General features: G+C 37.3%; 3 protein-coding genes and 2 long non-coding RNA genes across 7 annotated transcripts in view; 3 read left to right on the forward strand and 2 right to left on the reverse strand.

Moving 5' to 3' along the window:
• slc38a7 (solute carrier family 38 member 7) overlaps nucleotides 1-2003 on the forward strand; it is a 12291-nt gene extending 10288 nt beyond the window's left edge. For all 3 annotated transcript variants that reach the window (XM_087259151.1, XM_087259152.1, NM_001003648.1), the window contains 1 exon segment: nucleotides 782-2003. In XM_087259151.1, coding sequence (XP_087115277.1) covers nucleotides 782-899 — 118 coding nt within the window. In that variant the 3' untranslated portion in view covers nucleotides 900-2003.
• A 1552-nt stretch (nucleotides 2004-3555) lies between these two features.
• si:ch211-122f10.4 lies at nucleotides 3556-13808 on the forward strand. The gene is given in 11 exon segments (NM_001386652.1): nucleotides 3556-3824; nucleotides 4501-4612; nucleotides 4781-4918; nucleotides 5053-5214; nucleotides 5386-5477; nucleotides 6337-6421; nucleotides 6501-6641; nucleotides 9393-9529; nucleotides 9610-9772; nucleotides 9862-9951; nucleotides 12914-13808. Coding segments are annotated over 11 exon segments (1374 nt in total). The 5' UTR covers nucleotides 3556-3654; the 3' UTR covers nucleotides 12998-13808.
• A 3901-nt stretch (nucleotides 13809-17709) lies between these two features.
• On the forward strand, nucleotides 17710-54550 carry LOC141375134 (uncharacterized). The gene is made up of 4 exons (XR_015496247.1): nucleotides 17710-17807; nucleotides 43009-43137; nucleotides 47239-50142; nucleotides 52384-54550. It is a non-coding gene; the product is annotated as an uncharacterized LOC141375134 (long non-coding RNA).
• LOC141375133 (uncharacterized) lies at nucleotides 21021-29539 on the reverse strand. The gene is made up of 2 exons (XR_015496246.1): nucleotides 29450-29539; nucleotides 21021-23533 (listed from the first exon to the last, which is right to left on the reverse strand). It is a non-coding gene; the product is annotated as an uncharacterized LOC141375133 (long non-coding RNA).
• Nucleotides 54551-63050: 8500 nt separating the features above from the next.
• LOC148679682 (uncharacterized) overlaps nucleotides 63051-72089 on the reverse strand; it is an 11801-nt gene continuing 2762 nt past the window's right edge. Inside the window, exon 2 of the mRNA XM_088651060.1 lies at nucleotides 63051-64794. Within this exon, the coding sequence (XP_088507186.1) occupies nucleotides 64200-64682 (483 nt within the window). The 5' untranslated portion in view covers nucleotides 64683-64794 and the 3' untranslated portion in view covers nucleotides 63051-64199. The remainder of the gene's footprint in view (nucleotides 64795-72089) is intronic.

Raw genomic sequence — 72089 nt, forward strand, 5'->3', positions numbered from 1 at the left:
TATAGTGTCCCCTTCACTTTACTGGGGCTTTAAGACTCACAAACCTCAGATTGAGCACCCCTTGCTGGCCTCACTAACACCACTTCCAACAGCAACCTAGTTTTCGCATGTGGTCTCCAATCCAGGTATTGACCAGGTTTAGCCCGGCTTAGCTTCAGTGAGTAACTGGAGTGACTGTGCTAATGCAGTGAAACAGCTGAGAAAATAGTAGTCATGAAATGGCCTCCACAGAGTTCAGACCTCAAAATAATAGACGCAGTGTGGGATCACTTAGAAACAGAAAGTAAGAATAAACAGCCTAAAGCTAAACTTTATTAACTTTATTTCAGAAAAGCTCAGAACAGTCTGACCTTAACGGATTAGAACCAATATATGTATATACAACCACTTAGGCCAAATCTATACAGTGTTATGTAACATTCTTAACATTAGATCACCAAATTTGGTGGATGACTATGACTTGTACACAGTACTGTGCTTTAATCAATGTCTATATGTGAATGGGAGCCTATGTTAAATTTGTTTATCATGCAATATAAACCGAATGTGTCTTTTATGAAATCTTGGATTTAAACCACTCACACAGATTTCTAGTCTTTGTAAATTTAGTTTATGTAAGATTTGGTGAAATAGTGGAAAAAGAGAAATCTTTATTTTTATTGTGTATCGATAAGGTGTAATGCATTTTTTGGGGGGAGAACTAATATTGTAAATAGCATTAGCATCTCCAAATAGTTGAGTATTGCAGGAAAAAACCAATAATCTAATTATTTCCTTATAGCTGGAATGCAATGGTGGCCTACGGGGTCATCATGGTTACGATTGGCGCTTTCATCTTTGGCCAAACTACCACAAATGCCATCTACAAAGACATCATCAACAATCCCAACAGCCCGTAGGAGGGTTTGCTGTGACTGCATGAATAGTAGAGCTTGAACAAACAGAGGCAAAGTGAATATAGGGGAAAGAAGACAGTCAAAATCAGACCGCTGACCTCTATTACGTGTTCAGGAGGCTGTTTTAAATTCTTCACATTGTAATGCGCAGCTGTTCCTCTGAAGTCTGTTCCTCCTGATGTAGTGGATCATCCACCAGCATGCAGCATCATCTCTCTGCTCTGGAACTATTGATCCTGTGAAGGAAATATTAATGACCTGACTGAATTGTGGACATTGTGTTAAATCCTACAATATTAGATCTTCCAAATATACTTTTTTTTTTTTTTGCAATTTGCCTGTTTTCTTTTTATATATTTTTAATAAACTGATTTGTGATTTTTATGAGAACCTTATATACTTGATGTTGTAAACGTGGTCAGTATTCATAATGTTTACCAATGAAATATTAATTTCTTTATGGACTTGCACTGCCAAACATGTAATTCTACAGTGTTTGTGTGTACATATAAGCCACCGTAGACCAGAAGTGAAATCTGTACTTCAGGATGTTTTTGAAGAATGGTTTTATTTTAATTTGATGCATGAATGTTGTTTCTGTTTAGCACATTTTCTAAACGAGGATTTTGTGAAATTTGTTTACACCCTGGGTGCACAGTCTCTAGTTTTAAAAGTTCACTGACACGCAATGAACACTAGACGATTGACTTGAAAACTTCAGGTTTAATTCAATTTCATTTATAAGGGAATGTAGGTACATGTACATTACTTGGGTGAAAATGAGCATCTCTAGAATATTTCTTTGAACCATACTCCAAACAGCTTAGGTGTATGTCACGTTGGTGTGTGGTAGTGACCTCATGTTTTTCTGTTCTTGAATGTTCGTTTAATAAGGGACTGTTCTCATATCCCATCTCATGGATTTAAAAATCAACACTAGATGCATGTTTCCACAATCATGTATTATTGTATGTTTCAGTGCAATCGAATGTTCCATATTATGTCAATTAAAATGTTTTTGTGCTCATTGTGATGCTTTTTTGATCAACTGCAAGATCAAGTTAAACTGTTAAGCATTCAATAAAAAATATTTAAGTGCATAAAAAATGTTAATAATTGGCCCCATATTAATTCATGATTTCTCTGCTATTTTTTAGAGACTATGAATGATTACACATTTATTGTCAAACAACTGTTAACTCTTCTTAATAAACTCCTCCAGGTAAAGATCTGTGCCTAAACAACGTCATTAATCAATGATCTAACATGTATTTTGGATTTTTGTAAATATTGTATAGTATTTACAACATAGCTTGCTACATGATGAATAATTAATCTGAAAATGTTTTATAATTTTGAAAGGGACTTAAATTTTAACTAAATTGGAACTAATTAATGCAAATATTTAGTAACATGTTAATTGGACATTCCATTATTGTCCAAAATTTTGTCCAAAAAAATTATTGTGCAAGTTTTTCCAATATGACATATGTTTAAAATTATTATTTTATATCTGCTTTTTTAAATAATGGGTATAGATAATAATATAATTTTTATATTCATAACAGGGTTAAGGCAGATATACTCAGATATATATAGATATATATTTTATGAGTTTTTTTTGCTCAGAAGTAGCACTGCAGGACTTGGTTGTCCATTAGCAACAAACAGTTTCCCGGCGTGCTCACCAGATGACACAAAAGACAAAAACTGTTTCTTGGAGTACCACAAAGTGAATTGGAAACATGACCTACTCAATGAGGATTTGAGATATTGGATTTGGATCCCATATTGTTTTTGTTGTTGTTCTGCCACAAAAAAAGAAATTTGTTACATTGTTTGAAAAGTTGTATATAAAAAGTTATTGTTCATATCATATTCAGACGTCAGTGTCTAATTACCACACTGAGCCAATGTTGCAAATCTGCAACATCACAGAACGCCTTGCATGTGAAGGTCTCTCTAAAAAAAGTCAGGATTCTATTGTATACCCCATTTGATAATTTTCCCCAAATATCAGATTTTTCCTGTTTCTAAAACTTAATTTGAGCCTGAGAGGGTTAAATTATGTTAACTATATGAAGTAATTGAGTTGGCACTGTACCTCACAGCAGATCGCTGGTTTGAGTCACAGCAAGGCAGTTGGCATTTCTGTCTAATGTTAGCATGTTCTCCCCGTGTTCGTTCGTGTGGGTTTCCTCTGGGTGGATTGAGTAAACAGCTGTAGTGTATGTGTGTGAATGTATGTTTTCCAGTGCTGCAGATGGAAGGGCAAACACTGCGTAAAACATGCTGGATAAGTTGGTGGTTCATTCCGCTGTGGCGACCCCTGATGAATAAAAGGACTAAGCTAAAGGAAAATGAATAACTGAATATAAAGTAATTTTGAAATTAGGCTTTTAACGTTAGATCCCATAAAAATATAAATTACTTTTAAAAGATATTTTAGCATAAAATGGCTAACTAGTATAGCAAAACACACAACAGTTCCAATTACTGAATAAGTTTACTATGCGATTGTTAAGGCTATAATCCGATAATTAATAATATCGAACATAAACAATTATTTACAAGGAGAAATCGCGCGCGAGAGATGGCGGAAGTGCTGACTCGGAGATCGGACTCCGGTTAATGTTTGGCTTGGCAGCATCATCTGACTACAGTAAAAGTCATATGACCATCAAGGAAGAGAAACTCAAACTCCACATCAGGGTCTCCAGACTCCTGTATCTATGTTCATGTCCAGCAGACTGTGAAAATGTTTTCTCTCCGTGTCTTCTGCAGTTTTGTGTTCTTGTCTCTGCATGCTGTGAGTGGCATGTATGATCCAGATGAGGTGCTGGATCTGCCGGGCATGTCTTTTAAACCCAGTTACCGCCAGTGGTCTGGATATCTGAAGGCCAGTTCTGGAAAGTTTTTGCATTACTGGTGAGTTTCTTGTGTCTTTTATGTGTGTGTTGTCAGCCCTAGGTTTTGCTTATGAGAATGTGTTTAATTCAGTCTAGATGATGGCGTTTCCGCATTCACTCCGAGTCAAAAACAACCATTAAAAACAATTTAAGCCACTTTAATATTTCAATTCGTAAGAAGTATTTTTTTTTCATTCATCAATAAAAACTGTTTATAAGATTTCATGTTGTTATAAAAGAGCAGTTCATCCATAAATTTGCCGTGTTTTTTTTTTTTTTTGTCAGTAAAACATGAAGATTGTCCTCTGTGGTTCTGTGTATTCTGTAAAATACAAGTCAACAACAACTATAGCAGCTCTTTGAGAATAAAGTATAATTATTATATTAATATGTAGGCAAAACTAAATTAATGAGCCTTAAGTTTATTTTTGTTTTGCTTCCATATATTTTTGGCTGTTAAATAAATAGTAACCATTTATTTGCCCTATATAAATGACCTAAGTACTTTTTATTTTTTTATATTAATTATGTTAGTGGTAGTGCATACTATTAATATTTCATAAGCCATGGTGTCAGATGGTAAGGTGAGATTAGAGTGCATGTACAATTGTAAAAATCTTTAGAGAATTGTTGTCTTGTTTGAGTGTCTTTGGTAATCAAATGAGTTGAAATGAAAGAGTATGTGTTTATTACAGGTTTGTGACGTCTCAGAGAGACCCAGTTAAGGATCCAGTGGTGTTGTGGCTGAACGGAGGGCCAGGCTGCAGCTCTTTGGATGGGTTTCTGTCAGAAAATGGCCCTTTTCATGTAGGTTTATACCTATGAACAAGAGTTTGTCATAAAAAAAATATACAATGCATTTCTCTGCAACTTCTTAATCTCAAAAGTAAGAAATCCTGAAGTCATTATCTTCAATAGCACAAAGCCATAAATGTTGTGATGATTTTTTTTTGTACATCACTTTGTGGTCCTTAGGTCAGAGATAATGGAGCCACTCTTTACGAGAATGAGTTCAGCTGGAATAAAATTGCCAATGTTTTGTATATTGAGTCACCTGCTGGAGTGGGTTATTCCTACTCCGATGACCAAAAATATCAAACCAATGATAATGAGGTAAGTGTATAAACATCTACAGACATTCACACACCATGAACACAGTCTTCTTCACTTAATCCCACGATAAAATGTCCCATAGTCTATAAACAAAGTCCTGTTTTAGACATGCCGTAATAATTTTTTTCCTGTAGGTAGCAGATAATAATTACTTGGCTTTACAAAGCTTTTTTGCCAAGTTCCCAAATTTCACCCAGAATGAGTTCTTCATTTTTGGTGAGAGTTATGGAGGCATCTATGCACCCACGCTCAGTCTAAGAGTGGCCACTGGAGGTCAGCTCAAAGTCAACTTTAAGGTACGCTCACATGTGCATGTTTAATTTTTACATTTCATTGGTTAATAAAATGATGCATACAATGTTGACTTTTACTTTCATTAGATACTTATTTTGAAGGAAAGGTTCAAAAAAAGATTGAATGTAATTATGTCTGTTTATTCTTTTATTGCTGTCCTTATTTCTTTTCAGGGCTTTGCTGTGGGAAATGGCATTAGTAGCTTTGCACTAAATGACCAGTCACTGATCTACTTTGGTAACTACCATGGCCTGTTTGGAGAACAGTAAGCTATATCTGTTATTGATATTTGTGCCCACTCATGTACAGTTGAAGTCAGAATTATTAGCACTCCTAAATATTTTTCCCCAATTTCTTTTTAAAGAAAATAAGTTTTTTCAACACATTTTTTAAACATAACAGTTTTAATAACTCATTTAAAATAATTGGTTTATTTTATCTTTGCCATGATGACAGTACATAATATTTGACTAGATATTTTTTCAAGACACTTCTATACAGCTTAAAGTGACATTTAAAGGCTTAATTGGATGAATAGGCTATTTAGGCAAATCATTGCATGATGGTTTGTTCTCTAGACGATCAAAAATATAGCTTAAAGGGGCTAATAATTCTGACCTTAAATGTTTAATAAAAATCATCAGACATACTGTGAAAAATTCCTTCCACTGTTATACATCATTTGAGAAATATTTTAAAAAGAAAAAAAAAATTACAAGAGAGCTAATAATTTTATTTTCAACTGTAAATGAGTCTAAAATGAAAAGGGGTTTTAGGCTACGAAAAAATAGATTTTAAAATCACTTAATTTTAGTAAAAATGATTTAAGTAAAAAAGAAAATTTAGTAAAAATTATTTAATTTTTCATAAACATTGAATGAATATTGAACAACACCAATATTTTGGAACACTACAGCATGGAACTATTTTTGCAATTTGTTTTTACAGAAATAATTAGAAACATTAATGCAGATACTTTACTTGAATATGATATGCTATTGGATTAAATAAAACTTTAGAGAATTTTATTTAATGCAAACACTAAAATGTGTATGACCCTATATAGTAACACCAACATTGAATATACTTATAAATATTTCATAAATATGTTATTTTTTCTTCAGGCTCTGGAAGGATCTAAATGACAACTGCTGTGAAAATGGAGTCTGCAACTTCTACAACAATTCCAAAAAGTCCTGCGCTGATGTGGTAAGCTGAGCACATCCGTATGCTCCTTATTGCTGTGCAACTGTACAAACAGTTATTTAAAGTCACTTGTGTTTTTCAGGTATTGCATGCCTTTAATATAATCTATAACTCTGGGCTGAATGTGTATGCGCTGTACCTTGACTGTGCTGGTGGAGTCCAATCTCAGAGAGCAATGACGCACCTTTTCAGAAACTTCAGGAAGCATTGGGAAACCAATCAGGTGAGGCCTGTTTATACTCATTTAGCCCTCCAACATCTCCCCCCCCCAATATATTTATTGAATTTATTTCCTTTTTTCAGTCAACTAACAATGCAGCTTACAGAACTGCAAAATCCATCCCATTCTTATACATATTCATATTGAATAAAAATAAAATACTTTCTTAGTGTGCTTCACGCAGGTGAGTAGGCTTGACAAACCGCCTGTAGGATGCTCTCATCTCCATATACACTATGCACTATACACTTTATTAACACTTCATGTTTCTGAAAGCATCCTTCAATTCTTAGTGTGTGCTCCGCAGTGAGCCTGACAAACCACCTGTAGAACACACTTTTTCTTCTCCATGTTCTTGTAGAACTTATCACTTATCAGAGCCTTATCATAGCATTTATATACTGCTACTCTCAGATGATATGAAGGACGTCTTTTTTTCTCACTTGTAAGTTGATTTGGAAAAACTGCCTGCTAAATGAGTAAATGCAAGTGTAAATGAATCGACTAATAAAAAAAATAATTATTATAATTATTATTGTTATTATTACTGTGTGTGTGTGTGTGTGTGTGTGTGTGTGTGTGTGTGTGTGTGTGTGTGTGTGTGTGTGTGTGTGTGTGTGTGTGTGTAGTCTAAGTCAGAATTATCAGCTCCCTTTTAAATTTTGTTCCCTTTTTTTAATATTTCCCAAATGATGTTTAACAGAGCAAGGAAATTTTCACAGTATGTCTGATTAATATTTTTTCTTCTGGAGAGAGTCTTATTTGTTTTATTTCAACTAGAATAAAAGCAGTTTTTAATTAAAAAAAAAAAATTCAAGGTCAAAATTATTAGCCCCTTTAAGCTCAATTTTTTTTTTCAACAAACCATCATTATACAATAACTTGCCTAATTACCCTAACCTGCCTAGTTAAGCCTTTAAATGTCTGTAAAGCTGTAAAGAAGTATCCTGAAAAATATAGTGTCAAATATCCCTTACTGTTATCATGGCTAAGATAAAATAAATCAGTTATTAGAAATTAGTTATTAAAACTATTATGTTTAGAAATGTGTTGGAAAAAAATATCTATTAGGTACAGTCAATATTTTTGTTTTACATGTTTATATATGGTTTCAAAAGGTGGTCAAAGTCCTTCTGCTTGCCATTAAGGATATAAAACACTCTCTCCAGTTTGCTACAATTCAATATCTCGTTTTTTCGTAATTCTAAAGGCCTGTTTACACCAAGCACAATAACTATAAAGATAAGGATAAAGATGTGTTCTAAAAATCTTTCACAGTGTTAAAGAATAGCATAGTTCACACCACAACTACAGTGATACAGATAAAGAGGAACGATGCTGTTGTGATTACTTTTTTGTCACAATTTTTCCTACCTGATGAATGATAAAACAGTGACAAACATTCAGAATCCATTGAAAATTCAAGGGCTTGTGCAGTTTTAAGATACAGAAAATGCTGTCAAGAAGCACATTGCTTGATGTTAACTCCTCTTTTAAAAGATTTTTTATACCATGGGAAATAATGATAAAAAAATACATGAAAGTTATGAAAGTCATGCTGGCAAATTAAAGTATAAAGTACTGCACGAAGTGCTAGTGTCAGTGTCTTTGTGTTGCCTTCTTTAAAAATGCTGCGGAACCGACTGATTAAATTGATTACATGTAACAAGCTCATTAGTTTGTTCAGAAGCAGTAGCAGCACACTGAGGACATCTGCTGATCACAAGGGATAATGCACAATTAAAAGCAGAATCTAAAAAAAACGGATCATTATCACTGTGGACACAAATATATTTCTTTATATGTCTATTTATTGTTATCCTGCTTGGTGAAACACGACAAGTATTGAACACTTCACCATTTTTCTCAGAAAACATATTTCTAAAGGTCCTATTAACTTGAAATTTTTGCCGGATGTTGGTAAAAACCAAAGAAAACCGTATATGCTAAGAAAACAAATCTAATTAGTTTAAAAATGAAGTCATGTGCAATAAAATGAAATGATGCAGGGAAAAAGTATTGAGCACATGAAGAAAGAGAGGTGTAGAAAGACCAGGCAGCAGCTGAAATCTCTCAGTAGTTCTTCAGCAACCCTTTGTGCTTCCTCAATGTAAATGAATATCAGCTGCTTCAGTCCAACATCTACATTAGCAGGAGGTCGAAGATGAAACCAGGGTGGACATTTCAGCAAGACAATGATCCAAAACACAGCCAAGGAAACTCTCAGATGCTTTCAGAGAAAGAAAATCAAGCTGTAGAATGGCTCAGGCAATCACCTGACTTGAATCCAATAGAAAATACAGAATAAAGATCAGATTTGAGAGACGAGACCCACAGAACCCTCAAGATTTTTCAGTCCATTGAAGTCTGTGGAATAAAACACACCTGAGCAATGCCTGTAACTACATTCCCCACACGAGAGGTGTCTTCAAGCTGCCATCATCAAAAAAGCCTTTTATCTAAAGTATTAAATACATTTCAATAGTTCAGTGCTTCCTCCTTGTGTCCTTTCATTGTTATTACACAGAACTCAATATTCTGTTTCTCTGTTTGTCTTATTTTTATGTTTGTATTGTTTGTTTATTTTACCAATATATTGTTCAATTCCATATTAACAGCTCCTTTAGAAATATTATTCCCTGGAAAAAACATGACATGTTCAATACTTATTTTCCACACTGTATATGCCTCTGCGGCTTTCCCACATAAACCAAATGAAAGCAACCGGTGACATGTGCTTTTTTGTTTGCTCAGATAGTAGACAGTACCCCAAGTGTTCAAGGAGTGCCTCCGTGCATCAACAGTACCGCTCAGCTGAACTGGCTTAACCGAGGAGATGTGAGGAAAGCGCTGCACATTCCTGATGTACTTCCGGCATGGGACATCTGCAGGTAAACCAAAACCTCACTTAATTTCAGTGTGTGCGTCTGAGTGTCTACATGGAGTGTTCTCTCTCTTTTTTTTTATTCAGTGATGTTGTGGGAAACCAGTATCACACCATTTACGAAACCATGAAGGACATTTATGTGAAGCTGCTGGCTGTCGGTCTGAGAGCTTTGGTCTATAATGGAGACACAGATATGGCTTGTAACTTTCTTGGAGATCAGTGGTTCGTGGAGCAGCTTGGACAGAAGGTGATCTCAGTTGTTATCTGAGATGCGATGCTCTGGAGAGTTTATTACACTTTCTAAGTTTAATGTTGGGTTTTTCTTTCCTCTTTAAGGCAAGCACACAATACCAGCCCTGGATTTATGATAAGCAGATTGCTGGGTTCTACCAGCAGTTTGGGAACATCACTTTTCTCACAGTCAAGGTAGGTTTCAGAAATGCTGATGGAGAACACGTGGTCAGATTTATTTATTTATATATTTAATTTTTCAAGATGTTTCTTCAGTTTTGTCTTTTTGTTTTCCGGTTGCAATTGTAATGGTGATCTATTCTTTCAAGTTCTCCGCCATTTCTATAGAGACTCAGCACAAAGGATTTGACGTGTAAATCCACAAACTTGCAATGTAACAGATTACTATTCCTTTGTCGGGAAACAACAAAAATCAAAAAACAAACTTGAGAACTATTTACCCTTTTTTCAAGCTTTAATTTAAATATGGTGTCGAATAGTGGTCAAAAGACTGTCTACCATCAAGCCCCTTCCTACTTTATCTTTTTTCCCGGTTGCTTACACATATATATGATGTATGACATTAGTTAACATATGTAATGTCATGTACGTAATATAATAACACAAAATATGCTAAATACGTGCTGTATCAAATAACTAAATTTCTAAATACAAATAATAGAATAATATAGAACAATATTACACGTTTCTGAGTGCTCTTTATGGCTCTAACAGTAATTTTATATTATTTGTAATTTTAAGTACTTAATTTGTAATTATAATACTTAATAAGTCAATTTAAGCACTTATTTTGTTTCATTTAAAGAGCCCATATTATACATGAAATAAGGTCATATCTTGGTTGTAAGGGTCTCCAACAACAGTCTAATATGCATGCAAGGTCAAAAAACACTTTCATGGTCTTATAATCTGCATTTATTTTTATCTAATTATCCCAGCGACTCCTGTATGAATCGTCCAGTGATTCATTTGTTCCCAAACCCCTCCTTAGCGCGAAGCTAATCTGCGCTGATTGGGCCGATGACAGTCTGTCGCGATTGGTCGACTGCCTTCAGTCAGAGAGGGAAATGGCCAATAGCTAATCAGCAATTTAAAAAGTAATCACAGTTCATACACGCTCGATAGTGTAGGCGTGGACTTTAGCTGCCACACTATGGCGAGTGGATAGTGCCACGGATAACCGAACGAAGGAGACAGTCGTGTACTCGCCATACCACACACACACAAAAACACACACACACCTCCGGATGACAACGCTCCCGCTTCAGCCCGCACCCGCCAGGTTTTAGCCTGAGAACCCGCTCCGTTTTCTGCCCGCCGCGCCCGGTCCCGCTAGAGCGGAGAACACAACCAAATATCACCCAGTATACAGTCCAGACAGCCAAGCTGTCAGTATAAAAACACACACACAGCACAAAGTACACAAAGCTCGTTCGTTCGTTCGCTCTCTCTCTCTCTCTCTCTCTCTCTCTCTCCCCGCGCCAGATTTCTGCGGCGCGGGAATACATTTCCGAATAAATCGCGGGAGCAGAACTCTAGCACGGAGCTCCATAAACAAACAGCACGCGTCGCGTTTTTAACGTGACTTTGCACGCGATAAGATAATATATCCAGTTAACCTGATACAGTACACGCGGTTACAAGTAACAAATCACAACTAAATACATTTGCAAGCTAGAGTCAACGAGGCAACAACTTTAACCGCACGTACTTACACTTGAGAAATGTAGGAAGAAACCCATCCTGACGTCCATCAGTTACTCTTTACTGATCCTTCCTTTAACAAACTCAGATGAAGTATTCTTTGTAGCATGTAGCTTCCAGAAGTTTCCAACTGCTTGGTTATAATGCTGATGTTTCATCTTTGGGTAGAGACTCAATATATCCATCTGCAGTGTGACTTCAATCGACCGGCATGTTTGTGTGCGTGTGTTTGTGGGTGTGCGTGTGTTTGTGGGTGTGTGTGTGTGTGTGTGTGTGTCTGGGTTACTGCGTCAGAGGGCGGGGCCTCAGGTTTGAAATCTCCCGGGTTTGCGCATGCACGTGAAAAACTTTGTTTCGTTCGTACGTCATGGCGAAACACCTAATGAGTCGGTATCAAGGCGACTCGTTTGAAGCACTATGATTCGACTCTTTTATAGATGAATCAACAGTTTTAAACACTGTATTCTTACAGATTTAAGCCTTAGCTGGATACTTCACTTCACTTAGAGCTGTGTTACACACTACATGGAGGGGAATTTTCAAAAACCCATAATATGGGCTCTTTAAAATTTAGAGGGGGGTGTCACAGTTGCGCAGTGGGTAGCACGATTGCCTTATAGCAAGAATGTCACTGGTGTGCTCCGGTTTCCCCCACATTCCAAAGACATGCGCTATAGGTGAATTGAATATGCTAAATTGTCTGAAGTTTATGAGTGTGTATGGATGTTTCCCAGTGATGGGTTGCAGCTGGAAGGGCATCCACTGCGTAAAACATGTGTTGGATAAGTTGGTGGTTCATTCTGCTGTGGTGACCCCAGATTAATAAAGGGACTACGCTGAAAAGAAAATGAATCAATGAATAAAATGTATAGGCACTAAAGAAGTAAGGTTGTTCTTAATATTATTATTATTAGATATTGTTATTATTTATTTGGATCAGTTGGACATTTAGGCTAAACAGCGAAAGCACCCCACTGTTATTGTCATTATATACCTAAAAGGTTGCTGAATTCTCATGACCATTAAGTTCAGATGGTTGAGGTCAAAATATTTGTTTTATTTTTTTTCCTAACACAATTTCAGCAAGTAAATCAAGCACAAAACTTCAAAAACTTTACAAACACTGTTCATTTAAACTTCATTAGAAAAATCATTAAAAATGTATCACAGTTTCCACAAAAATAGTGATATCAGTATTTTTGCATTAATGAACTAGGATCCTGTGATTTCTGAGTAAACTTGCTAAAATTTTAGATTGTCCATCACAGCGATAATACATATTTTAAAATGTTAAAGTACAATCACGTTTTAAAATTGGATTCTAATGTCACAATATTACTGTTTATTGCTAGCTTTGCAGGTGTTCTTTAAAAAACATATGTAAAACATAATATATCTACAGGGATATTTACTAAATCTTTTGTTGTAACAGGGCGCAGGTCACATGGTTCCTCAGTGGGCTCCGGGTCCATCTCTCCAGATGCTCCAGAGATTCCTGTCTAACAAGCCTTACTGAACTTCCTGCAGATCATTTCCTGTTGCACCTGATTTTAAGAAGTAATGCAACATAGATTTGAAGTTTGTTAAGAAAAACTTTGACATGAATGAATCTTTACGACACATTACTCAGGGACTGTTGGGTGTAAATTTGTTTACATTATTTTTTGGTTAATTGTTTTTTTTGTTGTTTTTTTTTACTGCATTTTATTTGGACAATAGGGATGGCTTTCATATTCATGTTGATCTAAGCACATTTTGTTCTTAAAATGTTTCATTCATTTTCCTTCGGCTTAGTCCCTTTATTCATCAGGGGTCGCGACAGAGGAATGAACCGCCAACTTTTCCAGCATATATTTTACACAGCTTATGCCCTTCCAGCTGCAACCCAGTACTGGTAAACATCCATTCACTCACATTCATGCACATACACTACGGACAATTTAGTTAATCAGTTCACCTATAGTTCATGTCTTTGGACTGTGGGGGAAACTGGAGCACCCGGAGGAATCCCATGCCAACACGTAGAGAACAGGCAAACTCCACACAGAAATGCCAACTGACCCTGCCGAGGCTGGAACCAGCAACTTTCTTGCTGTGAGGTGTCAGTGCTTAACGACTGAGCCACCGTGCTGCCCTAAAATGTTTCAGACATGCAGTTTAAAGAGTCAAATAATCCAAATCATAGATCATTATGAGGCAGTTTTGATGTGGATCATTCATTCTTTATTTCCCTCACAAATGTCTTTAAATCACTGGACAATGCTTTGAGATCTGTTAAATTAATAATGCTCTTTTGTATGTTGTCAAATAAAGTACTGAGGAGAAATTTATATTTTAGTCTTCGTTCTGAGTCTGTCCTTGAGAAATTCAGCATTGAAACCAAAAATGTCAGGCAAAGATCGCCTAGTTGACCGTTCAAGGAACAGTCTTGTGTATTTGCAGTATATACAACATGGCAAATGTCCTTAAAGAAGCAACGTTTTAACAGGAAAATAAATGTTTTTTTTAATCATGTATTAACATTGAAAAAAAATCTCATTTTAATTATCTTGTTTATTTGTTCTTTTTTATTGAATTTTGTTTAAAACAATGAATTGAACAGCCTCTGTTGCTGACATGGCAATAAGTAAAAAGATATGATTACATTTTACTTTAGAGAAGTGGCATGAGGGAAAATAAACCGAATAAGGACAATTCTCTGTTGAAAGACTAAAATCAAGGAACGGATATAACATGTATATAAAGGAAAATACATGCATTTCAGTTATCAAAGTGGTGTTGAAAATGAAACCAATGGACTGAAATGAAAGTAATGTTTAAAATGTACAGTAGGTGGCGGTATGTGGTCGCTTCAGTATCCACAAACACAAACGAAGGAGAACAGGCATAAAAGTGTGGTCTCTCACGCGGGCGGACCTCAGTCGATCCATCTTCAAAACGCGGATGTGCTGAAATGAGGTAAATAATTTTTGTTCGTTTAGTCAAGGAATAGACTCAGAGCATGTTGTTTTACTAAGCTATATACTGTGCGATACTAATGTAAGAAATTTTAACTCTCGTGTCAAACTGCATCGTGTTTAAGTTCCGTGTCTGTGTGACTGGGAGCTACGCTACGGTGCAACAGTATATCTCTTTTTCATTTTGGGCTTTATCTTACTGCTAGTTGAGCCCTTCTGAAGAGAGAAACACTATATACAATGTTGTGAATATGATCTGGAAATATAAGCTTCTTTGTTGGCCAAATATCAAACTAATGCGATGTTTCTTCATGTGTTTAACAGCGGCTGGAAGATCACACCAGAAGAAGAAGAAGAACCGTTGCTTGAGCTACATTAACTTGCTGCTTTTTTGCTGTATGTTTTGTTTGTTTATTTATAGGGATAAGTTAAAACATTCACTTCACTTTGTAGTCAAACAATAAATTATGATCTGTCTAGTATACAATTTCATAACTGTGGTTTCAATGCTGTGAAAAAAATAAAATGGCGAAAATGCACTGGGAGTCTTATGATTGCACACACAGTATAACAGTTCGTAATTGATAAATGCTGAATGGGTGTCAGTTTATAATGACTGCACACCAACCATTTATTAAGACTATAAATAATTTATAAATGAAGCATTAACTCTACATCAACCGAACCTGTTCTTGACTTATGAGTACAAACAATGTGCTTGATGGTGTCTACATGCTGTGTTAATGATTCATTCATTAATAAATCAATTATTGCATTTTTTCAAACCAGTTATTTAAGAGTATTTGGTTTTAAGATAATTCTGAATAAGTTAATGATTAATAATTGTATAAAATCAACACATCTTTTTAAGGTTTATAGTAATAGTTACTTTGTATGATAATAATTGCTTTGTTTATATTCTAAACATTAAGTAAAATAAGGACAACAGTGTGACTCGGAACAAAATGCATCAGTAAATATGTCTTATCAAATCTGCAATCTAATCTAGAAGTAAAATTGCTGTTCAGTTTAAACTGCTGAATAGCACAAGTGTCAAAATACAACACAATTTGATAAAAAGCAGTATAATTTAAGATGATACAACAGGTCCATGATTTAAAGCAGATTAACTAAACTAATTTATATTTTAGACTACATTTCATTTGATGCAGTTTCATATTTGTAGGTTAAAATTAATATTGTTTTTGGTTAATTTGCATTTTCTGCTTTGAATATAACTTATACAATTGTAATTTATAACAAGTTTGCAAATCATAAAGAGTCCTCACCGCATGAGCTCACAAAACTTGTGTTAATAAAGCATATTACCATACAAATGAACTATTAGGTTCTATATGCCTGAAAAATAAGAATAAATCTTTGTTCAAATAGTTTATTAATTGTTTTGTCCATTCGGAATGATCTTAAAACCACCGATTATTCTTAAGTAACCGTTTTGTAAATAACGCAACACTTGCTGTAGTGGTGTGTGTTAATTCTTGTAAGTTATCCATTAGCTAATGCCTAATAAATTATTCATCATGTGCAGTTTTTATAAAGCATTATTAATGAAGGAAATAAAGCTATTAACACATTTAAATGGATACCAAAAATAAATGCTCTTAATTTAAATACTCTTAATGTTTTTTTTTCTTTACTAGAACTTTTTAGTACATTGTTTGTAAAAAAGCAATAGTTACGTGCATATTGATGAGTCAAAAATGTCTAAACAGGCAAAACAAAAATAATACCTGTGGCTCTCACTACATGTAGTCTTATGTGAAACAACTGGTATTTACAGCATTATTCATTTAAGTCTACAACCTTGACAAACACAGTTGAGAATGTTCATAAACATCTAAATAACAAGCTTCCTGTCAAAGACCTTAATAATATATATTAATTAAATAACCCTTGTGCACTGTTCAAATTTACTAGCTTTTTGTTATGTTCGGAATGAAAACATTCACTGAATGAAACTGCTGTAAAAATGCATCAGATTAATAATTTTTTCAAGATTGTTTTTTCATAAATCTGATAATCAACCTCAGTCCTGATCAAAACAATTAAATAGCTTAGAAAATGACATGAACTCTTTAATTCACAAATTAATAAATTATGTCACTGATTTGCCTTAAAAAAAAGACGTATTTTCAATATAAAAAGTAGTTGTGAACTGAATTTAATTTAATCTTTTTAACATTTTATCAGTCTTGGACAATCTTTATATTTATATTATCAGAAACTAATGGAAACGAACAAATCCCACCTGCCACACGGATTATTTTTTATGCAAAAAGTGAGAATAAACAATCACAGTACATAAGGAAAGTTAAAAAAAAAAACATTTTAAAATTAAAAAGAAGGGATTAATCACACATTAAACAAAAATATTATATAATTTACCAATTTCAGTTGTTTTTAAAGCCTTTTTTGTTAAAAAGTTAAAAATAGTTTTAAAGTAATACTGCATTTTAGTAAGCAAACTATGAAAAAACGGTTTTTGGTTTGAAAATTTACATTTATGTACAGTCGAAGTCAGAATTATTAGCCCTCTTGAATTATTAGTCCCTCAATTTCTGTTTAACAGGTTTTTTTCAGCATATTTCTAATCACTGATTTATTTCATCTTTGCCATGATGATAGTAAATAATATTTGACTAGAAAATTTGCAAGACACTTCTATACAGCATAAAGTGATATTTAAAGGCTTAACTAGGTTAATTAGGTTAACTAGGCAGGTTAGGGTAATTAGGCAAGTTCTTGTATAATGATAGTTTGTTATGTAGATATTGAAAAAAACATTTTGCTTAAAGGGGTTACCATTTTTTTTACCTTAAAATGGTGTTTAAAAAAAAATATATATATATATATATATTTTAGCCGAAATAAAACAAATAAGACTTTCTCCAGAAGAAAAAATATTATCAGACATACTGTGAAAAATTTCCTTGCTCTGTTAAACATCATTTGGTAAATATATATATATATATATATATATATATATATATATATATATATATATAATATTTAATAATAGGCTAATAATTCTGACTTAAACTGTATACAATTTTGTTAAGATAATGTTAATGCATTGGAGTGATGTCCACTCCCTCTTCACCTGATTGGCAAGAGGAGCAACTGTGAATCTCGTTAAGTGGACCACCTGTGATTTAAATGAAACTGGCATGGCATCTTTTGAAAACGTAAGCGCAGAATGTGGGAGCAAGAGTGAAGAGGAAAATACCATGAGCACGCAAAACATTCAAATATGAGCGGAGCAACAGAATTGGTCTAAACACGTTTTCATTTCGCTCATTATCTTTTGGTACCCGATTCTTTAGCTGGGAATTTGATCCTATAAACCAGGTAAGCAAACTATTAATTCATGCTCTCTTTTACAGTTTCATATATCTGTTATTGTTTTGTCTTGTTTGAAATGCCAGCTTTTTTTGTGCTTTGAATAATGTCTTAGGGAATTTGCATGTAAGCATGTTATTAATTATCTTCAAATGATCTGAATTCCCCATCCTTGTAGTCTACAGCTTTTCTGCCTGTTTCTGTCTGAAATCAGTAGGACAGTTGTCCAGAAATTATTCACTTTTGAAATGGAACCCATGACATCAAGGTATCCTTTTCTTAATGCTAAACTTTGATACACTTAAGATTTAAAGATTACAATGTGGCTGATTATTTGTGTCCCTGGACCTCATAGTCCATTTAGATCAGGGGTTTTCAAAGTGTGAGGCTCGCCTCCCCTGGGGGGCTCCAGAGCATGTCAGGGGAGGCACGGGAAAAAATATTATATAATAAAAAAATATAATTATTAAGTTTAATTATTATATGAATTTTTTATTATATTTAAACGTCTTAATTAAACAAAGCTAAAAAAAAAATACGTCAAACATAAGAAAACCTTTTTTACCCAGAAGGCCATAGCTGTGAATTCGCTTCTGTTTGGCAAGCCCGCCAATGCAGGTATATGCCTGCCAATACAATGGATCGGTTCCTGAGACCCCCCGATTCAAAGCCTTCAAGTTCAGGGCTTAAACCCAAAAGACGACGATATGATGAGTTTAGGATTTACGTGGACAGGACCAGCTGAGGAACCACAACCTTTATGTGTGGTTTGTCAAGATATTTTGGCTAAAGACAGCATGAGACCCGCTAAACTTCGACTGTTTTGACTGGGATGACCAGTTCTTGTATTTGTATTTGTTCTATTCATATTGAACAATCATCCTAGTTTTAAAAACGTTATATTAAAATACTTATTACTCTGTAAATAATTGCACTTTCATGCAAATGATGATAAAAGTGAGTTAACAGTCTGACATCTGTCTGTGTCTTTATATATACTGTATATATATATGTGTGTGTGTGTGTGTGTGTGTGTGTGTGTGTGTGTGTGTGTGTGTGTGTGTGTGTGTGTGCGCGTGTTTGGGAGGAGGGGGGCGCCAATAGATAAGTTGTGTCAAAAGGGAGGCCCACTGTCTTAGACTTTGAAAAACCTTGATTTAGATGATGCGTGCACCCGAAAGCCAAATAAATATACTTTACATTGATGTGTTTTTTTAAGATAGGGTAATATTTGTCTTAGGGTTCCACCAACAAAATTTAAACACATTTAATTACATTTTAAATTGTCTAAAGTGCTTAGCGAAAAATTGAGTTTCAATCGAAAATTGAGTTTCGATATATTTACTGTAGGACATTTACTATATGTTTATGAAACCTCTTTCATTTGGGCATTAAAGATAATATATAACTGCAATATGGTTTTGTCGTCTTGCTTTATAGTTACCATTCCATTTTATTAGTGCATCTTACAAAGGTCTTAAAGGAACACTTCACCTGATTTTTTATTTTCAAGCTAAACAGTTGACATCTAATCAGACAAATTTCTGTTCTGGCTGACTATTAGATTAGCTTAGCATAAATCAAAGATTCTAGAACTGGGGTGCCCAAACTCAGTCCTGGAGGGCTGGTGTCCTGCAAAGTTTAGTTCCAACCGCAATTAGACACACCTGGGCTAGCTAATCAAGCTCTTTTTAGTTTTTCCAGAAACTTTCTGTGCAGGTGTGTTGAAGCAAGTAGGAGCTAAAATCTGCAGGATCGAAGGCCCTTTGGGACCGAGTTTGGAAACGCCTGCTCTAGAATAAACAAGACGTGTCACTCATATAGTTTTGAATGGGGGAAAAGTGTAATGGTCAATATGGCAAATGAAGCCCCGCCTTCTAGTACAAGAGCCATTTAGCAATCGCTGTAGACTGAAGATTTTGTGTGATTCGAATGTTTACAAATGAAACTTATGAGATAGTAGCTGTTCATTTTTATAGGTGGTTCCTAACATGAAATGTAGTTGTAAGTTTGGTGAACAGTTTTGGAGAATTTGATGTTTCTTCTTTCAAACAGAATGCCCGAGAGGCATTTCAAAGATGGCCACCGATTGAAAGGATTTGCCTCAAAGCATAGGTCTCAAACTGTATTCCTGAAGTGCCGCAGCTCTGCACAGTTTTGCTCTAACTCTAATCAAACGCAGCTGATCCAACTATTCAAGATGTTCAAGATGCCTGCTGCGGTCACACAAGAGTTCGGCTGCGTCGGAAACCGCATACTTCCATACTATATAGTACGCCAAAATCAGTATGCGAGCCGAGTAGTATGTCCAAATACATAGAATTCGAAAATCAGTATGCGAAATGTACCCGGATGACTTACTACTTCCGGCAAAATTATGGAGTGCGCATCTCATGCACGCTGCGCTATCCCATGATGCCCCGCGAGCGAATTCATGAATGGGAGTGAAGCGACGCAAATTACGCAGGTAGGTCGCGTGACCATGACAAAATGGCGGATGTAGTACGTCCGAATTCCATTCATACTTTCACATTCATACTGTATAGAACGTACTTTTCTAACGGCCGAGTAGTACGTTTAAATTCAAATAGAGTACCTACTGAGTAGTAGGCGGTTTCGGACGCAGCCTTCGTGTGTACGGAGTTCTGTTGTAGATGCTGCAAAAAGGGGCAGGACTAAACAATGATTAGACATTAAAAAAAGTGAGTGGTTGGTCCATGTTTGAAATTTCTGTCCAGAGATGTTTTGATCTTCGATTGGTCTCATGCAATCATGTGATGCGATTTTGCAGGTCAGAGTTCACCAAGCTTGAACTTTGCAACACAGCGAACTACAAAACTTGTCGCACTAGCTTGCGTTTCTGGTCTGACACATTCGCGTGCGTATGGATGGAAGTCTATGGTGAGAAAAAAGCAGTGTAACCGCAGCTTACTAGACACCACTAGATCAGCTTTGTTTAATCGCGGTTAAAGCAAAACATCAGAGCTGAAGCCCTCCAGGAATTGAGTTTGAAACCTATGCCATACAGAGACTTCAATTGAATCACATTTGACCAGTAGCATTTCATATTCACAAGATATGTCCTATTAAAAGCCAGAGGCTTCTGTAGTTAAATTGTGTAAGACTGATGGAAAATAAAAAATAAACTGTTTACTAGACCAATATTGCTAGGAACTATCCTCTCATTCTGGCATAATATTGAAGAAACTGCCGTACCATAGCTTATGTAGGAAAATATAGCTTTTATTAGAAAAATTGGCGATTACATGTTTTAGGAATGACATTAATCTACAAAAAAAAAAAAACAAAACCTTGAGCTCAAACTTGTCTCTTGACCCCTATAATGAAGTTACTCTGCCTTTACCTTTGTATTGTATGCAAAAAGTAAGAAGTCATGCCAAGGCAAAAAGCAGTAACTTACACATGATCAATATGGCTGCAATATTGATCAGTATCATAGGTATGACAATGGTTATCTAGACCAGGGGTTCTCAACTGGTTTGGCCATGGGACCCACATTTTTACATGGTCATCAAGCCGCGACCCAAATTTTTAGGAACTATAATATAAGTTAAGGAATTATAATTTATTTGTTAACTTACACAAGTAGTGACAGAAAAATCATAAGACATTCACAGAGACTTACAAATAAACAATATTTTACTGCTGTCATTTAACAAAATGGATCAAATTATAAAAATATTACAAAGTAAAAAAAGGACAAATACTGTAAACGGTGTTTAGGAAATGTTCAGTTACTATGAACTAAACTGAACTGTTAATAAAACATGTTTTCTGGTTTCTAAATGTTGTTTTAATTTAGAAGGTTTCATGCTCTCTTGTGAGAGCACCTCACTACATATGACACTGAGGCTTTGAGGCTTTTTTGTCGTCAATATATGTAAATCCATACTTTAAATATTCGGAGTCGTACTTGCGCTACGACATATTTGTTGCTGTAATTAAATAAAATTTCAGATGTCAAACGTCATGGTTGTTGCGCATGAATTTCAAAATAAAAGTCTGGTATAAGCCAAATAAGTTAAAAATGAAACTTTTGTTGTTGTTTTTGACCACACACTCCGCGACCCACTGAAAATGTTCCCGTGACCCACTTCTGGGTGGCGACCCACCAGTTGAGAAACACTGATCTAGATTGTATATCAGTGGTTCCGAAACGTTTTAGTGGCATACTCCTAAACATCCTTCTGGATTCTCTCTTCCACTTATAGACTGCAGTCATTTTTCCCATGAAGGCACAATATTTGCAGTTTAAATAATATTTTCCTTTGAATTTGCTACCTTTTTGAATTCTTTTAAATTAATGTTTCAGACATGGTGGCACAGTGGGCATGCCTTAAGAGGTGTCAGGTTGTTATGTGAATCTTCTAAATACTTTCTGACTTCATGAGTTGTGCTGTCAGATGGTGAGTTGGCATTATGAAAGACAAAAAATGTTTTCCTCTGACTGATCAGAGTTCATAGAGTTGTCATCTCTCACTGTAGCTGGACTGTACAGTGGTTCCTGAGCAATGGCTACCTGCGGTAAGGTTCTCCTCATGTCGTCTCCTCAGGGCTATGCCAGTTTAAGCTGAACTTTGGCAGGATTGCAGTCATCATCTTTGCTTCATGGCTGGCTAACACTGACCCAAAGCGTACTTCTATAGCCTCACAGATCATGATAATGATGTGTGAATTATAAAGCAAATGAGGCATCATTTCAAATAGCTTTGTCTTGAAGCTGAGCAAAGTAAAGATTAAAAATCCTAGGTAACATTTGCTTTTATCTTGGAGAATATCAATGGCAGCAGCTAGAGGCTTTAGAACCTCAGTTTACTCTTTCAGGAATACAGACTCTTGGGACAGTCAAATGCAGATCTCCTGAACAACTTCTGTGGCCAATGAAGACCTATGTGCTTTATACCAAATAGATGAGCATTTAGCCATGGCACTTCTGTATAGCTTACCTGATGGCCCATTTGATGCTGCTTTGTGAATCTCATTGGTGGCAATTAGATTTAATATATGAGCAGCACAATACTGATGCAGTGGAAGAAAACTGCTCTCTCTCTCCGTCTTTCTGAAGAAGACCACAGACATCCACAAATCTCTCTTACACCCAACTCACAGAATGCTTTTACAAAATTACTTCCATTGTCAGTCACAGTCGATTTGACTTTGGTTTGAATCCTGTATTCTGCATGAATTTAGTTTAGTTTTGCTGCAACTGGATCATAAGTGTGTCGACCTTTAAGATGTGTACATGCCAGTGCTGCAGAATGTCTCTCCAGAGTTTCTATGTCAATCCAATGACATGCGACTCCGAAGAAACTACGGTATTGTGCTGACCAAATGTCTGTTGTCGTGCAGACAGTGTCCATATTACTAAGCTTGGAGATGACTGATTCCTTCATTACAGCAAACTGTAATGTAATAATGTAATAATCGGTCAATGCACTGCATCCGAGTTTTTTGGCACATCACTTTCTTCCCGCCACTGATTCCCTCAATCAATTTTTGGAAGGATGGCTGCTCTACAAATGAAAAGTTCTGTACATGATCAACCAGAAAGTTGAACACCGGTTTGTTCACATGTTCACACTAAGCCCTGAATCCGTCCTTGCTTGCTTTAAAAGGGGTTGTTTAACCACATGGGTAGAGGAGCTTGCTGTTGCATCTTCTATCACATCAGACTGACTTGTGTCTTACATCAATACAGTTCTTGAATGTTTCCTCTAAAGAAAAACAACAACAGACAATTATTTTAGTTCTATTTAGGAGAAAACACAATTCTAGATTATACTACTGTAGTAAAAACATGTTTTAAAAAATAGTCAAAATTGTGGGTGCCGTCATTTGTTAATCCACGATCAGTAACTGTAGCTTGTGTGGACGCTACTGTGCTACTTGACCAATAAATTAGCTTTGCTATTAAAAAGCTGTTTGATTTAGAAAGTAGCAACGCTACCGCCACACTGCTGAGAAATGTAGTTAAGCTAATAGCACTGTCCAACACTGTTAATGTGAAAAAATTGCTTTGGCCAGGCTGTTGGTGCCCTGAATTTCACAAATCGATAAGTTTGTAAGTCATAATATATCATTTAAAATAAAAGGACTGTTTTTATTTCTGTACAAAAATTACAAAAACCATTTGCTTTTATAAAAATAAAGGCTAGCTTTCATACCTGCAGATGCTTCCTCAGGTTCGACATTGAAGCTTTTGATGTGTAAAGTATTTTAACAGCTGGCAAACAAATTTTGCATGGAACTGTTACGTATGTGCCCTTCTCGGATTTCAGGTTGAAATTATTTTTAAATTTCCAGCAATTAAATGCATTTTTATCAGTTGCCATGGTGCCAGCTCTCAGACTGGTTATGGTTTCAGCAGCAAAGAGGATTAACGTAATTGGTTGATGTGGTGCGCCGCAAATTCAAACCAGAAAACCAATCAAAAGCATCAAAATAGCACCGCTTTAATAAATGGCCTTAACAGAAGGCATCATGCATACCAAAAACAGGCAAAGCAACAAATTAATATTATTCAACATATCCCAGATTTTTTAAATATTTTTTTTCAGATGTAACCCCAAATGTTATCTTTAACATTTACATAAGTAACTGTAATTTAATTACTATTTTTTTTCTCAGTAACTGTAATGAATTACTGTTATTTTTATTTTGTAATTAAATTACGTAACAACGTTACATGTAGCGAGTTACTCCCCAACACTGTTGATCCGCGATCTGTAAATGTAGTTTGTGTGAAAGCTACTGTGCTACTTGACTACTAAAATAGCTTCGCTACTGAAAAGCTTTTTAGTTTATAAAGTAGCGACGCTATTGCCCAACTCTTTTAATGTGATAAAATCACTTTGGCCAGAGGAGTCTGTTGATGCCCTGAATTTCACAAATTGATAACTTTGAGTCATAATATATCATTTGAAATTAAAGGGTCTATTTTTATTTCTGTACATTGACGATCAGTGGAGTGGTTGTGGCTATACACACGTATACTCCATATACTCCTACTTTTTTCCATGAGCTGTTTGGGTATTATGAGTTCTGAGGATCAATAATTGCGTAACATTTCTATTCAGACCTCTTAAATCTTTTGCGATTTGCTCATGAACCGTACACTATTAAATGATCGCCTCAGTCCCCTTTAGTTTTGATATGAAAACGGTGGCAGACTCCCGCTCCTCCATTTTCAACTCGTTTTTCATTTAATCAGCAAACCACAGTAGTGCAAAGCGAGAGCAGAAGGTGTGTGTTCATCGATAGATTGTTTTAATATCTGCAAATTTGCAGTTCTTTGCTATAGAAACACTTGTATCACATATACCCCAATGGGTCATGGAGGATCAATCGGGTTTCCTCTGCACTCCCCTCATCAGCACAGCTGTTTCCTCCAGCAAAAATGTAACTCTTAACAGAATTTTGCTATGTTTATTTCAAATTAACTATAAAGATAGAACACATTACAGTGCGTGTCGCATTAGCATACATTCATACACAGGATTAAACAGTGACAGAATCACTCTGAATGTATGAATGTATCATATCATTTTAACTGCATATCAAAGCGACATCAGATTTAAACATCAAGTGTTGTATCATATTAAAAGCTATAATGACTGGTATTATTTATGGTAGTGAAATATGTAAATTAGCCTGTATTTTTTTTAATATGTTTATATGTATGCCAATGTAAAAAGTGGCAGTTTATTTATTTGATAGATGGAAAAACTGTACTTTAGAATAGGCTAGTAGCCTATTTTGAAGAAGTGTGCTTTGCTTTTGTTTTCCTGATCTTAAAAAAACATATCTTTTAAATGTACAGTTTGTTATCAACATACAACACTTGATATAGCTTTCTAGAAATGTGATGTTTTTGTACAGTATAAAAAGAAAAAAAAAAAAAAAAATATATATATATATATATATATATATATATATATATATATTTTTTTTTTTTTTTTTTTTTTAAATGGGTTTATTTTACAAGGCCCTGTAGAGTTAAACAGTTGGGTTTTACCACAGCTTAATATTCTCTGTCAATCTCCAGGTCTGCTGGGGCACTATTAGCTAAGCATAAATCATTAAGTAGGATTAGACTGTTAGCATCTTGCTTTTAAAATGAACAAACTTGTTGAAATATTTTTCCTTTTTTTAATTGATAGCTCTTCCAAAAAAAAAAAAAAAAAAATTGTCATCATTTACTCAATCTTTACTTGTTCCAAACCAGTTTGTCTTTTTTGGTTGTTAGAATATATTTTGAAGAAAGCTGCAACATAACCATTGACTTCCATTAGTTATGTGCGGATTGATACTAAAATATCAATATCTCCGATACCAGCTTTGTATGTTCTAGAATCGATTATCTTATCAAAATATCGATATTTCAAAAATTTGGAGCAAATATGTATTTGATTGGAAGTAGAAATACAGCAGAAAGTAACCACACTTACCCTAATTTCTCTGAATAATGCCAACTTAGTCAGACTACTTGTTCTTCTGCCTGCAAAGTCATGTGTGTAATATGGCACTATACAACTGCAGACCACGCTAGCTAGCCACTCAGTCCGCTGGCCTGGCACATGTTTTTTAAGACAGTGAGGTACTGTAGTAATACTACAAACCTAATCAAACATCTACATAGAAATCACAAGACAGAATATGACATTGTCATGACTAGGCAGTCTGAAGAGGAGAAAAGGAGAGGCACAGGTGCTGCTAGGGTAAGACAGACATTGCTTTCACAGTTATTAGGTGCAGCAGGCAGGCATTGTGCAGGTACAGAGGTAGAAAATGCAGCAATGTGGTTGTATTAGGGATCTTGGGTTATTTTGTGACTATGATAAAACAACAAAAACAGGTTCAAAACAATTTCATTGGAACTGGATTAACATGCCACTAAATGTAGAGGTGTGAATGTTTTTTTTTAAGATGTTCAGGCAGGCGTTTTAAGATGCTCAGATGCTGTCAATAAATATGGAAGGTCGCTTTTTTGTATGATAATTCAATCGTTTCTTATAAACTTATGTATATATTATGTATATAAACTTATGTATATTGCTAATGAATCGAAGAATCGTTTCTTTGCCTACATTTGAAATTTAGATTGGGTGGGTAGCAGTACACCACTTTTTTTTTTAGGACTACACCAGAATGGAAGGTTTTTTTTTTTTGAAGATTTTGTTTAAATGAATGTGAGTTATCTGCTAAAAAAGTCTGTTACTTTATGAAAAAGAAATTATGGTTTGCATCAAGCTAAAATGAAGCATTGCAGTAAGAAATATTTATTTTGCACTATTGTTTTATATGCATGTTAATCTAATCAATAATGTTTTTGCTACAAAACAAACAAAATATTATATTAAAGAGCCCATATTATACATGAAATAGGGTCATATCCTGGTTGTAAGGGTCTCCAACAACAGTCTAATATGCATGCAAGGTCAAAAAACACTTTCATGGTCTTATAATCTGCATTTATTTTTAGCTAATTATCCCAGCGACTCCTGTATGAATCGTCCAGTGATTCATTTGTTCCCAAACCCCTCCTTAGCGCGGAGCTAATCTGCGCTGATTGGACCGATGACAGTCTGTCGTGATTGGTCGACTGCCTTCAGTCAGAGAGGGAAATGGCCAATAGCTAATCAGCAATTTAAAAAGTAATCACAGTTCATACACGCTCGATAGTGTAGACGTGGATTTTAGCTGCCACACTATGGCGAGTGGATAGTGCCATGGATAACCGAACGAAGGAGACAGTCGTGTACTCGCCATACCACACACACACAAAAACACACACACACACCTCCGGATGACAACGCTCCCGCTTCCGCCCGCACCCGCCAGGTTTTAGCCTGAGAACCCGCTCCGTTTTCTGCCCGCCGCGCCCGGTCCCGCTAGAGCGGAGAACACAACCAAAAATCACCCAGTATACAGTCCAGACAGCCAAGTATAAACACACACACACAGCACAAAGCACACAAAGCTCGTTCGTTCGTTCGCTCTCTCTCTCTCTCTCTCTCTCTCTCTCTCTCTCTCTCTCTCTCTCTCTCTCTCTCTCTCTCTCGCACGCGCGCGTGCGCAATAACACACACACAAGCACCACGCAGACTCTCTCTTTCTAATTCGCATAGCAATATCCGTGATATTGCTAGACAGCCCGCTCCCGTCCCAAATTAAACCCGTTACCGACCGCTCCCGCGATTTATTCTGAAATTTATTCCCGCGGCTGTCCCCGCGCCAGATTTCTGCGGCGCGGGAATAAATTTCCGAATAAATCGCGGGAGCAGAACTCTAGCACGGAGCTCCATAAACAAACAGCACGCGTCGCGTTTTTAACGTGACTTTGCACGCGATAAGAGAATATAGCCAGTTAACCTGATACAGTACACGCGGTTACAAGTAACAAATCACAACTAAATACATTTGCAAGCTAGAGTAAACGAGGCAACAACTTTAACCGCACGTACTTACACTTGAGAAATGGAAGAAACCCATCCTGACGTCCATCAGTTACTCTTTACTGATCCTTCCTTTAACAAACTCAGATGAAGTATTCTTTGTAGCATGTAGCTTCCAGAAGTTTCCAACTGCTTGGTTATAATGCTGATGTTTCATCTTTGGGTAGAGACTCAATATAATGTCCATCTGCACTGTTACTTCAATCGACCGGCATGTTTGTGTGCGTGTGTTTGTGGGTGTGCGTGTGTTTGTGGGTGTGTGTGTGTCTGGGTTTCTGCGTCAGAGGGCGGGGCCTCAGGTTTGAAATCTCCCGGGTTTGCGCGTGCACGTGAATAACTTGGTTTCGTTCGTACGTCATGGCGAAACACCTAATGAGTCGGTATCAAGGCGACTCGTTTGAAGCACTATGAGTCGACTCTTTTATAGATGAATCAACCGTTTTAAACACTGTATTCTTACAGATTTAAGCCTTAGCTGGATACTTCACTTCACTTAGAGCTGTGTTACACACTACATGGAGGGGAATTTTCAAAAACCCATAATATGGGCTCTTTAAATAATTAAATTCAAAGCTGAAAGCTGCAGCCAACAAAACTGTTTTTTAGTTAGTAACTAAATAATAATATATATCTCAAGAAAGAATGGACAAAAGAAAGTAATAAAAGTCTCACTTCTATCACTAAAAGTTTTGTTTTGTTTGTTGTTCTGCCACCAAATGCTCCTTGCATATGTTAACAGACAGATAACTCCTCTACCAACCACCACGCTGAAGCGGATACTCTGCTCACTCCGTTTATTTGGTGACAGGAAGTAGGTGTAAAACTAAAAAAGAGCAACATTGAATTTAGATACACTAAAGAAAGGAAATATTTCACATATGCATTCCTATTGTAACATAAGCACACATGAATAACAGTGTGTATACATTTATGCAAACAAAAATAATGTAACACCTAATATCTCTTATTTTAAACTGTATATTGACTAAACTGCATCATGTTGGATCAAATAAATGCTAAACTGTATGTAACAGCAACCTATTTCACTCACCAGAGCATAACACAATTGACATATCACAACACGCATGTCTGAATAAAGATTCATCTAAAAGTCTGTACTCAACACAAAATACTATCAAATAACTGTGAATTATACTTTAACATAAGATTACATACCAACGATGCTCCCATAAAACAAGAAATGTAGCAGATGGCTGAGGATGAGATATCTACAATAGCAGGCTGCTTTCCTGCATGCAACAGACTGATGCTGGTCTCATACTGATGACATCACCAACAAGTGACTCTTAAAGGAGCCAGCACCCTTAAACTAGTATCACACATGACACTCCCCGTCTGGTATCACAAGATACCAAACACACAACTAAGCTATGAGAAGGATAAACCAGTCCTAGTATTAGTCGGGGGAATTAGCATCACCACTTCAGTTATGGGTCTAATGAACATTTTTGACACTTCTTTGTCCATGACCTTGATCTCCACTTTTCGTACCCTTCCATCTTCACTTGGGAACACTCGTACGATGCGCCCCAGAGGCCACTGATTATGTTTAAACAGTTGGTCTTTCATAAGAACCACACTGCCCTCCTTGATGTCTTGTTTTTTCGTTTGCCATTTCTTTCTAGGTTGCAATGTGGAGAGGCATTGCTTTCTCCACCTGTCCCAAAAGGTTGATGCCAAACTTTGAACCTGTTTCCACTGTTTTCTGTAAAGGTCAGCATGATCGAACTCTCCTGGTGGACAAGGACTGTACTTGTGGGTTAGTAATGTTGAAGGGGTAAGTATGAGTGAGTCTTCTGGGTCCATAGAAACCGGTACCAGGGGTCTAGAATTTATTATTGTCGTCACCTACACCATGAATGTAACAAGAACCTTGTGTGAGATTTTTTGATGATCCCATCTGCAGCATCATTGAGTCCAAAATCCTCCGAGTTACTCCAATCATTCTCTCCCACACTCCTCCCATGTGAGAAGCATGGGGAGGGTTGAAGATCCATGAACATCCTTGATCTGCAAGAAACTTTGTGACCTTAAGTTCATCCAAGTTGGAAGGAATGTCCAGTTCTCTGCACGCTCCTACAAAATTAGTTCCTCGATCCGACCGTATTTGCTTAACTGGACCACGAATTGCAATGAAGCGTCTCAAGGGGTTTATGAAACAAGATGTGTCCATAGATTCCATTAGTTCGATTTGGACAGCTCTGATGGTTAAACAGGTGAACAACACTGCCCATCTCTTGTTGTAGACGAGTCCTCCCCTAGTGCGGCGGGCAGAAATGGTCCAAGGACCAAACACATCAGTTCCTACGTAAGTAAATGGAGGTTCGGTGTTGACTCTGTCCATTGGCAGATTGGCCGTCATCTGTGTTTCACTTTTCCCACGCAGTTTTCGACAAATCACACATCCAAAGATAAGGGAACATATGCATCTTTTAACACCCAAGATCCAAAAGCCTGCCATACGAACAGCACCTTCCGTGAAGTGCCTCCCTTGGTGTTGTGATTGTTCATGGTAATGTCTCACTATCAAAATTGCCATGGTGTAGTCGTGGAATGATGATGGGATTGTTTTCATCAATTCCAGTATTCACTCGAGGCATACGACCACCTACTCTCATAAGACCATTCTCATCTATTATGTGGTTAAGCGTGAAGAGGGGACTGCTTTTCGGGATATTTTTGTTATCTTTGATGCATTTGAATTACTCTGTGAAAGCTTCCTGTTGCACCGCACGTATGATGACATTTTTTGCTTGGCTTAACTCATCTACGCTGACCATACAATGATGCCACCCTTTGCAGTCCTTCCCTTCTTTGACCAGCTCTCCTTTATAGGTCCGTACAATGTGTATTAGGCATGCAATAGCACGAATGAGATCCTTCCAATTGGAGAAGCGCTCAAAGCAATTTGAGCTTAACTGACTGTCCATCATTAAGGTGATAAATGCCGATATTTCTGCTCGGACTTCGACATCAGTCACAGGATCAACAAGATCAAACGGGCCTGAGGAGGAGTATGTCCGGTTCCAGCTAGACAAGAATGATGGACCAGTAAGCCATGTTGTGTCCTTCAGACAGGCTGCAGGTACGGATCTTGTTGCATGGTCTGCTGGATTATGCTCACTAGGAACGAAATGCCATTGCTGTGGGTGCATGCTTTTCCTGATTCTTAGAACTCGGTTATTCACAAAAATGTGGAACCTGCGCTTCTCGTTATGAATATATCCAAGTACAACCTTGCTGTCAGAAAAGAATTTCACACTGTCAAACTCTTTGTCCATCTCAGACAGTATGATGTCAGACATCTGCACAGCAAACACCGCACTGCAAAGCTCCAGTCGAGAAATATTTAGCACTGGTCAGGGGGCTAGCTTGGCTTTTCCCAAGATGAAGCTTATTTTGCAGTTTCCATCAGGACTTGAACTTTTAAGATAAGCTACTGCGGCTATAGCAGAGACGGAAGCATCTGAAAAGATGCAAAGCTCTCTGTGTGAAACTTCAGAAGAGAAATCTTTTGTATAATGTCTTGGTATTTGCAAGTGTTGAAGTTCTTGAAGATAATTTTTCCATTGTTGCCAAGTTCTCCTTTTTTCTGCAGGCAATGGAGCATCCCAGTCACATGAATCAGTGGTGAGTTTTTTTTATCAGAGCCTTCCTATGGTTGACAACTGGTGCCGCAAACCCAAAGGAGTCATATACGCCATTCACAGTGGAGAGGACACCACGATGTGCGAATGGTTTAGTATCACATGACAGCTGAAACGTGATGGAGTAAGTTGGAATCTCCATACAGACACAAAGAGTACGCTGTACTGGCATTGCACCGTTACCCATGTCCATGTCCATTAGAGTACTAGCTTGATCATCCATAGGGAATTGGTCCATAACTTCTTTGCTGTTGGAAGCCATTTTATGTAGTTTCAAATTTGACCTTGCTAAGGCTGCTTGAGTGTTCTTGAGGAGATCAATTGCAGCTGCTGCAGATGGTACCGATCTTAAACCATCATCCACATTGAAATCCCTTTCTACAAACCTTCCAACGTCTGCTCCAAACTCTTGCTGAGCCTCTTTTGCTGCTTGTCTAAGGCCGTAAATCGCCACAGCAGGAGAAGGACTGTTCCCAAAGATATGAACCTTTATCCTGTACTCAATGACATTCTTCTCTGGGTCATTATCTTCATACCAGAGGAACCTAAGAAAGTTCCTATCCTCTGGCCTGACAAGGAAGCAATGGAACATTTGTTGAATATCTGTAGTGATTGCTACAGCTTCCTTTCTAAAGCGCAAAAGCACCCCAAGAAGCCCATTATTTAGATCTGGGCCCTTTAAAAGTACGTCATTCAGTGACACACCGTTGAACTGACAACTTGAATAGAAGACCACCCTGATCTGATCCGGCTTCTTCGGGTGATAAACAACAAAAAGAGGCAAGTACCAGCACTCATCCTGAAGCTTAAGTGGTGGGGCAATCTCTGCATGCCCTTTCGCCATTATCTTTTCCATGAATGCAAAAAAGTGTTCTTTCATCAGAGGTTTTTTGGAAAAAGACCACTCCAGAGATCTGAAACGAACTAAAGCTGTGCCTTGTTGTTTGGTAGGCGTCGTCTCTCAGGTTTAAATGGAAGTGGAGCAACCCAGCTATTCCTCTCATCTTTGTAGAAGCCTTCCTTCATGATATGGAGAAAAGTCTGGTCTTCGACAGACAGAGCTAGCTTCTCATCATCCTTTGTTTTTCTGAAGACATCCCCTTCAGTGTGATGCCCCTCTTCCAAACCAGGTTTTGTAGAAATAGCCATAGTTTGAACACTTAAAGTTGGACCACAAACATTTTCTTTGATGTGATAAATGTTGGGGCATGGCTTGAAAAGTGATTGGCGACCACTATCCAGTGTGTTGGTGAAGAGAACATTGACTCTATCAGGCTTGTGCACGTTTCCTAGACAAACGTCAACTATTATGACCCAGCCAAGGTCTAACTTCAGAGCATAAGGGGCATCACGGGGTCCATTAATGTATTTTATCACTTTATGCACCTCTATGATATCCCTTCCAAGTAACATCATGATTGGAGCATTTGGCTCGATTTCTGGGATATGCCTAGCAATATCCTTCAAATGTGGATGATGAAGAGTAACTTGAGGGGTGGGTATCTCAGAACGATCATCTGGGATGTCATCACATTCTACTAAGGTAGGTAAAGAGTGAATAACACCACCATCAATTGATGCAACTTGAAACCCATGTGCTCTCCTCCCTGTCTTTTGAGAGACCCCAGCACAAGTTTTAAGATTATAGGAAGAGCTGTCACAATCCACATTGAAAACATCAAAGAATTTTGATCTCACCAAAGATCGATTACTTTGGTCATCGATGATGGCATAAACCCTGATGGCTTTCTCCATTTGATTTGTTGGAAACACTGACACAAGGCAGATTTTGGAGCATGTTTTGCTGCTTAAACCGCTCCCACAGACTTCTGTACATTTGGTAGACACATCATTTTCAGAATGATCTAACTTTTCCCCGCCATAATCTTTGGTGAGTGTTTGAGTTTTCACAAGTGGATAAACAGGTTTTGGATGTAGCAGGGAATGGTGCGCTTCACTGCCACATTCAGTACATTTGACAAGTTTGTCACAATTCCTTGCAATGTGTTTTGTCGATAAGACACATCTGAAACAAATCGCATTCTGCTTCAAAAAGGCCTTGCGATCTTTGATAGATTTCTCTCTAAAACCACGACATTTGTCGAAAGGATGTGGTTTCTTATGCATAGGACAAAACTTTGCTAAGTCTACCTCAGTTTCACCAGTCGTTGTCTTTTGAGCGGAGATGTCTGTTTTGTAAGCTGTTATGGACATTTTGTTGGTGGCCCTGGAGTGTTCTGGCCTTGAATGATCAGACTGAAAGGGAAGAGCAAAGCTAGGATCATTCCGCATTTTGGCTTGCTCTACAACAAAGTTAACCAGCACAGAAAATGGAGGGAAAGGTACTCTGTGTTGTTGTTTGAAAGTATAGCCCAGAGTCATCCATTTATCTTGTAGGTTAAAAGGTAGCTTTTGCACTATGCTGGCTATGCCACGAGCTGTGTCTAAGCATGCAAGACCCTGAAGCATTCCTTCAGATTTCGCTACCAGAAGCTCCATTAGGAGGTCTCCTAACTCCCGGAGTTTCTTCCATTCTTTGTTTGAAATCTTTGGAAAACTCTCCAGTCTTCGGAGTAGTGAGCTTTCTACAACCTCTGGTGCATCAAAACAGTCATCTAAACGTTCCCAAATCATTGAGAGACCTCTGTCTGGGTTTTTCACATGCACCGCTCTGATGCGTTTAGCTTGCTCCCTAGAATCTGCTTCTAACCATTTGACCAAGAGATCCATCTCCTCCTTAGCTGATAGATTAAGATCCCTGGTGGCAGTGAAAAATGATGCTTTCCAATATCTATAGCTTTCAGGAAGATCATCAAATTGTAATAGGCCTGTGGAAATTATTTCTCTTCTTGCCATGAACCTAACTAGGTCAGACATATTAGCACCCGCGTTTGTATGAGGTGTGCTTGTATGAAATTGAACATGAGGTGGGGTTGAAGCATATGATTTGTTCTGGGGGTAGCTGTTGGCATTCCTATTCTTATCCTGTGACTGCCTGGTATGATGCGAGCATGGATGAGCTGTCAAATGGCTGGGATTATCAGGTGGTCTCACATGAGTGAAGTAAGGATCTTGTCTGTGTTTGACAGATGGAGAGAGTTTTAAATACTGTGACACCCTATGATCATACTCGTCAATATAAGGAGTAAATTTGCAAGCTTTTTCGGGTCCTTTGCACCAAGTGTGTGTTTCTTTGTCTGGGACAATCCCTGAAACATCCTGGCAATGTTCGACATCAGCTAAATAGTGCTCCTCTGATTTATATATGGGCAGTTGTGCTATACTTGCATGAAGAGGCTCCATTAATGGGGGTGGTGGTATATATTCTGTTTGTTTATCAGCTTGCAGTCTAGCTTGTTCTTGCACATACTCGTTAGTTCTTTGAGTAGTGGTATAAGAGCCTGAGGTAAGTTGATTGCTGGATTTGTGACTTGATAATTTGTCACAGCTTAGTGCTGTCATAACTGCTTCAGCTTTTGCTACTGCCACAGCAGCTTCCCTTTCAACGTCCAATACTGCTAATTGTGCCTCTAAACATGCTCTCTCTGCATCCAAACGTGCCCGTTGCATCTTTATCTGCATCTCCTTTTCAGCAAATTTAACTTTGGCTTTAGCTTCTTCAGCTTCTGCAAGGGCAATAGCGACAGCAGAATTAGCAGCTGAGCTTTTTGAACATTTGGAGGACATTGACTGTTTGGACAAAGTCACAAGACTGCTTTGATTTGGAATCTCTGAATTTTCCATAATGTAGTAGAGGCCAGTCTCACAGACGTATGGCTCTGTTCCTTAATCACACTGAAAGACACGCTCAATTCTTCACTGCTGTAGATCTGTCTGTGAGGAAGCCGTTGTTTTACTTCTACTTCCTGTCACCAAATAAACGGAGTGAGCAGAGCATCCGCTTTAGCGTGGTGATTGGTAGAGGAGTTATCTGTCTGTTAACATATGCAAGGAGCATTGGGTGGCAGAACATTTGGGTTTGTGTCATTTTAAATGATCAGTCTCGTTATGCGCTGATTTTCATTTTTCTGTGTTTGGGGGAAGCAGCCGAGTCAGCCGACCCAATATATGAGCAGGCATGAGGATTCTCGCTATGACCACCGGTGTAATACCGCTCTTTGTTATTAGCTGATGTTTGTTAACGATGATGTGTACAGTGTTAGATTTTATATTTTGCGGACATTTGCGCTGAACACGCAGTGAATGCAACGCCTCGAGATTCGGGCACCTCCTCCGAAAGCACTCGAGTGATCTCTGCTCGGCTGACGGATCAACATTCTCCATGTCATGATCGCTGTCATCGGCACTGTTTTGTTGTAACTTTAGGTGGGGTTTGCAAATCTGTGTGTACTTTTCATTCTTCAGCTGTTTGCATTTCCCGCATTTGTTTTTAAGACTTTAAAGCATTTTGAGCAGACTCCTGGTTGTAATAAAGTCTAGTTTTTCTCAATTCTGCAATCTCTGAATCCAATGCAAAATCACAAAAAAGTCTAAAATTTTTGCGATCCTGCAAAATTCTTAATTATGACAAGAATTTACACATTTAGTCCGCAATTATTATATAATTTGGGTCAAATTATATTAATATGCTCATATCAATCATAAAACTATGAGATAAAAGTGAAGGAGAATCTTAGTCTTTGTTATTCTAAGTCATGTCATTTTGAGTGTGATAATGTGAACAATGAGCCTGGTCCCCTCTCTTTGCAAGGGTGTCAGTCTGGAGTTTGCTACAGCAAAAACTTGAGGCGTAGCAGGCGGTTAAAACGCGAAGCGCGCAGGACGCAAAAAGCTGGATTTATACGTGCGATAAACCCTCACAGCCATTAGTAAACCATTCAAAAGAGGCGCCTTTTAACGCATAAAGCACGTTCTGTATGATCGGCCCCTAAGGTTGTAGTCTTTAAAAACAATAATAGCCTACTTTCTTAGCATATTAGACCTACCGTTTTCTGTCTGATACTGGTAAAGAAGTATTTTGTTGTCCATTCTTCCTTAGACACAAGACATTCAGAGTCAGTTTTTCTTTTTTTTCTTTTTTGCCTGACTCATTTTCAGTCATTAACGGTCGTGTACATTTTAATTTCCGAGAGTGTGTTCTAATCATTAATTTGCTAATTCTGAACCAAATCGTTACTCAGAAGCAGCACTTTAAAAACTCTCTCGTGGGCCGGATGAAAGTGTTCAGCCGACCGCATATGGCCCGCAGGCCATAGTTTGCCCACCTCTGCTTTATATTCATAGAGTGTGTCGTGTGTATAGAGTGTATTATGTATGCATATGTATAGGGTGTATCAAATAGAGTGTACGGTAGTGTGTATCATGTGTGGATATGTATAGAATGTATAATGAATGTACAGTATATGTATGGAGTGTATCATGTGTGTATATGTATACAGTGTATAGTGTTTATATGTATGTAATGTATCATGTGTTTATATGTATGGGGTGTATCGTGTGCATATGTATCGTATGGTTATATGTATGGAGTGTATTATGTGTTTATATGCATTGAGTGTATAAAGTGTGCATATGTATTGTGTGTGTGTGTGTGTGTGTGTGTGTATGTAGTGTATAGAGAGTATATTTGTATAAAGTTTATCCTGAGTATATATGTATAAAGTGTATTGTGTGCTTATGTATGGAGTGTATTATGTGTGCGTAAGTGTATAGAGTGTGTATTTTGTGTGCATTTGTATAGTGTATCATGTGTGTATATGTATAGAGACAAGAGCTAAAACATTAGGGATTAAGCCAAAGGAAGGCCTTATAACTCTAATTTCTATGCACAAACCTACTTTTTCCCTCTCTCAGATTTCACTCATCGGAGAATCTGACATCGTGCACTTCATTCAGTGCATGTGTTAGGGCTTGCCCTACCGTAATACACCTAAAATAGAGATTGCTGTAAAACTCGTCTCAGGGAAGCGTTTTCTCTTGTTAACTGCAGGATTAGACTTAAATGAAAACATTTATCGATTTTATGCAGATCATGATATCAGGCATACATGTAAAGTCATCCGTGAACAAATTTCCATCATTGTAAGCTGCTTGCTGTTCTGTCTGTTCCACTGCTCTGATTTGTTTGTTAAAGCTTTCTTTTGCAGTCTGAAGCACGTCAAATGCCCAATTCGCGCCACTAGATACTTACTCTTTGCACTGCCTTCACATGTAAATCACTAGCGCTTCATCCGGGTCTGCTTACTGCACAGACTGCAAAACATTTCCTCCCACTCTCATGTTTTGTAATGATTGTGAGGGCGCAGGTGAGACGTCATTTTTCAAGAGGCACTCAAATACATCACATGCACTGCATATGCAACGTCTATAAGTCATGTAAAACACTAAATTGCAAAGTAAAATAAATTTAATTATATGGTTTGGAAATGGATGTTTTATGAGATTATTTAACTTTTTGCGCTTTTTTGTGTTTAATTAAGAATTTTTCAGGATCACAAAAATATAAGAGTTTTTCTTGATTTTGCATTGGATTTAGAGATTGCAGAATTGCTAAAAACTTGGGGGTCTAACTTTATTACAACCAGGAGTCTGCCCAAAATGCTTTACAGTCTTAAAAACATATGAAACATTAAAATACATAAAATGATAAGAACACAAGTGTCAATAAGACAATAAAATGGCATTTTGTACTAATGAAAATCAATCCAAATTCCATAGTCTTGGACTTGCCACTGAAAATAAAGTATCACCCCATTGTTTGTACCTGAATCTGGGGACCTCCAGCAACAAGTGACCTGCTGACCGTAGGGCTCTGTTCGGTTAATGAACATTTAAAATCTCACATAAATATGAAGGTTAAAACCATTAACTGCATTAAAAACAAACAAAAGTTGTTTAAAATCAATTCTGAATTTAACAAGGAACCAGTGAAGAGAGTAAAGAACGGGTGTAATGTGCTTATGTTTGTGACTATTCATCAGCATGCAAGCAGTCGCATTTTGCACTAACTGCAACCGATGGTGTAGAGTTTGTTTAATTCCACACAGAGTGCATTGCAATAGTCTATACGAGAACTGATAAAAGCATGTATGGCTTTTTCTAGGTCAAGCTGGCTCAGAAATGGCTTGATATAGGCAAGAAGGTGACGCTGAAAAAAGTTAGCCTTGATCACTGAATTTACCTGTTTATCAAGTTTTCAGGTTTGGAAAGCAGATCATTCAAGACGAAGATCTTATTGGAGAGGAATCTGGTGTCAAACAGGTTTGCACGTACCCTCTTACTGTTCACAGACTGCTTAGCAGATCGACTGAGCTGGCGGAGATTCCCAGGCACGCCGCCTCGACTATGGATCCTCATAGGCCGCGAGATGGATGTGGACACCCGGTGTCCAGAATGGTCGGCCGTAGCCAGCGATAACAACTCCATGGATCAACGTATATCAAAGTATGTTGTAGGCATTTCATCCCTGCCAGTGACACTCTTACAGACACTCTAAGTTTGACCAGATGTCCTCCTCTATTTCCATGCCAGCGCGAATGTCTGTTGCGAGGTAGTGCATAGAGAGGGTGCCGAAGATAGGTAGGCACCGATGCCAGGAAAGGTGGCGGCGGCTACGAATATCCACTGTCAGCACACACAAGTAAGTTGTCCATAGAGTCCCGTATTTTCAGTAGTGACCAAAGGTCATATACCAGCAGCAATGGGACATTAAAAAAACAGTGTGCATCTTTTTAGTATAGTGTATAGTATATGTATAGAATGTATCGTGTGCATATGTATATAATGTATCATGTATTTGTATGGATTGTATCAAGTGTGTATATATTTAGAATGTATCATATGTGCATATGTATGAACTGTATAGTGTGTAAATGTATGGAGTGTATCATGTGTTTATGTATACAGTGTATTATGTTTAAATGTATATAGTGTATCATGTGTGTGTGGTTGTATAGAGTGTATATGTATAAAGTGTATCATGTGAGCATATGCATAAAGTATATCGTGTATATATATGGAATGTATCATGTGTGTGTGTATGTATAGAGTGTATATGTATGGAGTGTATCATGTGTGTATTTCTTTGGAGTGTATCCTGTATATGTATGGAATGTATCGTGTATGCATGTGTATGGAGTGTATCGTGTGTATATGCAGCATGTGTGCATATGTATATAGTGTGTATCATGAGTATAAAGTTTATCATGTGTGTATGTATGGAATGTATCATGTATATTTATGGATTGTATTAAGTGTGTATATGTATCATGTGTCATGTTTGCATATGTACAGTATAGAGTGTATATGTATGGCATGTGTCATATATGGGTTGCATTGTGTGGTTGTGTGTGTGTGTGTATGTATAGAATGTTTCGTGTGTATGGAATGTATCGTGTTTTATGAGTATAGAGTGTAATTGTGTGTATATGTATAGAGTGTATATGTATGGATTGTATCATCTGTGTAAATGTTTAGAATGTATCGTGTGCACATCTATGGAGTGTATCATGTGAATATATGTATAAAGTGTATTGGGTGTATATGTATAGGATGGATCATGTGTGTATATGTATAAAGTGTGTAAATGTATGGAGTGTATCATGTGTGTGTATACTGTATGTATAGAGTGTATTGTGTATTTTTTTTTGCCTTGCTAACTTTCGTTGTTCGGATTTATCAAGTTCCAGTAGCTCAGTGACTCACCTCTCATGCCAGAAACTCAGGTTCTATGCCAGACCCTGACAGGAATGTATCACCTGTATATGTATAGATTGGATCATGTGTATCTTAGACTCCTGACAGGAGTTTATCGATTGTATATGTGTAGAGTCTATCGTGTATGTATGGAATATATTCTGTGTGTAAATGTATACTGTCTATTTGTATAGAGTGTATCCTGTGAGTATGTGTGCATGTGTATGGAGTATAACATATGTATATGTATGGAATGTACCATGTATGGATTGTATAGAATGTATCATGTGTGCATATGTATAGTGTGTATCATATGTATGTATAGAGTGTATATGTATGGAGTGTATCATGTGTATATGATTGGTTTTGTCATGGTTGTGGATCTATCTGCTCTTTATTTGAAGTGTCTGCGTTGTGTGACAGTTCATTATTATGGTATGTGTTTCTAAGTATGTGTGCTTCTCTCTGTTTGTGTGGGAGTCGAGTGCCTGTCAGTGGGTGTTTGTTTTCATGTCATCAGCTGAGCGGTCACATGATCATTGTTACCGGAACTATTGCGTAACTCCACTCAACTGATAATCAGCGCACTACAGGTGTAGCGCATTTTGTTTGCCTATAAATGTTCAGCGTTCCTGTCTCACCTGGTCAGTTCGTTGTTTGTTCATGGTCTTCTGTGTTCCTGTCAAGCTCTCCTCGTTGGTTTTGCTGGGGGTGAGTGGGCTGGTTGTTCTCCTTGTGCAGTCATTCGGTGCTTCCTGTTTACATCTAAGTAGATGTTTGATCCTCTCTGTTGACGTCTGTCATGGACATTTAATCGGCGCTGCCGATCCTTCCTTCTCCTCTTCATAGACTTTATGGATTAACTGCACTCCCAGCCTTTTACCTTTTTTCCTGTTTTTGTGAAATCGTCAATAAAGACTGTTTTACTTGCTTTTGGGTTCCACGTCTTTTATGTGTGACCGTAACAGAACGCACAGACCAACATGGACCCAGCAAATAAGGCATAGATCCAGGAAGTGTTGCTCAGCAGTGTTGCCAGAATGGAGCAGCAGGACCAGCAGATGGAGATAACCAGCCAGGCCATCCATGCACTCGTCCACCAGGTCTCCGAGCTTGCTAATCAAGTCCAGCGACTCAGCTCGGATCTCAGCACCGGTTCCACACTGTCTATTCCTTCCGTCAATCCACCTGTCCATCCTGTTTTTAATGAGAGCCCCCGGACCTCCGAACCGTGACTACCTCCACCACAATGTTATGCAGGTGAACCCCATTTATGTAAAGCCTTTTTAGCCAAATGCTCTCTTTATATATCGCTTCAGCCCTCATCTTTTCCCACCGAGGAGAGCAAGGTGGCATTTTTAATTAATTTACTGTCTGGCAAGGCAGCATTATGGGGGACCTCGGTTTGGGAGAGGAAACTTCCCTGTTGTGAGACTTTTAAAGCCTTTTCAGAGGAACTCAGGGTGGCCTTTGATCTAGCGGCATTGGTAAAGGAGGCTTCCAGAAGGCTCACGGAGCTCCGTCAGGAGAATCATACTGTGGCTGAGTACTCCATTGATTTCTGTACTCTGGCGATCGAGTGCGGTTGGAACAGCGAGGCACAATGGGACATGTTTCTTCACGGACTAGCGGACCACATCAAGGATGAGATTTACGCCTTGGAGCTTCCCACAACACTGGAGGATCTCATCAGTCTGGCTATTAGAGTGAACAGTCGACTGCAGCGCAGAGGGGTTCATAAGGAGCGTCGCTCTCAACGCCTTCCCTCACGGACCTGTTTCGCGGAGGTAACGCCCGCTGCTACGGATCCTGAGCCAATACAAGTGGGAGGATTTTGCCTCTTATCAGGGGAGAGACGTTGCAGGCTTACAGGGGGGTTATGTATGTACTGTGGTGTTGCAGGTCATTTTGCGGCCGTATGTCCAGTCAAGAGCAGTAAGTCATCCACTAATAGAAGTTTATTGGGGGCTGAGATTATGGGTGAGAAGGACTCCTCCACCAACACATCCTTACCTATTAAGTTGTGTGTTAATTCTAACTTTCATGATTGCCACGCACTCATTGATTCAGGAGCTGAAGGGAATTTTATTGACTCTAAACTAGTTAATGAACTTAAGATTCCTTTTACTTCTCTCTCTTAACCCATTGCTGTGTATGCACTTAGCAGAGTTTCCCTCCAACCTGTCACGCACATCACTGCTCCCATTAGACTCATCACTTCTGGTAATCATACTGAAACCATTTCTTTCTCACCAACACTGCTAATTATCCTGTCATTCTGGAACATCTGTGGTTGGTGTTACACAAGCCCCACATTAATTGGGGTCACAACGCAGTTTTTTCTTGGAGTGAGAGTTGTCATAAGTTGGTTTATTGTCTGCTTGTTCCACTGTTCCTTGTTCTGTGTTTCAGGAGGATCCGATGGATCTGTCAAATGTGCCCTGTGAGTACCATGACCTGAAGAGAGTGTTCAGTAAGTCCCGGGCTGCTTCTCTACCTCTCCTCATCGTCCCTATGACTGTGCTATAGATCTATTGCCAGGTACGTCTCCGCCTAAGGGCAAGTTATATTCGCTGTCTGTCCCAGAGAGGGAGGCCATGGAGAAATATATTTGTGATTCTTTAGCAGCCAAGATCATCCGCCCGTCTTCTTCACTGGCGGGGGCGGGATTTTTTTTTTGTGAAAAAGAAGGATGGGTCCCTTCGTCCGTGGATAGACTATCGAGGGCTGAACAGCATCACGGTTAAGAATACGTATCCTTTGCCGCTGATGTCTTCGGCCTTCGAGCGCCTGCAGGGGGTGAACTTTTTCACAAAATTAGATCTCCGCAATGCTTATCATTTAGTTCACATAAGACCCTGGGATGAGTGGAAAACAGCGTTTAACACCCCTAGAGGGCATTTTGAGTACTGCGTTCTGCCCTTCGGCCTTTCCAACGCTCCAGCTGTTTTCCAGGCACTCATCAATGACGTGTTGAGAGATATGATAGATCAGTTTATCTATGTCTACCTGGATGACATCCTGATTTTTTCTCACTCTCTCCAGGAACACATTCAACACGTCAGACGATTGTTGCAGAGGCTGTTAGAGAATGGGCTTTATGTCAAGGCGGAGAAATGCGTTTTTCATGCACAGTCGGTTCAGTTCCTGGGGCATATCGTGTCAGTCGAGGGGATGCGCATGGATCCAGAGAAGATTCAGGCTGTGGTAAATTGGCCAACCCCAGATTCTCGGAAGGCCCTGCAAAGATTTCTGGGCTTTGCCAATTTTTACCGGCGTTTTATTCGCAATTTCAGCCAGCTCTCCGCGCCTCTGACTTCCTTGACCTCCTCCAAGACGCCGTTCAGGTGGTCTAGCGCAGCAGAAGCTGCTTTTTCCAAACTGAAAGCCTGTTGTGTTTTAGCCCCAATCATCATTGCCCCTGATCCTTCCCGGCAGTTTGTGGTGGAGGTCGATGCGTTGGAGGTTGGGGTCAGAGCCATCCTGTCCCAGCGATTCGCCTCGGATGGCAAGGTCCATCCTTGTGCGTATTTTTCTCATCTATTATCCTCTGCAGAAAGAAATTACGCCATTGGTAATCGAGAGTTGTTGGCCGTCAAGCTTGCATTGGAGGAGTGGCGTCACTGGTTAGAGGGCTCGGGGGTGCCTTATATCGTCTGGACCGATCATAAGAATCTTGAGTATATTAAATCCGCTAAAAGATTAAACTCCATGCAGGCTCAGTGCGCATTATTTTTCGGACTGTTTAATTTTACGATCTCTTACAGACCAGGCTCCAAAAACATCAAACCTGACGCATTATCACATCTTTTCGACCCGTCGGATCGCACATCATCACCTGATCCTGTGCTTTCCCAGAGGATTGTTGTAGCGAACATTTCCTGGGAGATCGAGTCGAGGGTTCGCACAGCCCTGGATGGGGTAATACCCCCGATCGGATGCCCACCAAGTCGGTTATTCGTGCCGGAGGAATTACGGTCCGACGTTGTCCGGTGGGGTCATTCCTACAAGGTAGCTTGTCATCCAGGGATGAGTCGCACATTATTCGTTATCAAACAACGATTCTGGTGGCCAGCTATGGCTCGTGATGTGCGCGATTTTGTATTGCTTGCTCTGTCTGTGCGGTTTCCAAGTCTTCCAATCGCCCACCTGCTGGGCTCCTTCAACCGCTGTCAGTGCCTTCGAGACCCTGGTCACACAACTCGCTAGATTTTGTTACGGGTCTTCCATCCTCTAACGTTAATACGGTAGTTTTGACCGTGGTGGACAGATTCTTGAAAGCTGCTCATTTTATCTCTGCCCAAATTACCCTCAGCCAGAGAGACAGCGGTTGCTGTCATTGATCATGTCTTTCACATTCAGGGCCTCCCGACGGATGTGGTTTCTGACAGGGGGCCTCAGTTTGTCTCTAAATTCTGAAGAGAATTCTGACGTTTATTGGGGGCCACTGTTAGTCTTTCTTCGGGTTTTCATCCCCAGAGTAACGGCCAGACCGAGAGAGCCAATCAGGATCTTGAGCGCACATTGCGATTTTTGGTCACACAGAATCCTTCCTCTTGGAGTCAGCAACTTTCGTGGGTGGAGTACGCACATAATTCGTTACCAGTGTCGGCTACGGGGCCTTTCTCCGTTTCAGTGTAGTCTAGGTTACTAGCCACCAGTTTTTCCCAGTCTGGAATCCGAAGTCGCGGTACCCTCCATTCACGCCTTTGTCCAGAGGTGCCGTCGCACTTGGAACAGGGCCAGACAGAGCCTCCTCCAAGCGGGGATGCGTGCCTAGGCTAAAGCCGATCGCCACTGGTCTAAGCCTCCCGTTTACGTTGTCGGTCAAAAAGTGTGGCTTTCTTCCAAAAATATTCCTCTCCGCACCGTTTGTAATAAGTTAGCTCCTAAATTTATTGGCCCTTTTATTGTCACTAAAATCATTAGTCCTGTGGCAATCCGGCTTAAATTACCTCTGGTGTACAGGAGAATTCATCCCGTGTTCCATGTATCCAAAGTAAAGCCCGTTTATCATATGGCAATTAATCCACACAGACCAGTCCAAACCCCCCACACCCCCCAAGTTTGGTTCAGGGGACATATTGGACCACTCTCTTATCGATGATTACAATCGCCAGGTAGGCTCGTCTGGGGGCGCCAGGAGGCGTCCCTAGGGGAGAGGGTAATGTCACGTTGTGGATCTGCTCTTTATTTGAAGTGTCTGCGTTGTGTGACAGTTCATTATTATGGTATGTGTTTCTAAGTATGTGTGCTTCTCTCTGTTTGTGTGGGAGTCGAGTGCCTGTCAGTGGGTGTTTGTTTTCATGTCATCAGCTGAGCGGTCACATGATCATTGTTACCGGAACTATTGCGTAACTCCGCTCAACTGATAATCAGCGCGCTGCAGGTGTAGCGCATTTTGTGTGCCTATAAATGTTCAGCGTTCCTGTCTCACCTGGTCAGTTCGTTGTTTGTTCACGGTCTTCTGTGTTCCTGTCAAGCTCTCCTCGTTGGTTCTGCTGGTGGTGAATGGGCTGGTTGTTCTCCTTGTGCAGTCATTCGGTGCTTCCTGTTTACATCTAAGTAGATGTTTGATCCTCTCTGTTGACGTCTGTCATGGACATTTAATCAGCGCTGCCGATCCATCCTTCTCCTCTTCATAGACTTTATGGATTAACTGCACTCCCAGGCTTTTACCTTTTTTCCTGTTTTTGTGAAATCATCAATAAAGACTGTTTTACTTGCTTTTGCGTTCCACGTCTTTTATGTGTGATCGTGACAGGTTTATATCGTGTGTGTGTATGCATAGAATGTATCATCTGTGCTCATATATAGTTTGTCATGTGTGTGTATATAGAAAGTATTATGTGTAAATGTATAGGATGTAGTGTGTGCATATGTATAGTGTATCATGTGTGTATTTGTATAGTGTGTCGTGTGTTTATGTATAAAGTGTATCATGTGAGTATATGTATAAAGTGTATCAAGAGTATACTGTATAAGTAGAGTGAATCATGTGAGAACATGTATAGAGTGTATATGTATGGAGTGTATCATGAGTTTTTATATGTATAGAGTGTATCAAAAGTATATATGTAAAGAGTGTATCGAATGGTTTATAAAGTGTATCGTGTGTGTATCTGTACAGAATGTAGCATATTGTTTGTGTAAATTCATCAAGTTCAAATAGCTCAGTGACTCACCTATCATGCCAGAGACCCAGGTTCTATCCCAGACCATGGCAATAGCCTGTATATGTATGGAATATATCCTGTGTGTATATGTATGGAGTGTATCGTGTGCATATGTATGGAGTATATCATGTGAGTATATGTATAGAGTGTATGAAGAGTATACTGTATCATGTGTGCATATGTATAGAGTGTATCATGTATATGTATGGAATATATGCTGTGTGTAAATGTATGAAGTGTATATGTATGGACAGTATCATGTGTGCTTATACATGGACTGTATCGTGTGTGTGTGTATGTATAGAATGTATCATGTGTGTATTTGGATGCAGTAAATCTTGAATATATTGTGTCTGCATATGTGTGGAGTGTATCATGTATATGCATATGTGTATATGCAGAGAGTGTATAGTTTTTTTTTGTTTTTTTTTGCCTTGCCTAACTTTGTCTCCTATTTCGTTGTTAGGATTCATCAAGTTCCAGTAGCTCAATGGTTATGTGACTCACCTATCACGCCAGAGCCCCAAGTTCTATCCCAGACCCTGACAAGACGGTTTTGCGTGTATATGTATGGAATGCATCCTGTATGTATATGTATAGATTGTGTGTATGTGTGTGTACGTATAAATGGAGTGTATCGTGTGTGCATTTGTAGAGTGTATCTTGAGTATATATGTCTAGTGTGTATATGTATAGAGTGTATCATCTATGCATATGTATAGTGTTTATTGTGTGTGTGTTTCATACCTGTCAACATTGGGATGTGAAAATAAGGGATATGCTCACCATAATAAGGGATTTCCCCAACCCCTCCTAAAAAATCCCCAAATTACTAAATAAGTTCAATTGGAGCTGTTTCCTTGTAAATAAACTGTTAAATAGTCAGTAATATGTTTCAAAATTATTATTAAAAAAAGAAGCATTGGCAAACAGTTCAGCTTATTAAAATTAATAGTTATTATAATGACATACAATCAAGCTATCAAATGTCATTAGTCGTTTCTCCGATGTATAACATATACATTCTGATTAAAGAGCAAAGAATGAATCTCTTATGTATTAAGATTTTTTTATTACATTAAATAACAGGTGTCACTTTAAAAATGCACACATCTAACGTTATAATGAAAGCATTCAACTGCTTTCCTTAAACTTTATGCTTATTTAAGACGAAATTAGTTGTGTTTGGAAAAAAAAACCCACCAAGATCGAGATCCTTATATGTTATTATAATTAATTATGTGTGTATGTCTGTTTAAACACACACCCAAAAGCCAGACTTTTTTTTCTCTCCGAAAAAGAGTATCCTGTATATGTATAGAGTGTATCATGTCAGTATATGTATAGAGTAGGGGTGTAACGATTTATAACGATATGACGTCCGTTTTCTCTTATTAGTTGAGCTGTTTGCACGTGAGCTACGTTCCACCTGCTGTCGCACATGAGTTCAGATTGCAGCAGCAGTAATGTTAACAGACCAAGATGAGTGGAGTTGAAATAGAGGATGGCCCATCCTATCAAAATCAGACGTCTGGCAACATTTCGGGTGTACAGTCATTGTTTTAGACTCGTCTGCTTTTTGACACGCATACTGGCTCAAACATAGCCAAAGCCAACCTCCTAATGGTGTTGAAAGAGTCACATACTGTATTTATAAGGTACAATTCACCCTAAAATATCAGTCTGTCTTCATAAAATGATGTATTGGCGGCTGCAAAATCACACATGACGTGAGCTGACCGTGAGCTGTTACTACAGAGGGCGGACTATGATAGACGCGCGGGTGCGCATCTGCTTCAGTGAACAGAACCTGCAGGTTGTGACTAACAGGTAATAAAGTAGTAAACAACATTCAGTTTGTGGAACAGAGTGATCGTTCAGAGCCGCGTGGGAAGTATGAACAGCAGTGGAAATGAAACCGAAAGCGTGCACATTATTTAAATAATATCGCATTTTAGAGTTATGATTACGACGAGCATGAACTCTTTTGAGTACAGAGGTACACAAAAATGCACGTCAACATGATACACTTGATAGCGCTGACATCAGCGACGCCGAAGAAATAGTAAACCTGCCTAAATTGCTGAAAAGAGCCACGACTGTCCTGTGTAATGAACAGACGGCCACCCTGTCACTCATCATGCCCAACATGAAGACAGCCATCCATAAAAACCACTCCGACAGATACACATAAGTTCAGGATTATTTTATAGAACTGCTGATTACCTGGAAATGTAGATTGCACACACAAAAAAGTGACCAAGCAAAGCCTTCAGCTCTTACTGTTAAATTCAATGGAATTGAATAATTTCAATAATATTTTATAAGAAGTTTTTAAATTGTTTTATTTTCCAGTGACAGTCCTGTTTAATTTATTTTCTTAAAGAAGGTTCAGTTTAACAAGTTGAAACAAAAGAAATACATAAAAAATAATTTACTTGGTAATAAATTTTTTTTTAAATAAAATTTGCATTTCAGTTTAATTTTCAATTTTTATTCCAAATATCGAGATACATATCGAATCATGAACATTATATCGTGATACACATTGTATCGTGAGCTGAGTGTATCGTTACACCCCTAGTATAGAGTGTATATGTATGGAGTGTATCATGTGTATTTTTATCTATAAAGTGTATCATGAGTATATATGTATAGAGTGTGTCATGTGTGTGTATATGTATAGAGTGTCTTATGCGAGTATATGAATATAGTGTATTGTGTGTATGTATGTATAGGATGTGTCATGTGATATAGTGATCAAGTTCAAATAGCTTAGTGGTTATGTGATTCACCTAACATGCCAGAGACCCATGTTCTGTCCCAGTCCCAGACTAGAGAGTATCAGCTGTATATGTATAGTGTATCATGTATATGCATGGAATATATCCTGTGTGTAAATGTATAGAGTGTATCATGTGTGTGTATATGTATATGGTGTATGTATATGTATAGGATGTATCGTGTGTATATTCATCAAGTTTCAGTAGCTCAGTGGTTACGTGAATCACCTCTCACGCCAGAGACCCAGGTTCTATCCCAGACAAGAGTGTATGTGTGCATATGTATAGAGTGTGTCAAGAGTATACTTTATATGTATAGAGCGCATCATGTATATTCATGGAATGTATCCTGTGTGTATATGTATAAAGTGTTTGTATATGTATAGTATGGGTGGAGCCGAACCCAAATATGTTATTCGGAAAGGCACAAATAGCGTGTTTTTACGAATACTTATTTCGAACAAATGCTTGAAAAATTCATTGTATTCGGGAACAAGAAAAACATTGTATCAAAAAGCAGCGTTTCCTCATGAGACCACAGTGCATGTCCGCGTGAGTAAGTGAGTGAGTGAGTGAGACGCTCAGGAGTTGGGGGGCAGGGTGGAGGTAAAAGGTGATTGGCACAGGCTACTCCACACAGCAACAGAGAAGGCTCGGCTGAGCAAAAAAAATACTTCACTGCATCACTATTTTTGTTAAATAGATTTTTGTACATTAACTGAGTTCCAGAGAGTTAGGCTGCTGCTGAGCCCTTTCTTGGTCCTCCATCAGCCAAAAAAACAAAAAACTTTTCCAAGATATGTGTGGAAGCATTTTATAGTCAGTGGTGCTGCAGATAAAAACAAAGCGATACTGTATGTAATGTGTGCAAAAGTGAATTCAGCAAAGGCAGAGATATCAAACATCTGTCAACATCTATGCATAATCATTCATTCATTTTCATTTTTAGACCCTAAATTAATCTGGGGTTGCCACAGTGGAATGAACCACCAATTTATCCAGCATATGTTTTACGCAGTGGATGCCCTTCCAGCTGCTACCCAGCACTGGGAAACATCCATACATTCTCTTTCAAACACATACAATAGAGACAATTTAGCTTACCCAATTCACCTATATTGCATGTGTTTGGACTGGGGGAAACCAGAGCACCTGGAGGAAACCCACGCCAACATGGGGAGAACATGCAAACTCCACAAAGAAATGCCAACTGACCCAGTTGAGGCTCGAACCAGCAACCTTCTTACTGTGAGGCGATAGCGTTACTTACTGTGCCACCGTGCAATCCGCTATGTAATGTATTATCACATGCACTTAAAGCATCCTCTCCTGATACTGTCTACCAACCCCCCACAAGCATCAATCCCCTCATCAGCACAGCTATGTTCTGCTAAATCTTCCAAAAGCACCAAACCATCAACACAGCCACATTCTGCCCCTGCAAGTCAGTTTCAAACATAAAAAAACAAAAAATGTAAAAAAAAAAAAAAAAAAACAAACAAATTTTGTGTCTGTTTTGTGACAGGCAGATGAAAATAACAGGGCTGTATCTTTTAGTATTATATAGAATAAAATTTTTGTTCTGCCAGATCTCCCAGTCAGGAGTTTATTTAGTTTTATTTAGCTAATTTTAGTTTGTGGAACTCATTAGAAAGAAGTTCTTCCAGAAGAACAGTTCTTTGAAGTATTATATATTTTTATTCTGTCTATTCAGTGTCCTTCAACAAGAACGGTGGTGGTAGGGTTCATAATATTCACAATCGTATTTTATTAGTTATTGGTTTAACCATGGATGAGGTAATGGCTGTTATGTTATTTTCTTTTCAATGACGTTTCTTGTTACATGTTCAAAAACATCAACCAATATTGCATATCCATAATTATTATAATGGATATAATTAAACAATACTTACACTATAACGTAAATTAGACGTGTAATAAAAAAAATATTTATATTTTATGCCATTTTGAATTTTACTCAAATACAAATACTTTTCCCCCCTCAACAAATACAGATACAAATACCGGCTGCTCCGCACATCACTAATAGGATGTATCATGTGTGTATAATTATCAAGTAGCTCAGTAGTTACGTGACTCACCTCTTACGCCAGAGACCCAGGTTCTATCCCAGACCCTGACAAGAGTGTATTATGTGTACATGTATAGAGTTTATTGTGCGTGTAAATAGTGTATCGTGTGTGTATGAATTGTTTCATGTGTGTATATGTATAGATTGTGTCGTGTGCCTATGTATGGAATGTATCATGTATGCATATGTATAGAGTGTATCGTGTGTGCTTATGTAAAGAATGCATAATGTATGTACAAAGTGTATCATGTGTATATGATTGTATTGTATCGTGTGTGTGTGCATATGTATAGAGTGTATCATGTGCGTATGTATGGAGTGCATTGTTTGTCTTATGGGTTCATCGGCTCCCAGTAGCTGAGTGGTTAAAAGACTCACCTTTCACCCAGAGATCCGGGTTCCATCACAGACCTTGACATCATGTGTTTGCATATGTATTGAGTGTATATGTATATAATGTATCATGTTTGTTTATGTATAGAATGAATCATGTGTGCATATGTGTGTATATGTATAGAGTGTATCATGTGTGCATATGTATAGAGTGTATCATGTTAGTATATGTATAAATAGTATTGTATGTATATGTACAGAAATGCATTGTGTGCATTTGTATAGAGTGTATCATGTGTGCATATGTATAAATAGTATCATGTTTGTATATGTATAGAAATGAATCATGTGTGCATATGTAGGGAGTGCATTGTTTGTCGTAAGGTTTATCAGCTCCCAGTAGCTCAGTGGTTAATTCAATTCAATTCAGCTTTATTTGTATAGTGCTTTTACAATGTAGATTGTGTCAAAGCAGCTTCACATAAATGGTCATAGTAACTGGAACAGTGTGGTTCAGGTTTTAGTGTTTAAGTTCAGTTCAGCTCAGTTCAGTGTGATTTAATCATTACTAAGAGTTCAAACACTGAAGAGCAAAATCATCGATGCGTAGCTCTACCAATCCTGAACCATGCGAGGCAGTGGTGACAGCGGAGAGGGAAAAAAAACTTCACCTGATGGGAGTGAAGAAAAAAAACCTTGAGAGAACCAGACTCAGTTGGGCACGACCATTTTAATTTCTCCGCTGGCCAAAAGTCTTGTGCAGAGCTTCAGTCGCCGTGGTGGAGGCTGGAAGATGGCCTCAGCGAAGACTCGTCTGTCCCTGGAGCGTCGCTGGAATCAGACTCATGTTCTACACTCCCCATGACCACCAGCGCAGCAGCAGCTCAGGATATGGCCTGGTCCCGGATATGTAATCCTTGGAATCATCTCGTCGCTGGTCTTGGATCCAATCAGTGACTCCGCATAATCTGAGGACCTCGGGATGAGTATCCCCAGGTGAAAATAAAGAATAAGGAGAATAATTAGCGTAGCTGCTGTTCATAGTGTATATAAACAAGATGCAGAAGCCAGTGTGGAACCCGCTAGATGATGCATTGAGTGTATGCTTTACTAAACAGATAGGTCTTTAATCTAGTTTTGAACTGGGAGAGTGTGTCTGAGCCTCGGACGTTATCAGGAAGGCTATTCCAGAGTGTAGGAGCCATGAAAGAGAAGGCTCGACCTCCTTTACTTGATTTTGCTATTCTAGGTACTACCAGAAGCCCTGAGTTTTGAGATCTTAAAGAGCGAGTTGGATTGTAGCGAGACAGAAGGTTGATTAGATAAACAGGAGCTAGATTATTTAGAGCTTTATAGGTGAGAAGTAATATTTTAAATTCAATACGAAACTTAACAGGCAGCCAGTGTAAGGAGGATAAAATTGGGGTGATATGATCATATTTTCAAGACCTGGTCAGAACTCTGGCTGCTGCATTTTGTACTAATTGAAGTTTGTTAATAGAGGATGCTGGGCTGCCAGCAAATAGAGCATTACAGTAATCCAGCCTCGAAGTCATAAAAGCATGGACTAGCTTTTCTGCATCTGAGATGGATAGCATATTTCGTAATTTAGCGATATTTCTCAGATGAAAGAAGGCAGTTTTTGTGACATGGGATATATGGTTTTTAAAAGTTAGATTGCTGTCTAATCTGACACCCAGATCTTTTATAGTAGAGCTAAAGCTAACTTTGTATCCCTCTATTTGTAGATTGAGTTGCGAGATCTGCTGTGTGCAAGATTTAGGCCCAATAAGTAATAATTCTGTTTTGTCAGAGTTTAAGAGAAGAAAATTGTTGGTCATCCAGTCTTTAATGTCTTTGATACACTCAGTTAGTTTAGACAGTTCAGACGTCTCGTCAGGTTTAGTTGAAATATATAATTGAGTATCATCTGCATAGCAGTGAAAGCTGATCCCATGTCTTCTAATAATGTCTCCCAGAGGTAGCATGTAAATTGTAAACAGTAAAGGGCTTAAAACTGATCCTTGCGGCACCCCATACTTTACTGGGCTGACTTGTGAAGGCTGTCCATTAATATTCACAAACTGGTAGCGGTCAGTTAAGTATGACTTAAACCATTGTAGAGCCTGTCCCTGGACACCTGTAGACTTTAAGCAATTTATGAGGATATTGTGGTCAATGGTGTCAAATGCCGCACTAAGATCGAGTAAAACTAATAGCGAGACACACCCTCGGTAAGCAGCTAAGAGTAAATCATTGGTTATTTTCACTAAAGCGGTTTCTGTACTGTGATGAGCCCTGAAACCTGACTGAAACACTTCAAAAATATTGTTCGTCTGCAGAAAAGAGCATAATTGAGTGGAAACAACTTTTTCTAGTATTTTAGACATAAATGGAAGATTTGAAATAGGCCTATAGTTAGCTAAGTTGTTGGGGTCCAGTTGCGGTTTCTTAATAATAGGCTTAATAACAGCTAGCTTGTAAGAGTTTGGAACATGGCCTATAGATAAAGAAGAGTTGATAATGTTAAGAAGAGGTTCTCCTATAGCAGGTAGCAGCTCTTTCAGTAATTTTGTTGGAATTGAGTCCAGCATACACGTAGCTGGTTTAGAGCTATTTATAATTTTTACTAACTCTTCATGTTCTATGATTTTGAAGCAGTGTAGGTTATATATTATGATTCAATGAAATATTTACAGGATTTGGAGTATAAGCCGGTGCAGAAAGTTTGGCATCTCCTATTTTCTGTCTAAAGCCTTCTATTTTATCACTGAAAAAATTCATGAAGTCATCACTACTAAATTGCGGTGGAATAGTTTGTTCCAAGGATGACCGATTATTTTCTAATTTAGAGATGGTGTTAAATAAAAATCTAGGATTATTATGATTATTTTCTATCAGTTTGCGCAGGTGCTCGGTCCTGGCAGATTTTAGAGCCCTCCTATAGCTGGACATACTGTCTTTGTACGCAATTCTAAAGACCTCTAAATTAGTTTTTTTCCATTTACGTTCCAGGGCGCGGGTTGCTGTTTTGAGCGCACGAGTATGACTATTATACCATGGTATAATTTTAATCTCTCTAGCCTTTTTTAATTTGATGGGTACCACAGTATTTAGTGTGCTAGTAAAGATGGCATCCATACTGCTGGTTACTACATCAAGATCATTTGAGTTTGCGGGTGCATTACGAAATAGAGAAAGATCAGGTAAGTTATTTATAAATTCATCTTTAGTTGACGGAACAATAGTTCTACTAGGGTGAAGTATTGGAGCGGGTTATCTGATTTCAGGTAAACACAGCTTACAGTAGGTGAGAGTTCAAAGTGGCTATAGGTGCCGTTTGAAATAGGTGCCGCTCTGTTTTTAGTGTATGACCACAGTTTGTGAATGAGCCGCCAGGGGGCGCAAAGGGACGGGATGCGAACGGACAGAAATAGCCCATACAGCTACTGTGCTTGTAAATGATATTAAACAATAAGTCAAAGCATTATAATTCCTTCATTAATCATTTAAAATTTGTTAACACGCTTTATTGTAAACTTTTTAAGTGCAAAGAGGATTCGTTTTGGAAAATAGAATTGAAGAAGTAAAAGACAACTAAAATGAAAGCACAAACATTTAGTACAAATAAGTAGTCTTAAATAAATAAATAAATAAATAAATAAATAAATAAAGCAGCCTAAATATAGAAAGATGTTCAGTGTTTGCTATTTTGATAGGACTAAGACAAGACATTTTCATTTATGATTTCTGTTTTTATTTCCATTTTCGTTGTTGATTATATTTTACTATCTCATTTATGTCTCAACAATTGTACATAAACAAATAATAAACGAATAATGAAAATAAATGAATAATGAAAATAGGCCTAAATAAATTATTTATTTAAAGACATTGCCGTACAGTACGTGAAACACTGAGAAAAATAAATTGACCTACCTTAAGCAGATCACTAAAAGTATAATAAAAATATTTTTGCCGCAGGACATAAATTAAGTCTTGCAGGTTTATTTTTAATAATTTAGTTTCAGTTCTGTTCAGTTTTTTTTTTTTTTTCAAAATGTCAATGTTCTTTAAAGTAGCTATAACTGTTGTTTTTTTTTTTTTTTTACTTAATGGCTCAGTATGTTTTGTATTTGAATTTCAATTTCAGTCACCTTGCATATGCGTGTGAAATATAATGCGAGCATAACCGCTGAAAAAGAAGAAAAAGCTGTCAGTTAAAGCTAATTAATCAAAATAAGCTATATTAAAATACAGCATGCATGTTAATACAGGCAGAATGTGAACAAACTCAAGGTACGGCTAATATGCGCTTGCTTTTTAATGCATTTAAAAAGATTTGCGGCCATTTTATAGGCTACAGGCTACTATGGTGTATAACAATGTTTTTTTTTTGTATGGTAAAGGACAATCCACATTGATTTGAAACGTTTAATTGCATTTTTATGTCCTGTAAATAATAAAAGTTGAATCAGATTAATAAAAACGAATCTGAATACCTGCAAACGGGGCCACAGTTTTTTTCACTGACTGGCATGACTGGCAAACGCGTCAGAAAATAAACTGCTGAATCTCTGCAAATATTTGGTTAACTTATAAAACAAATGTATGGTTTAGTGATGTTAGTAATGCATAGAAAAATGCAAAGCAGAATTATTAAAGTTATTATTTCATTGATCTGAACATAACCATTTATAATATAATTACTAACCCGTCGTCTAAAATATTAAAATAATAAAATAGTCTATTATTTTATTCGTGGCTAGAGCTTGATTAAATTGATTAACAAGCCATGTGCTTTTGTTTGTTTGTTCTCGGTACTGGGTATACGCAAAACATTTTCTAAAATGTCAAGCAGTATTTGTCTATAGCTTTAATTAATTCAAAATATTAAAAACAACAATAAAATTATAAAAATACAAAAATAAATAGAGCAGCATTTTGCTAATTATAATAGTCCTTTATATTTATATACGTGTTTTTGCATATTTGTTATTTCACTTGATGTATTCGTTATTTAATGTTTGAATACTGAAATAAAAAGCCATCGTTTAAAAGGTTATTTCACCATCAAAATGTAGCCTGTTATATGTATCATTAACGTTTTATATAAAACTGCTGTGCAGTGTAAATGGGACCTTAATACAGTTTAAAGCGAAGTTGTCTGTAAGGATGATGGGCATGGCATGTCTATTGTTGTGGCTCGCGTTGTGAATATTAGAAAATAACTGTCAGGTGAAGGCTTTATGGTCGTGCGGAATTGTCTGCTGCTGTCATGGCTCAGCAGGCAACACCCTATTCAGCTAGGCTATGTTCGGTGTTTTTATGTACAAATATATTCGTTTTGGCGAATGCTAGAGCGTAATACAGATATTTTAAATAACAAGTAGTTCAGTCCAGAAGTTGCTGTGCATAGAAACATTCATTTTCATAAGGCCCCATATTTAATGCGGTTTGGTTTTGAAACGCATAGGTTTTGCTACGGTTACGCCATCCGTCCTCGGGAGTTTTGGATTTTGTGTAACCATGTTTGTGGAAAACACTTGAGGGTGGAGACATACCCCTTCCCCCATCTCATAACCAAAAGCTTGTCTTTCAGGTGTTAATGGGCATCAGTGAGACCGAAATCATGTCGCATTTCCACTGTCGGCCTATAGCTCGCAGCGCGTAACGCAAACCCAGCCCCCAGAACGTCCCCCGACTGTTGGCATCGTGCATCCCTTAATAACTCGGTAGAAAATGTATTTTATAACATCCTCATTTAGACACAGTCAAACATTCAGCCCAAATGCACTGGAGAGACCTGAAACGTGTTCCCAAAAATGCTCTGTTTGCACGATTTGATTATTATCATCATATCCAAATACTTTATAAATAATATTCTAAACCTTCTCTGGTGTTTATTGTTTTTAGAAAATATCTAAAATCTTTTAAAAGAAAATATCTTGTAAAATAAAAGTTTGATTTGGCTTTAACGGTTTTATTTATGTAGGCTATATAGGCCTACCTAAACTGTTATAGCTTGCTTTTGCTTGTATTATATTGGTTTATTTATTTAATGCGATTTTATTATATCCGATAATGTAATTTTTTAAATTATATTTCAATGTGGCTTAGGCTTATCAAGATATGACACTTGTTTTGAGTCTACAAAAGGTAATTTGTAAAGTGTTATGTCTTTCTGTTGTATTCGTATTATCTGCAAAATAAATAACAAAAAGAAAGAAGCCGCTAGCAGCATCAACAGAGCTGTGAAGAGAGCGCTCTTTTGCTCGGGCTCTCACACACAACCTTTATGTCTGCTGTGTCTTTAATATGGTGTGTAGATTATTATGCAATATTGAAACATCAAGGGGGACGCAGCAAAATTACTTATAAATTAAAATTGTATTATTCTATGCAACAGCCTTACATTTAAAACGGAAACATAAGGGCGATTATAAGCAAAAAGACCTCAGCCAATAAGTCTAGATGTTTTCTTTTCCTTTTTTATTTATTTGTTGTGTACTACATGTTATGTGTTTGGCGCATGTGTGCGATAGGAAAACTAGTGTAATTACGGCAAGCCATCTTTCCCAGACTCGGGGCAAATTCCGCCTTTCCTTTCACTCCGTCCCGAAGCCCCAGCTGGCCCTCCTGCCATCCACTTAAAAAACATATGCTGGATAAGTTGACGGTTCATTCCGCTGTGGCGATCACAGACTAATAAAGGGACTAAACCGAAAAGAAAAGGAATGAAGAATGAATGAATAAATTAATAATAGTGAAATAAAAATAAGGTAATAATAAACACAAATGCCGCGTGAGCGGCCTTTTTTATTTTTAGAGATGGTACATTTGAATTGCCTCTTCCCACTTCCCCCACCTCGAAATTGAAAGTAGCTCATTTACACATTGATGCCTTAGCCTCAATAGCAAAGATCATAGCCCATTTACACATTAACACAGTGCAAGTTTAGCGGAAGAATGTCAAATCAGAATCACGCAGATGAAGCACACCAGCTACTACTATGAAACTATTGAAATTGTTTTGTCATAAATTTGCTTATTTGCAGCAGCTTTTTTTCGCGCAACAGAATTGCGGCGTTGGGAAGCCGTCAATGAATAAAAACCGGGTCAATAGTGAAATCGGCTTTTCATTGTATCCCTATTACCTATATCAGTGCATTAAAGGCCTTTTATGGTGTCATCTCGATAGAATAGCCTAAGTTATAAATAATTTAAAGAACAAAGTTATAAAAACTCACATTACATAAATAAACAATTAAAAATATGTTTAGGTTGTCTATTTAATTGCCCTCGTGATGATGGTGTGCTTTATCATTATGTGCGTTTTACTTATAACTAACCTGATTCAAATGATGGATCTGCGACAGAGAAACTATAGGGGTTTTGGGAAACATGCATCACTATATCCTTTTTTTTCCCCAAACTGTGCATAGTTTAGCCGCAAGTTACTGTACGTCTTTTTTTGGAAAAGCACCCCATGTCCGCTAGTGCCGCGCGCCTCTTTCTCTGGGCAAAAAGGAGTTGATTTTTAAAATATTAAAAATATAGATTAATTAAATTTTCAGCAAAAGAGAAATTTATTTCATATTCCACTATGCATTTCATCTGATCTTTATAGCTTAATTAAACACATATTGTCAAAACCCACACATAGGCCTATTGTATGAAAATGAAAAGGGATTTTGAAATGAAAAGCATTTTTTGTTATTATTAGACTACTATTTGTTATTTGTTGCCTAGGCTATTTTCACATTTGAGGTGCTTTATTGGCATGACAAGTAACTGTACATTCATTTTGCCAAAGCAGTGCGCGTCTCACAAACAAGACAGTGCAAAAAGGGCAGTAGTGCAAACAAATATGAAAATAACATATAATAAAAAAATGATTAATAAAAAAATAAATAAATAAAACAATAAAAATATAATAATAAAAATAAAAATAGATTTTTGATAACATTAAACAGGATAAAGGTAATAATAGTAGCCTATTATCAAAAGTAAGTCCACATAAAGAGTTCCAGTATTTGTGTGTTGGAGACAGGAGCGGGTATTGTTGGGGAACACACAGCAGCACACACACTCCCCCAGTAAGATGGGTTCTGTTCGACAGGGACTCAAAGTTGTTTTGTATGTGTTGGATCATCGGGTAGAATTTCTCCCGGATCTCGGAGCATTTAGTGCACTCAGTTAGGATATGCAGCTCCGTCTCAATCAGCTGCTGAGGGCACAGCGGCTTCTCCACCGGCAGCCATATTTTTTTTTTTTGTGCCGGCCCGTCTTTACGGCTAGCTGATGTCCGCTGCCCGCTTCTAACATGTTAGAAAATACTGCAAATCAAGCTGTCGGTATCTCCCCGCGGTTGAAATTGTTCGTTATTCGGAAAAAAAGAAGAATAAATATCAGCGCGCAGTAGTTGCTTTCTAGATTATTTTAGGCCTATATTCAGCTGTTTTAATCTTGCAATTCTGATAATTAGAGATAATGTCTGTTTTTATCAACTTGTCTGTCATTTATTTCTCATTTGCTACTTATTTTATTAATTTGTTGATGTTAATATACTACATAGTCTTGTATATGCATATCTAAAATCCCTTGGCATTCAAATTTGCTTTAAACTTGAAAGAGAGAAAGAATCGGATTTTACCTGTCAGAGCATTGCATATGCTTTTTTTAAAAATAACATTTATTTAACAAATATTTTAGCACATCGAAAGTAATTAAATTACCTGTCTTTTGATTAAAACCTTTATGCAAAAAGATCAGAAAAAAAGGCAATATGCGACACATGACATGCATCGCTCTCATGCCACGTTTTGAGGATAAATTCGCTTTTTGGTGCTGCTTTGAATAAAATAAAACTATTAAAAAGCACATTAAAGACTACTCATAAAATAAAACATTCATAAAGGAGTATCTTATGAAAAAACACCAATTGAGGGGCTCCGCTTTGGGTTTTTAAAAGAATCAAGCAGCTTTAAAAATATAATTTGCTGAAGACAAATGACAGGGAAAAAAGATTGAACATATCGGGACTGTTAAAAGAACATTCCTCTTTGATATATTCTTTCGACTCCGACACATCAGCTAAGATTATGAACGACGGAGTGTCTCTCCTGCTTCAGTGGCGTGTCCAGCTGGTTATAAACGAGGAGGCGGAGAGAATGCGCTGCTTAGTTTCGGCTCGATATATTTAAATAAAAACTAACAACGAGCTGCTTATAACGCTCAAAAAGTTAAACTCAAATGCACAACCCTTGTTGGTTGCACCTGCGGGATGCACAATGAACCTAACGCGCCATAATTTTAATTCTATATTCGTGAAGAATGAGCCAACCGCATATGCTTAGTCCTGTTGGTCGGGACTCTGCTTTATAACTTATTAGTTTATTACAATAATCACACTTAGCTTTGCCATCGTTCTTCACCACATATAGCCACTCAACACATCTTGCGGTCCATCTTTAATGTTTAGATTATTGAAGGTGCTATTGACGTTTTGAGAAAAAAAAATTAATAGTACTGAAATTAAATTATTAAAAATAAACTTGCGGGACTTCATTTATGTCCTGCGGCAACATTATTTTTATTACACTTTAAGTGATCTGCTTGAGGTAGGTCACGTTTATCAATGGTAAGTTTTAGCCTAAGTTTACATCAATAACATAATGTGCATTGTCCTTTACCATACAAAAAAAAAAAAAAAAAAAACATTATTATACACCATAGTTGCCTGTAGCCTATAAAAATGCCGCAAATATTTTTAAATGCATTAAAAGGCAGGCACATATCTTAGGCTTAGTTTGTTCACACTCTGCCTGTATTAACATAAATGCTGTATTTTAATATGGCTTATTTTGATTAATTAGCTTTAACTGACAGCCTTTTCTTCTTTTTCCGCGGTTATGCGGCATTATATTTCACACGCATATGCAAGGTGACTGAATATGAAATTAAAATACAAAACATACTGAGCCATTAAGTAAAAAAACAAAACAACAGTTATACTTTAAAGCAGAACATTGACGCTTTGAAACAAAAAAAACGGAACTGAAACTAAATTATTAAAAATAAACCTGCCAGACTTAATTTATGTCCTATTTTCATTATTCATTTATTTTCATTATTCGTTTATTATTATGTACTATAATTGAAACATAAAATGTGATCGTAAATATAATCAACAACGAAAATGAAAATAAAAACGCAAATTAAAAATATAAATGAACATGTCTAGTCTTAGTTCTATCAAAATAGCAAACACTACATCTCTCTATATTTAGACTAAAAGACTGCTTTATTTATTTATTTATTTATTTAAGACTACTTATTTATACTGAATGTTTGTGCTTTCATTTTAGTTGTCTTTCATTTCTTCAATTCTATTTTCCAAAACGAATCCTCTTTGCACTTTATAAGTTTACAATAAACCAGGTAAAAAAAATTTAAATGTAAGTTGAGATGATCGCAAGTTCACAACTGTGAGGTGATGTGCTCTACCGGCAGGATAATCTATATTATTTTGCTGTTTTTCATATGCGCACTTTTAAGATTTGAGATTATAACATTGCCATGATAGTCAAAGAAATCAAAACATTATTTTCACCCCAACGCAATTTAATCGGGCACTGAAGGCTAATAACTTAATTCTTATATTTGCTTTTTGACTTCTCACCATGTATCTTTTCTACAGCATAGTATGGTGTAAGAGCATGTCTATTACCAGAAAAACTAAATTAAAATTATATTTTAATTGAACACATCACATCACATACAGTAAGCTACGCCTACAGAACAGTCTGTTTAGCATTGTGAAAAGGCAAAGCTGAATATCTGTGGTTAAAGTGCCACCCAGCGGTCAAATGCTGCTGACGCATCAAGTACCGCCGTCGCCGCGGTATGAATGGCGGCACAAGGAACACATTGAAGTAGTAACATCTGTATATAGTAAGAGGTAGTGATCTGTAATATCATCACTTTGTGGTATAATGTCTACGTCAATAACCTCGATTCCATAAGACAGAATTAGATCTAATGTATGCTTTAAGCGATGGGTTGGACCCACAACGTTTTGCTCTATCCCAAGTGAGTGTATTAAATCAATAAACGCGAGTCCTAGTGTATCGTTAGCGTCATCTATGTGGATGTTAAAGTCACCTACAATTAGCATTTTATCAGTTTTGACTAGTAAGTCAGAAATAAAATCAGAAAATTCTTTTAGAAAATTGACATAGGGTCCTGGGGGTCTATATATGGTGATTAAAGCGAGTGATAGCATAGGTTTTTGCATAGTATCTGGAAGCTGAACATTAAGCGATAATACTTCAAAGGAGCTAAACATAAGTCCTTTTCTCTGATTAATATTAAGGAAATCACTAAGGATTGATGCAATTCCACCACCACGACCAGTTTGACGAGCCTCATGTTTATATAAGAATCCTGGAGGAGTTGCTTCATTTAAGCTAATATAGTCATTTTGTTTCAGCCAGGTTTCAGTGAGACAGAGTGCATTAAGATTGTTTTCTGTTATTATTTCATTAATGATAAGTGCTTTAGGTGCAAGTGACCTGATGTTTAGGAGACCAAGCTTTACGAAATTTGTATTTTCACTTTCTACTGGTTTTTCTGGTTTGATTCTTAATAGATTTTTTCTGGAGCACACAGTACGTTTATTTCTTAATCTAATAATACGAGGAACAGACACAGTCTCTATAGGATTTGCCAGATATGCGTTACTGATGTTTAAGTGGGGTGAACAAGAGTCTAGGTGGCTATAATGTGAATTTTGTGAATTTTTACCTGCTAGTCAGATGGTGCGAAGTAATCTGGAGATGTTGTCCGACAGGAGTTCAGCTCCGGCTCGACTGGGGTGCAGGCCGTCAGCACGGAAGAGCCTAGGACGCTCCCAGAAAAGATTCCAGTTATTAGCAAAGAGCAATTTCTGTTCTTTACACCATGTTATTAGCCATTCATTCAGAGCTAAAAGTCTACTGAACCTTTCATTTCCTCGGCGGTAGGTAAGAAGCGGCCCAGAAACGATGATCTGCGTGGCGGGCGAGGTGCGTCGAACCGTCTCGATCAGGCTCCTGAAGTCCTTCTTCAGGATCTCCGACTGCCGGAGCCCGGTGTCATTTGTCCCCACGTGGAGGACAACGGCACCAGGGCTCTCGGCAGCGCCCAGGATGGTTGGAATCTATGTAGAAATATTTCTCACACGGGCACCAGGAAAGCCGAAAGTACGTACTTTATTACCTTTTGAGGAGGCGGCACGGACGTGATGAACGATCGAGTCACCGATGAAGGAGATGAGGAGCGGTTCTCCGTGGAGATCTCGAACACGGGAGGAGGAGACGTTCTGCCCCGGGATCTGGCAAGCACCTTACGCGGCTGCACCCAGGCGCCGTGGTAGCCGGGTGTCGGCGTGAACGACGCCTGGCCGAGCCGCGCCCCGGGTGCGCTGGGCCTGGACAGAGAAGGACGCGGGGTTGAGGTAGAGGAAATGATGTGGTTGTAATTTCCACGTACCTTAGATGATGAGGCGGCCTTAGCGTTAGGCACAACAAGCAGTTGTTCCTGCAGCCGCGTCCGCCTCACCAGAAGTGCCCGGATCTGGGACTCCACTTCTTCCAGCTCCAGCTCCAACGCCTCCATCGATGCTTCTCCTGCACACAAGGACAGAGACACAAGCGACATTTTACGGGGTAAAGAGCAAAGCCAGTAAGTCAAAAGTGTATGGTAAAAGAGGTCGGTAGCTTTAGCTGACCACCGGCACTAGCAGGCTAAAGCTACAAACAACAGGCGGATGCTGGAGGGCAGACCGTTTTAAAGCAGTTTTGTTTGTATAAATGTATTAAGGGTTTGTTCACCCTAAGTAGGAGAGACAAATACTTAGCGAATGAGGAAGAATTTTATGATTAAGATTTAAATTGCGAGTAAATAGCGAGTCCAAACTTCAAGCACACGCAGTAGGCGACCGAACGGAGACAGTGACGTCACTCGAGCATGCGCGAGTGAGACCTCACCTTTGAAGCCAGAGACCCAGGTTCTATCCCAGTCGTTGACATCAGTGTATGTTGTGTGTGTTTCTATGTATTATGTGTGCATATGTATAGAGTGTATTGTGTTTGTATATGTATAGAGTGTATCATGTGTTTATATGTATAGAGTGTATCATCTTTGTAAATGTATAGAATGTATCATCTGTGCATGTGTATAGAGTGTATCATGTGTGGATATGTATAGAAAGTATCATGTAGTTCAATGGTTAAGTGACTCCAATGAGAGTAACCCTTTCAAGCCAGAGACTTCTATGTTTAGAATGTATCATGTGTGCATATGTAGAGTGTATCGTGTGTGTAAATGTATAGGATGTATCATGTGTGTACTGTATATTTATCAAGTTTCAGTAGCTCAGTGGTTACGTGAATCCCCTCTCACGCTAGAGAACCAGGTTCTATCCCAGACCCTGACAAGAGTGTATCATGTGTATATGTATAGAATGTACCATGTGTGCATCTGTATAAAGTGTATGGATTGTATCATGTGTGTATATGTATAGATTATGTCATGTGTGCCTATGTATGGAGTATGTATGTAATGTATCATGTGTGCATATGTATAGAGTGAGACAAGAGTATACTATATATGTATAGAGTGTATCATGGATATGTATGGGATATATCCTGTGTTTATATGTATATAGTGTAGTATGTATCTTGTTTGTATGTATATAGAATGTATAATGTGTGCGTATGTATAGAATGCATCACGTGTGAGTATGTATGGAGTGCATCGTGACTCACCAGTGCATGTCAATTGGGTTCATCAGATCCCAGTAGCTGAGTGGTTAAATGACTCAACTTTCACCCAGACCCTGACAAGAGTGTGTCATGTGTATATGTGTGCAGATGTATACAATGTATCATGTTTGCATATGTATAGTGTATCATGTTTGTAATTGTATAGAATATATCATATTAGTCTATTAACATACTGTATCATGTTTGCATATGTATACAATGTATCATGTTTGTATATGTAGTGTATTATGTTTGTGTTTGTATAGGATGTATCGTGTGCATATGTATGGTGTGTGTGTATACAGAATGTATCGTGTGCATATGTATAGAGTGTATCATGTTTGTATATGTATAGAATGTATCATGTGTGCATATGTATGGTGTGTATTTGTACGGAATGTATTATGTGTGCATATGTATAGAGTATGTGCATATGTATGGAGTGCATCGTTCGTGGAACGGGTTCATCAGTTCCCAGTAGCTGAGTGGTTAGGAGACTTGCCTTTCAAGCCAAAGAACCGTTTTTTTCCCCAGTGATTTACATCATTGTGTTATGTATTTCTCTGTTTATAATGTTTGTATATGTATAAAATGTATCATGTCTGCATATGTATTTAGTGTGTCATGTTTGCATATGTATTGAGTGTATCATGTGTGCCCATGTATAGTGTGTGTATGTATAAAATGTATCATGTTTGTAAATGTATAGAATAAATCATGTGTGCATATGTATAGAGTGAATCATGTGTGCATATGTATAGAGTGAATCATGTTTGTAAATGTATAGAATGTATCATGTGTGCATATGTATAGTGTGTATATGTATAGAATGAATCATGTGTGCATATGTATAGAGTGAATCATGTTTGTAAATGTATAGAATGTATCATGTGTGCATATGTATAGAGTGTATCATGTTTGTTTATGTATAGAATGTATTGTGTGCATTTGTAGAGAATGTGTCATGTATGCATATGTATGGAGTTCATCGTTCGTTTGTATAGGTTCATCAGCTCCCAGTAGCTGAGTGGTTAAGTATCTTACCTTTCAAGCCAAAGACTCGGGTTCTATCCCTGTCCTTTACGTAATTGTGTCATGTGTTTCTCTGTTTATATATGTAAAAAATGTATTATGTTTGCTTACGTATTTAGTGTATCATGTTTGTATATGTGTAGTGTATCATGTTTGCTTATGTATTGAGTGTGTCATGTGTGCATATGTATGAAGTGCACCGTTTGTTGCATGGGTTCATCAGTTCCTGGTAGCTGAGTGGATAAGTAACTTACCTTTAAAGCCAGAGACCTGGGTTCTATCCTAGTTGTTTATGGTCATATGTTTCTCTGTGTATAATGTTTGTATATGAATAGTGTGTCATGTTTGCTTGTGTCTTATGTGTGCATATGTATAGTGTGTATATGTATAAAATGTATCATGTTTGTAAATGTGTAGAATGAGTCATGTGTGTATATGTATAGAGTGTATCATGTTTGTATATGTATTGTCTGTATATGCATTAAGTGTAACGTGTGCATATGTATTGAAGGTATCATGTGTGCGTATATATCGTGTATATGTATAGAATGTATCATGTATGCATATGTATAGAGTAAATCATGTTTGTAAATGTATAGAATGTATCATGTGTGCATATGTATAGTGTGTATATGTATAGAATGAATCATGTGTGCATATGTATAGAGTGAGTCATGTTTGTATATGTATAGAATGCATCATGTGTGTATCATATTATTATATGTATACAATGTATCATGTTTGTATATGTATAGTGTGTATATGTATAGTGTGTATATGTACAGAATGTATCATGTGTGCATATGTATAGAGTGTATCATGTTTGTATATATATATATATATATATATATATATATATATATATATATATATATATATATATATATATATATATATATATATATATATATATATATATATATATATATAGAATGTATCATGTGTGCATATGTATGGAGTGCATCGTTCATCGCATTGGTATATCAGTTCCCAATAGCTGAGTGGTTAAGTATCTCACCTTTCATGCCAGAAATCTGGGTTCTATCCCAGTTGATTAATGTCATGTGTTTCTCTGTGTATAACGTTTGTATATGTATAGAATGAATCATGTGTGCATATGTATAGAGTGAGTCATGTTTGTATATGTATAGAATGCATCATGTGTGTATGTGTATCATATTATTATATGTATAGAATGTATCATGTTTGTATATGTATTGTGTGTATATGCATAAAGTGTAACATGTGCATATGTATAGAAGGTATGTGTGCGTATTTATCATGTGTATATGTATAGAATGAATTATAAGTGCATACGTATAGAGTGAATCATGTTTGTATATGTATAGAATGTATCATGTGTGCATATGTATAGTTAATCATGTTTGTGAAAGTATCGTGTGCATATGTATAGTTTGTATATGTACAGAATGTATCGTGTGCATATGTATAGATTGTATCATGTTTGTATATATTGAATGTATCATGTGTGCATATGTATGGAGTGCATCGTTCGTCGCATGTGTGCATCAGTTACCAGTAGCTGAGTGGTTAAGTAACTCACCTTTCAAGCCAGAGACCTGGGTTCTATCCCAGTTGTATAATGTCATGTGTTTCTCTGTGTATAATGTTTGTATATGTATAGTGTATCATGTGTGTATATGTATAAAATGTTCCATGTTTATAAATGTATAGAATGAATCATGTGTGCATATGTATAGAGTGAATCATGTTTGTATATGTATAGAATGCATCATGTGTGTACATGTATAGAGTGTATCATGTTTGTATATGTATTGTGTGTATAAGCATTTAGTGTAACGTGTGCATATGTATAGAAGGTATCATGTGTGCGTACTTATGTGTATATGTATAGAATTAATTATGTGTGCATATGTATAGAGTGAATCATGTTTCTATATGTATAGAATGTATCATGTGTGCATATGTATAGTGTGTATATGTACAGAATGTATCATGTGTGCAAATGTATAAAGTGAATCATGTTTCTAAATGTATAGAATGTATCATGTGTGCATATGTATAGTGTGTATATGTATAGAATGAATCATGTGTGCATATGTATAGAGTGAATCATGTTTGTAAATGTATAGAATGTATCATGTGTGCATATGTATAGTGTGTACATGTACAGAATGTGTCATGTGTGCATATGTATGAAGTGCATCGTTCGTCGCATGGGTTCATCAGTTCCCAGTAGCTGAGTGGTTAAGTAACTTACCTTTCAAGCCAGAGACCCAGGTTTTATCCCAGTTGTTTACTGTCATGTGTTTCTTTGTGTATAATGTTTGTTTATGTATAGTGTATCATGTTTGCTTGTGTATCATGTGTGTATATGTATAAAATGTATTGTGTTTGTAAATGTGTAGAATGAATCATGTGTGCATATGTAGAGTAAATCATGTTTGTATTTGTATAGAATGCATTGTTTGTATATGTATAAAGTGTATCATGTTTGTATATGTATTGTGTGTATATGCATTAAGTGTAACGTGTGCATATGTATAGAAGGTATCATGTGTGCGTATATATCATATGTATAGAATGAATTATGTGTGCATATGTATAGAATGAATCATGTTTGTATATGTATAGAATGTATCATGTGTGCATATGAATAGAGTTAATCATGTTTGTAAATGTATAGAATGTATCATGTGTGCATATGTATAGTTTGTATATGTACAGAATGTATCATGTGTGCATATGTATAGATTGTATCATGTTTGTATATATATATAGAATGTATCATGTGTGCATATGTATGGAGTGCATCATTCGTCGCATGTGTGCATCAGTTCCCAGTAGCTGAGTGGTTAAGTAACTCACCTTTCAAGCCAGAGACCCGGGTTCTATCCCAGTTGTATAATGTCATGTGTTTCTCTGTGTATAACGTTTGAATGTGTATAGTGTGTATATGTATAAAATGTACTATGCTTGTAAATGTATAGAATTAATCATGTGTACATATGTGTAGAGTGTATCATATTATTATATTTATGTTTGTATATGTATAGAATGTATCATGTGTGCATATGTATAGAGTTAATCATGTTTGTAAATGTATAGAATGTATCATGTGTGCATATGTATAGTTTGTATATGTACAGAATGTATCATGTGTGCATATGTATAGATTGTATCATGTTTGTGTATATATAGAATGTATCATGTGTGCATATATATGGAGTGCATCATTCGTCGCATGTGTGCATCAGTTCCCAGTAGCTGAGTGGTTAAGTAACTCACCTTTCAAGCCAGAGACCCGGGTTCTATCCCAGTTGTATAATGTCATGTGTTTCTCTGTGTATAACGTTTGAATATGTATAGTGTATCATGTGTGCATATGTATAGTGTAAATATGTATAAAATGTACTGTTTGTAAATGTATAGAATGAATCATGTGTGCATATGTATAGAGTGAATCATGTTTGTATATGTATAAAATGCATCATGTGTCAAAAAGACTCGGGTTCTATCCCTGTCCTTTACGTAATTGTGTCATGTGTTTCTCTGTTTATATATGTATAAAATGTATTATGTTTGCTTACGTATTTAGTGTATCATGTTTGTATATGTGTAGTGTATCATGTTTGCTTATGTATTGAGTGTGTCATGTGTGCATATGTATGAAGTGCATCGTTTGTTGCATGGGTTCATCAGTTCCCGGTAACTGAGTGGATAAGTAACTTACCTTTAAAGCCAGAGACCTGGGTTCTATCCTAGTTGTTTACGGTCATATGTTTCTCTGTGTATAATGTTTGTATATGAATAGTGTGTCATGTTTGCTTGTGTCTTATGTGTGCATATGTATAGTGTGTATATGTATAAAATGTATCATGTTTGTAAATGTGTAGAATGAGTCATGTGTGCATATGTACAGAGTGAATCATGTTTGTATTTGTATAGAATGCATTGTGTGTATATGTATAGAGTGTATCATGTTTGTATATGTATTGTCTGCATATGCATTAAGTGTAACGTGTGCATATGTATTGAAGGTATCATGTGTGCGTATATATCGTGTATATGTATAAAATGTATCATGTGTGCATATGTATAACACACTATACATGGGCACACATGATACACTCAATACATATGCAAACATGACACACTAAATACATATGCAGACATGATACATTTTATACATGAATGAATCATGTGTGCATATGTATAGAGTGAATCATGTTTGTATATGTATAGAATGCATCATGTGTGTACATGTATAGAGTGTATCATGTTTGTATATGTATTGTGTGTATAAGCATTTAGTGTAACGTGTGCATATGTATAGAAGGTATCATGTGTGCGTACTTATGTGTATATGTATAGAATAAATTATGTGTGCATATGTATAGTGAATCATGTTTCTATATGTATAGAATGTATCATGTGTGCATATGTATAGTGTGTATATGTACAGAATGTATCATGTGTGCATATGTATAGAGTGAATCATGTTTCTAAATGTATAGAATGTATCATGTGTGCATATGTATAGTGTGTATATGTATAGAATGAATCATGTGTGCATATGTATAGAGTGAATCATGTTTGTAAATGTATAGAATGTATCATGTGTGCATATGTATAGTGTGTACATGTACAGAATGTGTCATGTGTGCATATGTATGAAGTGCATCGTTCGTCGCATGGGTTCATCAGTTCCCAGTAGCTGAGTGGTTAAGTAACTTACCTTTCAAGCCAGAGACCCAGGTTTTATCCCAGTTGTTTACTGTCATGTGTTTCTCTGTGTATAATGTTTGTTTATGTATAGTGTATCATGTTTGCTTGTGTATCATGTGTGTATATGTATAAAATGTATTGTGTTTGTAAATGTGTAGAATGAATCATGTGTGCATATGTAGAGTAAATCATGTTTGTATTTGTATAGAATGCATTGTTTGTATATGTATAGAGTGTATCATGTTTGTATATGTATTGTGTGTATATGCATTAAGTGTAACGTGTGCATATGTATAGAAGGTATCATGTGTGCGTATATATCATATGTATAGAATGAATTATGTGTGCATATGTATAGAATAAATCATGTTTGTATATGTATAGAAAGTATCATGTGTGCATATGTATAGAGTTAATCATGTTTGTAAATGTATAGAATGTATCATGTGTGCATATGTATAGTTTGTATATGTACAGAATGTATCATGTGTGCATATGTATAGATTGTATCATGTTTGTATATATATAGAATGTATAATGTGTGCATATGTATGGAGTG

This window comes from Danio rerio, chromosome 7 (genome assembly GCF_052040795.2).
Source record: "Danio rerio strain M-AB ecotype USA chromosome 7, GRCz13ab, whole genome shotgun sequence".
In the NCBI taxonomy this organism is placed as follows: Eukaryota; Metazoa; Chordata; class Actinopteri; order Cypriniformes; family Danionidae; genus Danio; species Danio rerio.